The sequence below is a fragment of the Stylophora pistillata genome, chromosome 1 (assembly GCF_964205215.1).
Source record: "Stylophora pistillata chromosome 1, jaStyPist1.2, whole genome shotgun sequence".
Lineage (NCBI taxonomy): Eukaryota > Metazoa > Cnidaria > Anthozoa > Scleractinia > Pocilloporidae > Stylophora > Stylophora pistillata.
The window spans coordinates 48358927-48429112 of NC_142519.1; the positions used below are offsets into that span (position 1 = coordinate 48358927).

Genomic DNA, 70186 nt, shown 5'->3' on the forward strand with positions numbered 1-70186 from the left:
GGTCAAGGAGGACAACATAGAAGGGCCAAATTTAAACGAGCCATTAGCGTATCGAAAACAAAAAGAAATGGGACAGAATATTAACAAGTCGTTTAAAAGGTCTCGAATCTACGGAAAGTGGTACGTTACGTGTATTTTTTCCGACTTTAGTGACCACATATATGTTTAAGCTGGACATCGTCGTCTTCTCAAGCCGGGTTCTCAAATCTTAGGTGAGACTTAGTTTTGAAGAAAACAACTTGTAATTTGTTTGATATGATTGAACACAAGCAGAAACGTATATTTTGTAATCAGTGCATCGTCTTAGATCTTTCGAGCGGGAATTTACAAACTGTAATTAGTCTTCTAGTTTAGTTTGCAAATGTTATTAGGTGTTTTTCTGGCAACTGATGCACCGAGTTCTTGTTAAACTTTACAGATGGCCACTGTTGTCAAAAGAGCAAAGAATGTTCTCATTCTCTCAAATCGCCGGCTGTAATGGAAGATACGAGAGAGCCGATCGGTTGAGAAATCCTCCGGCTTGAAATGTACCATATTTATTACGAGGCTGAGCCATTTTTGCACGACAATACACTGAGAACTAATCAAACGTTAACAAGACTAGGGGCTCGGCTTACGGCCGAGTATTTCTTTAAAAAACAAGATTCTTACGAGAAAATACCGTAAATGTAATGTATATTCGGCTAAGAGCCGTGCGATCATCAACTTACACAAATTACTGGTCTTACGCAAGGTTGTAGTTACCCAATCCCTTTCATTTGAATAGAGCCGCTTTGTTTAGTGATAACTTGAAGAATTCGTCATCTTCTTTGCTTTCGGCCTCAAGGCCATCCTATCGTCCGGTAGTTCGGGAAATTTCGTCCGTGTGGATGTTATCATCTTTTGTCGCGTTGGGCGCGTTCAAAATCCCGCGTGTTACAGACGAATTCTCCATCATCTCATCTGGAGTTTCTTCTCAAGCCCGTTTCACTTTGAATCGCTGCGCAATTCCTTCACCTTTATCCGCAGAATTTATCCGTAAAGAATGAACAAAAGTAACACGATCTGACAGAAATCAGCTGAGGCTTTGCTTTCTAACATTACATTTTATCCTTACTACTATGCCGGAAAAGGCGAAAACCACTTCATAAGTGTTTGAACTAATACAGGATACTTTGAATACAGCTCGCTTTGCTGACATTTTAAGTTCATTATTCGTCTCAGTTGACAACTCGCGTGGACCTTTTTAAAATATTTCAACAAAACTTTTGGTCTCGGCTTATAGACGGGATCGGCTTAAAGGCAAATGATTGCAGTATTGAACATACGCGTGAGTTTGAAGTCGGTGTCTACTTGTGGCTTATTTTTAATAAGAATCCAACAGCTTCTGAAAGCTAAAAGTTTAGGGTCTCGGCTTATAGCCAGGATCGGCTTATAAATAAACAATTACGGTATTGAACATATGCGTGAATTCACAGTCGGTGTCCAGTCAGCGCACTGCGCTCACAAACTGAATCCACCTCTTTCTCCTTTTCATAGCCGAGCGAAATATTCTTTTTCGAGTCAGGGGTATCCGAACAAACCCAAACTACACATGAAAATGGCATTTTTTCGCTTAAAGATCGTAAACAATAGATTTCACACTCACTTTGATTCTCTGATTTAATAAACTTGGCCTTACTACCTTGACGTCACGAATATTTGGGTACCAGTACTCTTTCACGCTGGCAAAGAGATACGGGGAGCCTAAGTTTGCTACAATTTCGGACTTTTATCGCCTCGTAAAATATCAAAGACGCATCAGAACCACTCCCAAATCTTATAGGACACCCTCTACATGCTTCTAATTTATAATTTGATGCAAAAAATAGGTGTTATAGGCACTTTAAAGGACACCACCCTCAGTATGGACCATCTCACCGGAATGGGATAAGATAGGTGAAATGAGTAAAATAATGTTATGAGCCGGAACAAAAGGTAACACTTCGACAAATAAAATAAAAGGTGCAAAAAAGAAACAAACGGATTTTTCTGTCTCTAGACTAGAACTTTGGACTAAACGGTCGAGTGCAGAACTAGTTATTCACGTTTGTTATATTCATATTACAAATAAAGTGACCTTCATTAGATCTAGCGGAAAATGAACACAAATCAAAAGAACAATGTGTCATAAAACTTATGATGTTTAGTGGAAAATAGCATTTTATCCGAAAAAGTCTAGTCCATATTGGTGTAAAAAGTAAACACGTAATTGTAGCTGGATAGTACAATATTTAACTCATGGAGAGTTTTTAGAAGCAAAGAAACCGATATTTACTAAGGTAGTCGACGAAGAAATTCAATATAACTTGTTGGTCTTTTCAACCTTTGCAAAAAGAGCAACCACGAGGCAAAAACAAGATTAACAATCAAATATGATTTATGCAAATGTTCTTCGCAGTTTTATCTGGGTCAGCAAAAATAGCCTTTCAAGACTTTGCGTGCGTTGTAATTGACGGGCCGGTTCACAAAACAGGTTTGAACTTGAAAATGGTAGAAACGTTTCGGCCTGACGACGTTCCTAATCCCAACCGATCATAGCCAAAAATTTCATTACGAAGGACATGAACCATTACACTGAGTAGATGAGCTCACGAGTCTTGTTAATGTCATTGTTGATGTGTGTTAAAGTTGGGTTGATTCCTTCGCAACGTATCGTGGTACCCTAATTTCCTGACATGATTGGCATGAGTGACAGCATTCTGATTTGCGGAAGCATATCCCAATGCTCTGATCTGGTTGGTACTTGATTCATACTCTAATGCGGCAATCTAACTAGTTTGAGATACACCAAAAATGCGGCAATCTGATTTACCAAGGGATATATATACCCTTATGAGACAATCTGATTGGTTTGTGACGCACCAAAATGCGGTAATCTGATTGGTGCGAGTGACGTACCACTCTTTACGCTGACATAAAGTTTTTGTGTTTGTTTGTTTGTTTTTTTTTTAATAAAACTCAAAAGTCATAGAACTGTCTGTATAATACTCATATCAAAAATTTTTACCTTAGCTAGTTGTATGGAGAGTTCTTCATATTCGTCGAAAAGAAATCGGTTAAAAAAAATCGAACAAACCACCGCAACTTCATTGTCGGTATTTTTTTTTTTTAATTGTGGCTGATTGACACTAGGCCTTTATAGATTATGCTCGCATAATTTTTGGTATAATTTGAGCAAACTGGCATAATTTTTGCCAACTAGCAATGCTAGCATAATTCACATATTTTGATAATTATCGGATCCTTTTTGATGCAACAATTTGATAATTTTTTCTCATCATCTCTTCTCCCAAGCACTTGGTGACGTTATTCGATGTTTTAGGTTTTAGTTCAAGTAGTAGCATTTGTAGCTCACTCTGAATCTCTGAGCGGCGTCTGAAACGGTCTGAGCACGAGTCTGCGATACACCGGAACCGGAAGTCACATTGTACGCCATGTTGGTCCCAGTACCTCTTATCAGGCAACTCGCAGATAAGCTACATGAGAGTATGGTCCAGTACTAGTCTGCATGTTAGCGTGAACCACATGTTATTTGAATTTCATCGTGGATTTGTTGCGTTTCTTTCTTGTATACCAATGGTTTGTAATTAAAAATGTATTTTTTAGACTTATTTGCACTTTTTTCAAAGAGCATAATTTAAAAAAAAGGGGCACGATTTGAAAAAAAGAGCATAATTTTAGCATAATTTAACCAAAAAAAAGCAGTTCTACTAGCACAATATGCTACTTTTACTACTATAATCTATAAAGGCCTAATTAACAGCCGTCCTTACCGAAGCATTAGTTGGAGTCTCTTTTTGCTCAAATCAGCAATTCCATGAAAAAAAGACTCGTTGATTCTAGGACTTTGTCCGTCTTGACTGCTTCACTTATGAAGACTGGCAAAGGCCGAGAAAATCTAAAAGGTCAGAGAGCGTTGGGTTTCTTTAATTTTGACCGCTGACGTAAACCCCATTGCGACTTCTTACGCACCGCGTAGGTTATTACGCCAGTAAACTGATAGAAAATGTGGTCATTTTTCTTTAACAATTAACTCGTTTGGACCATTCAGAATCGGTTATTTACGTTGGGTATATTCATGTTATATGAATAAATAAACTGACCTTCACAAGAGAAAATGGACACAAATCGATAGAACAATGTGTGAAAAGCTTCAGTTTACCGAAAGATTCGTTATTAAGTCTTTGGTAAGCCTTAGATACTGTTGCTTTATTTTCATTGTCAGGGACGTAAATTTCATCGATGGGATTGTAACCATTCTAGCGAAAGTAGCGGCAATAAAATATTTGACGGAGGCTAGGGGGGAGTGGCCTTTGAAGTGAAGTATGATTTCTCATAAAATATTTCACGGAGGCTAAGGGGGAGGGGCTTTTGAAGTGAAGTATGATTTCTCATAAAATAATTCACGGAGGCTTAGGAGGAGTGGCTTTTGAAGTGAAGTATGATTTCTAATACAATGTCGACTTAATTATTTATGTAGCTATTTAAAACAGTCGTCGATTATTTTATGAGTGAGGGGGGAGGGGAAGAGGGCAATCGAGAGCCGGTTAAACTATTACCTTTTGTTGTCCCAATCCAGAAAAACCTTGAATTATCTGTCTATATAATACTTCTACCAAAGAGTTTTATCTTAGTTAGTTTTATGGAGAGTCCCACTTCTTATTTATCAAAGAAGCCTTCCTTCAGACCTCAAATACCAATGTTATTTGTCTCAGATGAGATAGGAAATCATAGTTAACTGATATTTGGTAACGTTAAGGCCTATCCTTACCATTTATTTTAAAGTGAAAATGAAATCAGCAACTTTTTTAGCCCTCTCCACCCGGTGAGAGTCATGTAAAGTTCTAGTCATTATCTAACAGTGCAAATCTAACTACCTGATGCAATGATTTCTTCTTTGTGAAAGGGACTTGTCCAATAATCAGTTTAAGAACTTACCCCTGAGAGTTTTGAAAAGGACTACATGGCTCAGAGAACTGTAAGTACCCGCAACCAACATAAATCTTTATATACTGCTGTAACATCCATGCGAGTAATGGGACGGAGTGAGGCAGTTTCGGGCAGAATTCCACCACTTGCAAATGAAAAGTAAAAAGTCGGTGGAGAAAAAAAGTCAACGCCTGGCGAGCAAAAAAACTCCGCCGGTCTAATTCTACATCCCCGCCCCCATGTCCCCCGTCCCTTTTCACAAACTCCCCACCAAACGAAGACGAGAAGCTGAACTCTGCAGAAGAAGTCTACACCATAAACGTTCCCAATACGGATTGTATGCTACAGGTTAGAGCGTGTTTTTTTCTGGATTATTGAATCCCAATAATTAAATTTAGCTCAAAACAATCCACTTTATATCAAGAAAGCTGGCACTTATTTCAGAATTCATCCAGGCGAGAGAAATAAAAAGTATTGTATTTCTCGTTAAATTTGTAGAAAGTATATAAAAAGGTGATTTTGACCGAGTTTTGTAGTTTCTAGAGCCGTGCCTTATTGAACGTAGACCTGCCAGAAGCGATCACTGATTGTAACCATGCACTGGAGATGACTATCACTAGAAGTGATAACCGGCCCTTAATTCGGTATCTGTCGGCCGCGAGTTAGGGATCTCAGGAAGTGTGCGACAAAGAGCGCACAGCACGTTACAGCGATTTATATATGGCGAAACATCACTTGAAGTCGATAAAGAACTTGTTGGAAACACTTGCGCCGCTACACGGAGCTTCGACGGCTTTCTTGATTTTATTGACAATATTTAGACTGGAACGAGACCCAAATAATTGCTTCTTAGGTAAATGGAACCTCAAGTAGACGACCCTATAGATTTCATAAGTTACTTTAAGAAAAAAATTAAAATCACCTGACTAAGGTATTTGACACCCTCATGAGACAGCTATGGCGAGTCTCGACTTAAACCTATGGTTAGGGTTGGGGTTATAGAAATCGCTTCAGTTCTATTGACCTTTTTCCAGTATTTTGACGTTAGGTTTACAGTTGGGTTAGGGTTACAGTTTGGTTAGGGTTACAGTTGGGTTAAGGTTACAGTTGGGTTAGGGTTAGGGCTAGCGCAAGTCAAGTGACCAGCATTTTCATAGCCCTTCAGCACCCTGGGGCAAGTAGCCAGATGGCACTGGTCTTGCTGAGCCCAAAACATTTTGCACTAACCTGATAATGTAAAAACTGACCACCCCCCTTACCTGCACTTTTGTGTTCTAATCCCAAATTGAGCGCTGTGAGGCTTTTGACAACTACCCTCCCCCTCTAAATTTTTATTCTTCAATAAGATTCACACATAGGTAGAGACATGAAAATAGCAGTATAGTTTCAAAAGGAAGATTTTATTAATCAATTCATTAATACACGATAACAGTCCGAGTTATTTCAGTCTGGTGAATTCCTTTCCCATCTTGATGGCAATCTCAGAAATGATTTAACTCGGGTGTCGCACGAATATAACTTGACAGTGACATTCATTGACATTTTGGACCGGGCTTCCAAGATCAGAGTTCTTTATTTAATTTAATTCGTGTGGGTGTTTCTCGCAATTTTAGAGATCGCCATTTATCCAGTAACATACTTGCGTGGAAGCAGTTTGAGGTTATAGAATAGAGAATCCAAACCGCCGGCAATTCCATTGTCTTTCATAATACACTGACGCCTGGTTTTTAAACTGTGGTTGATTGACACCTGTCCTTACCGAAATTTTAGTTGGACCCTGTTGTTTGCTCAAATCAGCAATCCTACAAAAATAATATTGCTGATTCTTGGAATTTGTCCGTCGTGATTGTTTCGATTTTTGAGACTAGCAAAGAGGGGACTCAATTTAAAAATTAGAAAGCAAGACGGTTCTTTTAATATCCCAGAGACACGTGCCACTTTATTCGCCGAGGGGATGATAGACGCCCAGTCTGAGCGATTCTCTCGTATGCTAGGCAGAGAACATTCTAATTGTAAGGAGCGTAGAGACGGTGTGTTACTCATGCAATAAAACAAGTATGTGTTTGGGCGAAAATTGTAATACGGAGAATGATTTTAAAGTTAATATATTTAGAAACAATTGGATACTGGCCAAGGTGGTAGGAGTGTGGGAGGGGAGGGTGGGGCAAGTTGAAAGCTTTATCTAACAACACATTTTAAACTTTCTCACTTGATGCTTCCTTTTTAACGGGGTAAGTAATAGTGAACGAGACTTAATGCCATGTGATCATAAGATCCCAGATGTTTTTTTATCCCCCAGGAGTAGTTAGCCCTTATCAGGGCTCAGTCACGACGTGAAAATCTTGTCAAAATTGCTCGCCTAAGATTACGCTTTACAGAAAGTTAAAAGTGTGGTTATATTAAGAGAACTGTGGTTTGGTTAGTTCAACCTTTCTCGATTTAATTTTTGAACTAGTTGCCTTCTACGGGAGAATTAAATAGGTTTCGGGCGCATTCATTGTTGTGTGAATCGGTTTAATTCGTTCCGTGGAAAGGTTTGAGACAGATCGCCTCTCGTAAAGGGTAAAAATTTTTTCCTTTAACTTTTTAAATCGTGTCTATAATCTCAACAACAATCTTTTTAAGCTGTTAACTGATTCCACATACATCACCCGGAAAAAATTTCGGAAGTTGTTGGGAGCCACACTGCAGAGTCGAGAAAACCCCTCTGGACACGATAGATACATCTGCATTTTGAATGGAATAGCACAAACACGCACCTTCAAAGCAAACGATTGTGATGTGGTACTTTCTTTCGATGTCTAATCACAACTGAACCCCACAGCTAGTTTACCCATTTTCATCTGTCGCAATTTCTTTACTCTTGAGCTTTTGTGAATGGTTTGAAATTATATGAAACAATGATTTTTGTTAATTTGCACTCGGTTAAAATCGTAGTCTTTGAACACACTATTCAGTTCTGGTAAAAAGGCATTTTTTTGTCACATGCAGCTTTCCAATTTGGAAAACATGAACAGCCCACTTATCTTTGTACTATGTACTTTTAGGGTTCCAGGCTCAAGCACCGAATCTTTCTTTTGGTAACTTTTATAGCTCAAACTCGGGAAGACTTATCCATTACTGCTTCTTCCGCTCATGAAAATTGCAATTAAGGAGGTCAATATATAGTGCAACCACCTCTGATTAAAAAGCTGAAGTACAAAAATACTGAAAACGCCTTTCATCACATTTGCTAGAAAATATGTACATGTGTTAATGAAATAAAACTTTAACTCCAGTTCCCGAGCTCTTTTCGTAAAGGACGCAATAACATAGACTCACTCTAGGAATCATGACCACCCATTGAGGTTACTTATTACATCGCAAACAGCGCCCGTGGGAAAGGTGAAGCGAATCCTGTGTTCTGATTGGCTGCCGGAGCGGGCAAGATCGTCCCTTCTTGCCCACTCGGGATTACCCACCTTGATCCCGCGCATGAAAGAAATAGAATAAGAACTACTTTCGTAACTCTTGGACAATTTTGGCACAGAAACGCAAAAAGCGTTAGAAGAGAGTGGAAACAAATAAAACAGAAACGACTCTTGTGAGTTTGTTGTACTACAAACACAACTGGCTTTCTTTCCCTGCACTCGAAGCATACAGGTTATTATTAATTCTTAATAAAGCGAAATATTTTTGCAATATGATAAATCCTTTATTAACCAAGCGTGTTCGGTCAAGATGGCTGGATATCCAGCCATCTTGACCTCACGCTTGGTTAATAACGCATATATCTTAACTTAGTTATTTCCATTTCTTAGGTACTTTAACGGAAATAAAATCAAGGAGCTACCACTTGGAGCCTTCAATAACAACTCCGATTTGACTCACCTGTAAGTAATACATTCATAAGCTAATATTTGACAGATTGTTGAGAATATGACCTCTAAATCTCTTTATCAACAGTGCAATTTCATTAACATAGGTGTTAAGCTCCTTCTTTGATTTCTTAATTCAGAAAGAGTTTGTAAAGCTCCAATTTTTGTTAGAACAAAGTTAGCAGAGCCGCGAAATCAAATTCAGTATACGTAAGCGTGCTCAAAATCCCGCTAGTGCACGCTGATAGCGTGAGCAAATCGTTTCGCCAGAATTTTTTTTTTCGCGCGAGCGGCCATTCTTAGCGCGGGGAAAAGTAATATACATCGCGACAATAATAGATATAAACAGAGACTCGGCCTACTAGTCCCAAAACGAAGACAATTTTGCGACCTGTTCCCTTGGGCCAGAGTTCTTAAATGAGGCAGAAAAAGAGAAAAGCAACGGAAAAGGAGACTCGGTACCGGCGCCGTCACGATTCGCTTCAATTGATATTGTTGTTCGTTTTTCGCGTCGGATTTGATGCACAATTCCACCGGCTATGTTCTGAAACAATTGGTTCATGCTCTCAGCTGTGCACTATCGAGTTATGGAGCATGTGGGAAGTTTGGAGAGCACTCAAGAAGCTAGAGTTGCCCTCAGCTATTGCCTCGGGCAACTATTACGCTTCTTTCGGGCTCTCCAAACTTCCCGCGTGCTCCATAACTCGATAGTGCACGCTAAAGCGTGAACCAATTGTTAATTAAAAGCTGAGTATTAGGGTGTTTAAGCTCAGGGGTCTCCGACCACCATAATATGCGCTTAAAAGAGAGTGGCATTTTTAGAGCGTGTGAGTTGAACAGAGGTAAGCATCTTTTTTCATCAGTTACTGGATACTTGAATAAGATTTGTAACTATGGTAGGTGACCAATTCCGCTCTCTGAGGACATCTATTTCGTTTTCATAAGCGAACAAATCTTAATGACCATTAACAACGAACTATTCTACAAAGAAAAAAGGAAAAACCATTTCAAAACCCCAATGAACGTTTACTCTTAAACAACATCAAAAAAATTGCGTAATGATTTATTCATTCGATTTGTCGAGTTGTACGAGTTGTGTGTAAAAAAACATCTATTGCGTGCTACACGACACAAAATTAAGGGATTAGTACTGACCCCATGACAGGCTGAAAACATTAACATCTAAATTGACTCAAATCATTCACCAAAAACCCTGTTCCACATTTTCATAGAAATACCATTCTCATTGTCATCAGTACCACAGGTTTCAAAAAGGTTGTTGAAGGGACGCTGTTTACTTTTTATTAATCTAATTTATTCAACCCAAATCAGTCACCCGGTCAAAGGTTATAATATCAACCACAATACCTATAAAAAACTGTTGCGAAGGACAAATTTACCTTAATATTCAAATCATGGTTTTGTATTTTACCAGAAATGCGATTTGAATCGTTCCTTATCTAATTTAGTTTCAAAAAAAGTAATAGGAACACTTTCCGCGGGGTTTTTCTCTTAACGCAAGCAATCATGATAAAAATAATTGATTTTGACTTTTTGCATGCAATGAATGTTCATGCTGGACTGAAGACAGTTGGCTATTTGAAAAAATGATCTGAGTATCGTATTGTTTTTCCAAACGTCAGCTCCATGCAGCTTCAGTTGCATTAAGGAACTTCATAAAACTTTTTAAATGATGTTACTTCAGTACCCTTTTCTCAGTCCCGTAGCAGGGGGTAACTGGAGTTAGTGGTTTCTCTCTTTTCCCGTGCGAAAATATACAGATCTCAGCCCCTTGTCCCAGTTCCTATTTTCTCTTTCAGGACAATCACTAGCCCTTTATTAACTTGTGAATTGCGCCTGCGCAAGAGCGAGTTGTAGGTATGATGTGATGAATGGCGCTCGCTCGCTCGCTCGATTGGTCGATTCCTGTAAACTTTTTTTCTATTTTAGGCTTTTGAACGCATTTGATAGTTTTTGGCGAGTGATAAACAAACGAAATGGTGACCTTTGTTGCTAAGAATAGTGTTGGGGTGAAAAAGAAGCCAATGATAATCTTGAAAGAGTACAAAAGTAAACGTTTTTCATTTGTGAATTAATTAAAGTTTGCCCAATCTCCGAAAAACTTTGATCTCTTGCAGCGTATATCTCATCTATGGCGTCAATACTTCTATTTTTAAATGTATAAATCCAGGAAAATGATTATTGTGTCCAAAAAGAAAACAAAGAAAAGTTAAGCAAAACGCAAAATGTAATATGGAAGGCGGTTTTGAACCACCTGCGTCGTTAGCCTGGGATCGACATTTACCGCCCCGCTATTTACTGTAAAGCCACCGCAGCATTTTGTTGAAGACTTCTGAAACTTTATCAACCTATATATTTTACATTTAAAACGCTGATCTTTTGGTAATTTCAAACGCGGGCTCAAACGACTCGAGTCGCTGCTCACCGATAGTCCGATATTGAAGTGTCGCTCACGGTCAACTGCTCGTAAAGTGGCTTTTTTTAGGCTTGTTAGGTATTCCTGGAGCTGTATCGACGTTGGAAAGTGGTTCACAAGTGGGAACTGCAGTGAAAGAAGCTCAAGCATAAGTTCAATCAAGCGATATGCTCTTTCTTCAATGGTGTAACTCGCACTGTGTATACGTATGTTATTAGTGCACTGTTAAGTTTATATGTTTCGAAATACCTTGAATTAAGGATTTTTTTTCTTAAAAATGCGTCCTGGAGTGAGGAACAAGAAGTTCTAAAGATGAGGATTGATATCACTCAAATTGAGAGTAACTATCAGTTCTCAAAACAAGGAATATACACTGACAGTGAGTGACAAATACTGCCTAAAACTGATAACAGTCCTTACTTTAAGGTGACTGAAGTTTCTCGTAGTAAGACCTATTTTTTTTCAAAATGAGTAAGTAAAGATCTCAAAAGAGAGCACTTACTCCTTAAAGATTGTTAAAAATACGTCATCCCTATGTCCTTGAGACAAGGATCTTAACTCCAGGAAGTGGTTCTTTCTATCAATATTTTGTGCATGTAACACAGGTTAGCCAGGCCATACTACAAACTCAATAACAACTTTTAATCTGACGTAATAAACCCAAATTGTGCTTTCTGTTAAATTTTATCACAAGTTGACTTTGATTGGTTTCAAAAGTTACGTCAAACCTTAAATTCTTGGAACTCTCTCAACTCTACTATTTAAGCAGAGATCTCCACAATAATAATCAGGCTCGATAGGCTGGGAAACTTATCATTCTCGAGGGAAAGAAATAAAAATTTGGATCCACCGAATTAAAATGCATGAAAAGACCACATATCACCATGTGTTTTGCTGTAAGAAAAGATTCGTACCGTTTTTCAATTGCAATGGCGAAACGTACTCCTTATTTCTGTTGTGTTTAGTTGGGCTTCTTGTTTTATTGGTAAAGATCACTTGCAGTTAGTTGGCATTTTCTCAATGTCAGATACTCTAGAATAAGTGCACCAGACCAAAATGTATCAAGGGTGCAGATATTTTGCAAGGTTCAAGGAATGCTCAGTCAGACATCTTCAGCACAGAGAAAAGGATGAAAAACACAACTTCATTTTTTTTCCAGATGGACCAACAAACATAATGAAAGCGAAACAAAAACGAAACAAAAAAAACAAAAAAACAAAAAACAAAAACAAAAACAAAAAACAAAAACAAAAACAAAAAACAAAAACAAAAACAAAAAACAAAAACAAAAACAAAAAACAAAAACAAAAAATAAAACGCAAAGAGGAAACAAAATGTTGAATGCACACCTAAATTACTATTCTTGCTATTGGGACTTGGGTTCCAATTGGTACCTCAGCCTACTGTAGCTATTTAACGACGTAGGTATTCCCCCCAAATCTTACACTCCCACACTTTTGTAATATTTAGTCAATGAAACGTGAGATGCAAAATTTTCACCTTGCGTATCGGCTGACAACGCGTCAGTTAATCATTCATCCGCAACAGCCTCTAAACTTTGCCTCGCTCCCAACGTGCCGCATGATGAAGAATTTGTAAACAAATTTGGGATTATTTTCTATTTTGAAAGAAGTTTTATACGAAACACTTTAAATGTGTTTAAAATGTTAGGAGTTTACTAATTTGCTACATTTTTGTTCATTAAGAGAATTCGCAACATTCTTAAAATCCTACTTTGACACATACCCAGTTTAAGTAATCTAGCTCAATTTTTACAAAAAATGGTGAAAAGGACTCAGTGACATCGACTAACTCTTGGAATCAAGGAGAGATCTTTAATTAAGCTATCTCCATTTCTTAGGTCCTTGAATAATATTCAAATTAAGGAGCTACCGTTTGGAGTCTTCACTTACAACTCCAAGTTGTATCACCTGTAAGTAACACATTCATAAGTTAACATTTAATGAATTGTCCGAGCTCCAGCTCTTTGCAGCTCTAGCTGCATTCAGGGACTTCATCAAAGTTTTTAAATGATGTTTAGATGTAGTACAGAACACAGTTCCGCGCCAGGAGCTATCTGATTTATTAAATTTTCCGACAGGCAGGGACACCACAACAGCTTTACATCAATTACTGCGGGCCCAGTAACCCACCCATCCCACCCCAGGGGAGGACATCCATCACACAGTAATCTCGTGCGTTGGAAATTAACGTCTCCTACCCCTAACCTTGCAGCAGACGGGACCTCCATTTATTCGTCTCTATCCGAGAAGACTAGAATATCTAACCATTTCCTGATCTTATAAAAAGGTCGCATATTCTTCTCAATCATTTTAAAACCTTGAGTGTTGGTCAGGCCGGGGCTCGGACCCTCGACCTCCCGCACAACAGTCCAGCGCTCTATCCATTGAGCTAGTTCCTTGTTTCGCTCTTTCCTGTGCAGAATTAGACATATCTCTACCCTCTCGCACCAGTGCCCATTTACTCTCCTAGGACACCCCATAGCCCTTAAGTAATATCAACGTGGCACAGAAACCGATTACAATACAAAAAGGATTTTTGATTCGAACCATTAGAGCTAATAAAAATCAAGCCCTATTCATACCTTGTTCACAACATCCCAACGTCAATCGTCTTACCTCATTATTAGCCAGACTGGTAAAACTTTTCACAAACGAACGACAACACAAGCAAGCTGCAAAAAGTCAAAAAATTTATGCTGATGTGAATATTCACATAACTTATGTGAATATTCATAAAACTTATGCCTTGACTGCCTCCGTAACTAAGGTATATATGTGGAAAAACTGAACGGGTGAGCAATTACAATAACTAATTAGCCTGGCTAAAATTAACTGAACAACTGAAAAACTAAATTACGAGTCAAGTTAACTGAACGTTTAACGTGACAATCACTACGATAAATGCGATGAGGAAACTTAAAAAGAGTGCGCACGCAACATTAGACATGATGTTATACACAATTAAGATTGAAAATTAATTTGCGGAGAGAAAAATTCAACGATTATTTGGCGTCAAGTCCTAAAATTAAGATTGTTAATGGCAAAGGGCTTTTCTTGCCATTATCAGTCGCAAAGAGTGTTCCACTACAATTAATAATCATGGAAAGTACGGCTATTAATCGTGACTGAATCACTAATAGTCGTGGTTGACGAGCCTTAGACTTCTTAATCGTGCATTGTATGGTCAATAACTGCATCTGACAGCGAATGTTTTTCTTAATCATACTCCTCTCCAAAGAAATTTGAAGCAGAAATTTTTCTAGACGGCCGCCATTACGATCAAGAATTCAGAATTTAGTATTTCTTCGCAAATGGCTTTTTAGGTAAATGTCACATATTTAAAGTCTTCTCGGGTTTAGTTCTCATTGAATTTCATTTCTATTTAAAAACTGTGTTTACCAACGACGTTTTTCTTTTCTTTCGCTTTTCGAACAGGTTAAGCGCGGGCTTTTGGTATCGTGAGAGAGTTGACTAAACTTTCTTCTCTATGAGAATACAAGTAAATAAGTTAAATTCGGATAGGGTTTAAATAGAATGAGGTTTAACCGAATATAATTGCAAACAAACCGCTAAATAGGTCAAATTACGACAAATGCTTATTATGAGCAACCGACAGATGAAACGGGCGGCGGTGATGGATGTAATAAGATTATTTCAGGCGTGGACAACTCGCATCGCACTCCTCTTGTCCCGGCTTTACTCAATTTAAAATTTCCTTCCTCATTCCGAAAAAAAGAAGAATGTTTCACTGATTTATTTTTTCCCGTTTCTTTCTTTCCTTTTTTCCCTTTTTTTGAACAAACGTAATTCCAAAAGAGATGAGTTTGCAGTGAAACAATGCTTTCTCTTTAGGGTTTAGTGTAGTAAATTCCAATTGAGAAAAGCAGGGTTTTGTCTGGAATATCGCTCAGAAGTTTGCATAACCTAGGCTTGGTGGGGGAAAATGCTAAGAAAAAAATCTTAAACAGATGCATAAGGTGACAACATGGTGCACAAATCATCCTAAATACTGAAAAAATAACTTAAAGGACACCACCCTCATTATGGACCACCTCCCTGTGTGAATTCCAGAGAATCACAGGGTAGCGTCGCTTAGCAGTGGAAGGATGGCCAGTACATAGAATCCCAAAACGAACGCACAAGCACCACGTGTAACAATCCCAGGTGTTTTAATTTTATGTGATACAAAATGGAACGTAGCCAGGTAGCGATAAATAAGGTAGTTGCTGAATACTTGGTGTGATTGCGATAGCAAATGTGGTAGAATTATGTGTGTGTGGTTCGAACTAGAAGGTAACAGAAAATGAAACGAAGCTAATTAATTGACTTACAAACGATGACACAGCACAATGACCTATTCTTGAAATCAACTGAACTAATAATGAAGGAAACGATAAACTAAATCGAGCATAAACAATATAGGTAACTTACTTTGGTAGAGCTCCTAGCGTATTTGAAAAGCGCGGGTAGCGGAGTAGACAAAACAATTTTACACTGAGTAGCGGAGCGCACGACCTCTTGACAGCGATGAAAACATGGTTCTCTCTTTGTCGCAAGCCCGTGATATGAGCGAATGACTGACATTAATTGCGTAACATTTTCACACCAATTACAGTAATCGACAAAAATAATCCGTGACGTAGACAAACATTAACTAAGCATAGACAATAGGCGGTTAAGCAATAATCTAAAGTACAAATAAAATAAATAGCGTTTCAAAGCTAACACCCCGGAATAGGCCAAGATAGATGAAATGAGTAGAATAATGTTATGGGCTGGAAGAAAAGCTAACACTTCGCCACATGAAATAAAAGGTGCAAAAAAGCAAACAGATTTTCGTATCTCTTGACTAGGACTTTGGACCGCTAGAGACCCATAGAACCTAAACAGTCGAGTGTACATCGCAAAAAAAAAAACAAAAAAAACAAAAAAGATACATAAATGAATATATTAAAGAATAATAATCACCATTTTTATTGTAGCGTATTTAGGACCGTGTAATAATCCGAAAGTCTTCATCAAGTTTTGACGGTTTTCTCCGGACTTTCGTCTGAGATCTTGATTTGCATATTTCGTTTACAGTTGTATTGTACCGCACAAAAGAAGTGAATTTGTACATTTCCCAAAACATTGAGAAATAAGAGTCATGTTCTTCATGCTCTGGGTTTCAATGCCCAGAGCCTTTGCAGCCAAGGTATAGAAGCAATCCCAGTGCCCAGGCGGATTGAATATCACTTCAAACCCTAAATTATCTAGTTTCTTTTCCATATCTAGTATCGCAGGTTTCGAAAAACATCCAACAAATCGAAACAAAGATTACTTAGACATTAACAGGCTGTGAAAAATCCTTCCCCTACGAAATTTATAACGCACTGAAACATGCGCAAATAAAAAATGACAATGTGAGAAAGCGCCAAAGAGAGGAAACGCGCAAGTTAACTTCCGGATATTTCTGACCACAAGGTACAAGTAAAAATAAGATAAAAAATAAAGTAAATGAATAGATAATAAATGGCGCTTACTCTTTTTGAACCTTTGACATTTCAATCTTGGTTTTCGACAAAAACTTAAAGTCAATTTTGGAAGCCGCAACCTTGATGTCTATTTTAACGCGAGTTAACTCTACTTAAACGAATTAAAAAGGTCTGTAGTTTGTCGGATTTTGACTAAAATTGGTCAGAATACTCGTCGAAATACTTTCTTTTGTCCAACTTCACAATACACCGATTTCCTCTGGAACCAGTAGGAATATTGAAAAAGCTTTACATCTTTTCTGGCCTTTCATCTGCTGAATTATATTGTCCAGCTTTTTTGGATGTCCGCGGTAACGCGAAGGCTGGTAGTTCAGTTAAACAGACGCCGTCAGTTTTATCAGACTTGCACGTGCCGAACCAAAGCAAAACCTATCAGAACTTTTGCTATTTTCAGAACTCTACACGCTATATGTGCTAGATTTTAAAGCGCGTTCAGAATTTCCTCTTACTGTAATATAAGAGTTTGTTTTTCGCTCATTTTCCTGCTTATATGAAGAATATGTTTTCACTCCGGTCCTCTTCCTATGATCTTCGTGATAACTAAATTCTTTCCCCCAGTAAACCTGATAAAACTACCTTTGGTCTTAACTCCTTTTGTTACTTCTCAGCTAAGCAGTGGAATGCACAGCCGGACTTTTAATATTTCGTACTAGTTTCTCTGCAGACTTTAAAACAAAATACGGGATATTACCTTCATGGGGATTCTTTTTTCACTTGACATACTTAAACTTAAGATTGAGAATTTGTAACTAACATTTTCTTTTCTCTACTTTGTGTGTTTAATATTATTATTATTTTTATCGCAGTACTGAACTTCTAGTGCTGAGCTTACTAAAAAGAGAAAAAAACATAGGGCGTAACAACGTAACCTATGTTCCCACCAGGATTAGAACTTTCTATAATATACAACGAGCAAAAATGGTGGGAAAGTAATAACACTAATTAAGATAGCTCGTGTTCCTTTAAAAACCTAATTTAAAAACTACGTATTAACATTCGCTAGAAAGACTGACCACTGGTCACCATCAATTTCGCTAAGTATTTAGAATCTATCTTGAGGTCAGTTAAACAGCAGCCTTGAATATCTGGGCGATGTGGAGCGTACTTGAAATGACCGCTCCCTACATTAGCCTTAAGATTTCTCTGCATCTAGAGCCTAGGAGCATCCTAAGGGATCTTTCCATGTCCACACTCCAGCCTCCCAACACATCTATGATCCCGTTGTATCGGTTGATCTTATAACTCCTGTAATGTGCTTTACACACCATTGCTGAGATGTCATAAGATATGACAACACCGGCAATGCAAGCCGGTTAGTGGCCATAACTCTGTTCTTACAATACAATAGCCCTTCCTTAGCCCTTCGTCGGAGCGAAGGGCTAACGCTCGAAACGTCAGCTTTTATAATCGTAACGGTGGCCAATTTACCATTTCAACTTTGCTGATATATTCAAATTATTAGGCTCGGACATAGCCCATCCCCCTGTGGAAGGCCTCTGTTGAACCGTATGGGTGGTGACAGCTCGTTTCCCTTCACGGTGTGTGCCGCAATCTTTGTGTTCCAGCTATCGCACAGCTTACTGACAACCTCAAAAATCCATTTCGGAAACTTGTGGAGCCACATGATCTTCCTCAACCAATCATGGTCAACACAGTCATATGCGTATATGAGAACGATCCTTCGCAGTAAAGCACTATTTGAGCAATAGTGAAAATCAGACCTGAAAAAAATTTCAGGCCTGTACGGGACTCGAACCACTGACCTCTGCGATACTAGTGCAGCGCTCTACCAATTGAGCTAACAAGCCAACTGGGAGCAGGCCATCAAACTAATTCGATATAAACCCGTAGATGATAAATCAAACAACAACAAACATATGAAACATATGTGTGAACTGCGGTTATGAGACGTATATGAGAACGATCCTTCGCAGTAAAGCACTATTTGAGCAACAGTCATATGCCTTGCGCACATCTATCCATGCGACACTGAGGTTACGCTTGTTTTCATGAAAGTCCAACGTAACCATACGATCTATCATAAGATTATCAGTGGTTCCACTACATTTCGCTTTCGCTCCTCTCTGGCTCTTTTCCATTAGCTCATCCTTGTCCACGTGTTCATCCATAGGACCCAAGCCGCATGAGGTGAACCACTTGTATGATGTATTGAGGCACGTGATAGAGAGCTGATTTTCACCTGTGAACTCGGCTAGCTTCGGTAACTGACTGGTCTTTCTCTCTGTAAACCATTCAGGGTATGTTGTTGAGGTATCTGCAACTGCTTTAAATGCAGATACCATGCCTTCGTGTAGTGAGTATGTGCTTTTCCATCGATAGTTTACTACCCTATCAGGGCCTGGTGCATTCCAATTCTTATTTTTCAATATGATCTTAAAAGATTCCATTTTCGTTTGGCCCCAAACCTCTTCTGATAGACGGGGCACGCGTTCACTAAATGCAATCTCCACTTCCTCAAGGCACTCATCTCCAGACCCATTCTCTTCCCAAAACGTTCTCCAAAACTCCTCGGCCTCAGTAATGTCACTAAACATGCCCTTATTTACTCTATCCTGGTCTTCACATTCCTTCTTGTATTTTGGTCGAGCATTGCCTGGATCTTCCGCTGCCATCTTCGTGATAGTTGTATGTACGCGGCCAGGGCACTCTTCTGTAAACTTGCGGTTTAGTTCTTTGGGTTTCTCCTGCCTTTACCTTCTACTAAAACTAGCCTTTAGTTTTCGAAGCACTGATTTCTGCCTAGCTATCGATATGGCTCACATGGGATGATGCTCTCAACAAACCACATTCTTTTTGCAAAAGAGCGCGGTTTTTCTTTTCCTTTTTGTTCAACTTCCAGTTTTTCTTTAGCCTCTCCAACTCAGCTGTTGCTTTAGAAGTACTTCTTCTCCCATCTCCAACACTCTCTATATAAGTTCTTTTCTAGTTCTCACTCGGCTACCCCGAATTTACTTTGTCGCTTTGTCCTTTGGGTTCTTTTTCCATCCTTTCAACACGAAAAATGCCGCTACTACAGAGTACAGAATACATTTAGCAAGCTATATGTACATGAATGGACTTTCCGTAGGTGTCGCTTTTTCCCTCTCCATTAGCACAGTGATCACATAATTGATGGACTTTTAGTCGCTTTCAGTTGGCTTTTGTTTTATGCACGTATCTATGGTCCGGTTTGAATATTCACCCTCACGCGTGTTTACTAACGCGAGTAACAGTGACGATTGTTCCAACAGCTCCCATTGGAAATCATTCAAGGTGTTCATCATCTCTTCAGACTGATCTTGTGTATGCAAATAGTCCATTTTACAGCTGTGTGCTTGGTTGCCAAGCCTTTGAACAGTAGTGAGGCTAGAGGTGACCTTGTTATGATACAAACCTTGCTGCTTTTCAAATGTAAATCAGTTTGTTGTAATGCTAACTAGATACTGGTCTCTATCACAACAAGGTCACCTTTAGCCTCACTCTGAATCAAAGGCTTGGCAACTAAGTACACAACTGTAAAATGGCCTATTTACAGGCTCTTCTCGTCACGGCTCGCTAACTTTAGTCCTGTTTTCTAGAAAATTAGCATTTCGTATCTCAGCAGTGATATCATCATGATTCAAATCTTCCAATAAACTCGGTTTACTTTGCGCTGGCTCGCCTCGTACGATCACTGCACGCACCGTATCTACAACACTACCGACAAACTTATCGAGTCTGGCGGCCTGATCCCTTAAATTCTGTTTGGTCAAAGCCAAATTACCATATCCCTTCTCTATCGACTGAGCTCGCATCGCTTGCATATAACCCATCTTTCTTCCACTTTCCAACCGTGGTGGGTTGTCCGACTACACCAATTCCAAGGCCATCTTTTAACACTCCAACAAATCTCTGTTCATTTGCTCACTTCACCGCAACCTTCCGCTTGCCTGGTGATGTAGTCGTCCTTCTACCATAATAAATCAACTCACAAATCCAACAAAATTAAATGTAGCTGAAAATTCCAATTCAGAGACACTTCACAGTCTAGCAAAACTGCTCGACACACAGCAAAGTGTCCTAATCACTTCTCGCAATAGGCTTTGGCGCTCTGAACTTGGCTTACTTTCGATAGGCGCGGACTTTAATTTAACGGATAAACTTAAACCACGTCTGCAATACTTGCCACCATTATTATTATTATTATTATTATTATTATTGTTGTTATTATCATCATTATTTTTTAGCTCGCTAGCTACTCTAAGTTTATGTATACATGTATTAGGGTTTCTTCTATACAAGCGCAACATGGGACGATGTTTCAGTGCGCTCTATCTTGTTGACAGTAACCCTAAATCAGCATTCCGGCGAGAAAATCTACCTGATTCTCAGAATTAGTTCGTCTTGACCATTTCACTTTAATTTTGAAGACTAGCAAAGGCTGAGAAAGTTTTAAAAGTTAGAGGGCATAAAGTTTCACCGCTGACGTAAACCCCATTACGACTTTTTTCTTTCCGCGTGGGTTTTTACGCCAGTGGACCGATCAATAGAAAGTGCGGTCTTTTGCTTTAATATTGAACTCCCTTGGACCACTCAGAAGTACAACGTTTCATTCATGGAGAACTTTCAGAAGCAAAGAAACGGATATTTACTAAGGCAGTCGACGCAGAAATTCGAAATAACTTAGTGGTCTTTTCAACCTTTGCAAAAAGAGCAACAAGGAGACAAAAACAAGATTAACAATCGAATATCATTGATGCAAAGGACCGGTTTACAAAACATGTTTTAACTTGCTAATGGTAGGAAAATTTCGGCCAGACGACCTTTCTAATCCCGACCAATCATAGCGAAAAAAGTCCTCACGAAGGGTATGAACTATTACACTAGCTAGATGAGCTCACGATTCTCGTTAATTTTAATCTTGACGTGTGTCAAAGTTGGGTTGATTCCTTCGCAACTTATTGTGGTACCCTAATTTCCTTACATGATTGGCATGAGGGACAGTATTCTAATCTGTGCAAGCATACCCCAGTTCTCTGATCTGCTTGGTACTTGATTCATACTCTAATGCGACAATCTGACTGGTTTGTGATACACCAAAAATGCGGCAATCTGATTGGTACGTGATACATACTCTTATGAGACAATCTGATTGGTTTGTGATACACCAGTATGAGTAGCATACCATCCTTAACGCTGACATAGAGTTTTGTTTTTTTTTTGATAACTGAAAAATCATAAAAGTCAAAATTTTCACCGATTTAGAGAAATCGTGAATTATCTTTCTATGTAATACTTTTACCAAAGAGTTTTATCATGGCTACTTGTTTGGAGAGTCCTTCATATTAATCGAAAACCCTTCCTTCAAAGCTAATCGAGCAATGTTATTTGTCTCAGATGAGATAGGAAATCATAGTTAATTGATATTTGGTAATGTTAAGGCCCATCCTTACCATTTATTTTGAAGTGAAAACTAAATCAGCAACTTTTTTAGCCCTCTCCACCCGGTGAGGGTCATGTAAAGTTCTCAGCATTATTTAACAATGTAAATCTAACTACCTGATGAAATGATTTCTTGTTGATAGGGACTTGTCCTATAATCAGTTCACCTTACCCCTGTTAGTTTTGAAAAGGATTGCATGGCTCAAAGAACTGTAAGTACCAACCAAGGTAAATCTTTATTTACTGCTGTTACATCCAGCTGAGTAATGGGAGGGACTGAGGTGGTTTCGGGCAGAATTTCACTACTTGCGAATGAAAAATATAAAGTCGGGGGAGAAAAAAAGTCAACGCACGGCGAGCGATAAAACACCGCCGGTCTAGCTCTACATCCTCGCCCCAAAGCCCCCAGTCCCTTATCACAAACCCTATCTCCCCACCAAACGAAGACGAGAAAGTCTGCACCATAAACGTTTGCAGTACGAACTCTATGTAACAGTTTAGAACCTGGTTGTTCTGGATTGTTGAATCCCAATGGTTAAATTTTCCGGAAAACAATCCACTTTTTGTCAAGAAAGTTGGCACTTATTTCAGGTTTCATCAAGGCGAGAGAAACCGATAAAAAAGTATCGTATTTCTCGTTTCGTGTGTAAATAGTACATCAAAAAGGTGATTTTCACCGAGCTTTGTAGTTTCTAGAGCTATGTCTTATTGAACGTAGACCTGCCAGAGGCGATCACTGATTGTAACCGTACACTGGATATGACTATCACAAGAAATGATAACCACACCGTCTGTTCGGTATATGTCGACCGCGATATAGGGATCTCAGACAATATATGAGAAAGAGTGCACACCACGTTACGGCGATTTATGGCGAAACATCACTTGAACTCGATAACGAACTTGTTGGAAACACTTACACTGCTACGCAGAGCTTCGACGGCTTTCTTGATTTTATTGAAAATATTTAGACTGGAACAAGACCCAAATAATTGCTTTTTAAGGTAAATGGAACCTCAAATAGACGACCTTATGTAATTCATAAGTTACTTTAATACATGATAACAGTCCGACTCGTTTCAGTCTAGTGAATTCCTTTTCCCTCTTGATCCCCATCTCAGAAATAATTTAGCTCGGGTGCCGTATGAATGTAGCCTGACAGTGACATTCATTGAAATCTTAGACCGGCCCTCCAAGATCAGGGTTTATCATTTAATTACATTTCTGCGAGTGTTTCTCGCACTTTCAGCGGTGGTCCTTTATCCAGCAACAAATTCGTTGGGAAGCGCTTTGAAGTTATAAAATAGAGAATCCAAACCGCCGGCAACTCCATTGTCCTTTCTAATACGCTGACGTGTGGTTTTTAAACTGTGGCTGATTGACACCTGTCCTTACTGAAATACTAGTTGGAGCCTTTTGGTTTCTCAAATCAGCAATCCTACAAAAACAATATTGCTGATTCTTGGAATTTGTCCGTCATGACTGTTTCGGTTTTGGAGACTGGCAAATAGCTGAGTAAGTTTAGAAAAGTTAGATAGCATGACGTTTCTTTTGAAATCCCAGAGACACGTGCCAATTTATTCGCTGAGGAGATGATATACACCCTGTCTGAGCGATTCTCTTATATGCTAGGCAGAGAACATTCCATTTTTAAGGAGTGAAAAGACGGTCACTCAATGAAATAAGTATGTGTTTGGGTGAAAATTGTAATACTGAGAATGATTTTAAAGTTAGTATATTTAGAAACATTTGGAGACTGGCCTCGCAGTCTGTAGATCCAAAGAGTCTTCGAGATCCAGAACCGATGAGCAGTAAAAATAGTGAGATCTGAAAGACCTTAATTGAAGCTATTTGACGGTCACTGATAGGCTCGGATGAATTATACCAGCATAAGTTTGTGTATAATGCTGTTGTCAGAAGATCGAGTATGATTCCGGCATAATTACTTATGCGTAAATGCGTCAAACTGCGTTGCAAAAATCTTGAACTATCTGTAAATGTAATAATCCTATCAGGGATTTATATCTTAAGAAGTTGCATGGCTTCTGTCAAACCAAATCAACTAGTTCTGTTTAACGTACTTCCTCGAATTAACGCCTGGGCACTTCTTTAAAATCTCGGTCAATAAAAATGCAAAAACAGAATTCGGCCAATATCCAGCCCTCTTGACCTCACGCTTGGTTAATAACGCATATATCTTAAACTTAGTTATTTCCATTTCTTAGGTACTTTAATGGAAATAAAATCAAGGAGCTACCACCTGGAGTCTTCAATAACAACTCCGAGTTGACTCACCTGTAAGTAATACATTCATAAGTTAATGAAAAGGCCTGAAATTTTTTTCAGGTCTGATTTCCACTATTGCTCAAATAGTGCTTTACTGCGAAGGATCGTTCTTATATACGTCTCATAACCGCAGTTCACTCATATGTTTCATATGTTTGTTGTTGTTCGATTTATCATCTACGGGTTTATATCGAATTAATTTGATGGCCTGCTCCCAGTTGGCTTGTTAGCTCAATTGGTAGAGCGCTGCACTAGTATCGCAGAGGTCAGTGGTTCGAATCCCGTACAGGCCTGAAATTTTTTTCGGGTCTGATTTCCACTATTGCTCAAATAGTGCTTTACTGCGAAGGATCGTTCTTATATACGTCTCATAACCGCAGTTCACTCATATGTTTCATATGTTTGTTGTTGTTCCATAAGTTAATGTTTGATGGATTGTTTAGAATATGACCTAAAAATCTCTTCATTAACAATGCAATCTCATTAACATTGATGTTAAGCTCCTTTTTTGGTTTGTTGCATCATAAAGAGTTTGTAAAGCTACAGTTTTTGTTAAAAGCTGGGTCTTAAAGTATTTAAGTTCAAGGGTCTCCGATAGCCTTAATATGCGATTAAAAGAGAGTGGCATGACTGTTAGAGCGTGTGAGTTAAACAGAGGCAAGTGTCTTTTCTCATCAGTTTCTGGATACTTAAATAAGATTTCTAACCATGATAGGTGACGAATTCCGCTCTTTGAGGACATCTATTTCGTTTTCATAAGGGAACACATCTTGATGACCATTGACAACGAATTATTCTAGAAAAAAAAAAAGAAAAATAATTTCAAAACCCCAATGAACGTTTACGCAAAACATCAAAAAAACTGCGTAACGATTTATTCATTCGATTTTTGGAGCTGTAAGAGTTTTGAGTGAAAAAACATCCATTGCGTGCTCCACGACACAAAATTTTAAGGGACTAATACTGATACCATCACAGGCTTAAAACATCTGAATTGACTCAAATCATTTACCAACAATGCGATTCCAAATTCTGATTCAAATACCAATCTCATTGTCATCAGTACCACACCTTTCAAAAAAGTTGTTGAAGGGACATTAATTACTTTTATTAATCTAATTTATTCAACCCATGTCATCACCCGATCAAAAGTTATAATATCACTACGATACCTCTAAAAAACTGTTCTGAAGGCCAAATTTACCTTAATCTTCAAATCACGGCTTTGTATTTATCAGAAATGCGATTTCAATCGTAACTAACTTATCTCATTTAGTTTCAAAACAAGTCATAGGAACACTTTCCATGTGGTTTTTCCCTCGACGCGAGCAATCATGATAAAAATAATTGAATGATTTGGACTTTTTGCATACAATGAATGCATATGCTGAACTGAAAAAAGTTGGCTATTTGAAAATTGATCTAAGTAATATTTTTGCCAAACTCCAGTTCCATGCAGCCTCAGCTGCATTAAGGGACTTTATAAAAATTTTGAAATGATGTTATTTCAGTGCTCTCTTCTCAGTCCCGTAACAGGCTAGGCGGTAACTGTAGTTACTGGTTTCTCTCTTTTCCCGTGCGAAAATAGATCAATCTCTGTCCCCTCGTCCTAGTTCCTATTTACTCTTTTAGAACGCTCACCAGCACGTTATATTATTGATATCTGTGGCTCGGAGACTGAGAACGATAAGGCAATAATTCATGACTCGAACCATTAAAGCTAATACAAATCAAGCCTTAGATATAACAGGTTACAACATTACGTGTCCATTCGCCTTACTTCATCATCAGCAAGACTGGTTAGACTTTTCACAAAAAATGGATTGAACACAAAGGACCTGCAAGAATCAAAACATTTATGCTGTTATGAATAGTCACATAAATATTAGTAATCGTTGTGCACTTACAGATTAGGTCTCTGTTAAATTTTATCACAAGATGACTTTGAGTGGTTTAAAAACTTTAGTCAAATCTTAAACTCTTGGCACTCTCTCAACTTTACTATTTAAGCAGAGATCTCCACAACAATAATCAGGCTCGATAGGCTGGGGAACTTATCATTCTCGAGGGCAGGAAATAAAAACTTTGGATCCACCGAATTAAAATGCACGCAGTTAAAAGACCACATATCAACATGTGTTTCGTGGGAAGAAATGATTCGCTGCGCTTTTCAATGGCGAAATGTACTGCTTATGTATGTTTTACGTAGTTGGGCTTCTCGTTTTAGTGGTAAAGACCACTTGCAGTTAGTTGGCATTTTCTCAATGTCAAATACTCTAGAATAAGTGTACCAGACCAAAATGTATCAGGGGTGCAGATGTTTTGCAAGGTTCAAGGAATGCTCAGTCAGACATCTTTAGCACCGAAGAAAAGATAGCCATTCAAGGTGGAAAAAAAAATATAACAAAAGAGAAACAAAAACAAGAACAAAACAAAACAAAACAAAACGCAAAACAAAACAAAACAAAACAAAATGTTGAATGCGCACCTAATTTATTATTCTTGCTATTGGGATTTGGGTTCCAATCAGTACCTCAGCCTACTGTAGATATTTAACGACGTATGTTATCCCCTAAAATATTTCGCTAAAATTTCCATACGCACTCAGAAAGTTAAGACAAAATGCCTGATGACTGATTTGCGAGACTATTCAGCCTGAGTAGTCGGTAAGTTATTAACTTTACATTAACTATTTCAGAACTATACCGAAACACATGTCCTTTCGCGAGTAATGTATCCCACAAATTTGTAATATTTGGTCTATGAAAATACAGATACAAATAAGGTTTAAACAGAATAAAGTTTGACCGAATACAATTGCAAACAAACAGCTAAATAAGTCAAATTACGACCAATGCTTCCCAATAACAGCCTTTTGCGAAGCTGAAACGTATGTTTGTGAGCAAGTGACAGATGAAACGGGAGGCGGTGATGGATGTAATAAAATTTTTTCAGGCATGGATAATATGCATCGGACTCCTCTAGTCCGTCTTTAATCAATTGGAAGTTTCCATACTCAATCCTAAAAAGGAAGAACGTCTCACTGATTTCCCCCTTTTTTTTTTAACAAAGTCACGTCATTCCAAAAGAGTTAAGTTTGCAGTGAGACAACGTTTTTTTTAGGATTGAGTTTAGCAATTTCCAATGAAGTAAAGCAGGGTTCTGTCTGGAATATCGTTCAGAAGTTTGAAAAACCTAAACTTGCTAGGGGAAAATATTAAGAACAAAATCTTGATCAGATGCACTGAATGTGACAACTAATTTGCTTCATTTTTGTCCATTGAGAGAATTTGCAACACTCTTCAAATGGTACTTTGACACATACCCAGTTTAAGTTATCGAACTTAATTTTTACAAAAAATGGTGAAAAGGACTCAATGACATTGACTAACTCTTGGAATGGAGGAGAGATCTGATAATAGGCTATCTCCATTTCTTAGGTCCTTGAATGATAACCAAATTAAGGAGCTACCACCTAGAGTCTTCAATTACAACTCCAAGTTGTATCACCTGTAAGTAACACATTCATAAGTTAATATTTCATGGATTGTCCGAGCTCCAGCTCTATGCAGCTCTAGCCGCATTAAGGGACTTCAGTTAATGTTTAAATGATGTTTAGATGTAGTACAGTACTCAGTTCCGCGCCAGGATATATCTGTTTCGCTGGTTCAGCTCGCTTCGCTCTTTTCCTGTGCAGAATTAGACATATCTCTGCCCTCTTGCACCAGTGCCTATTTACTCTCCTAGGACACCCCATAGCCCTTAAGCAATATCAACGTGGCACAGAAACCGATGACAATACAAAAATGATTCCTGATTTGAACCATTAGAGCCAATGAAAATCAAGCCCTATGCATAACTTGTTCACGACATCACATCTTCAATCGTCTTACTTCATTATCAGCCAGACTGGTAAAACTTTCCACAAACGAACGACAGAACACAAGCAAGCTGCAAGAGTCAAAACAGTGATGCTGATGTGAATATTCACATAACTATTAACAATCATTATGCACTTATTAATTGGGTCTTTACTCCATGACTAAACTAGAGCACCTTTTCATTTCATTAAAAGCTGACTCTGATTGGTTTAAAATCCTAAGTCAGAAGTCTTAAGAGTCCTAAGTCAAAGCTTTGCCCACCACTTGCCTGCCTTTTCGCTATTTGCAAAGCTCGAACGCAAATTTCTTCCAGCTAAAATTTATCTCGTCATCACTGGCGAACAAAACGAGGCTAGAGATGGTTTGCGAGTAAAGAAACCATAGCACCCTCTCAACTTTATTATTTAATCAGATATCTTTACATCAATAACCGGGCTTGATGGGTTAGGAGACGTCTCATTCTCAAGAGCAGGGAATAAAAAGTTTGGATCCACCAAAGTAAAATGCAGGCAGTTAAAACGATACCTATCGCTAAGCATTTCGTGGTATGAAATGACTCAATGTGCTTTTCAGTGGCGAAAAGTACTGCTTGATATTTAAAGTGCCCCTGAGATCAAAATTTTAGTACATAATTTTTTTTTCATTTCTGTGTTCAGTGTGTCTCGCATACTCTGCCAAATTTCTGTCTAGACCGAGCCCCAGAACTATCTTTTTTCGGGCCGTTAAATTCACGATTTCGCGTCCGCCATTATTTGACCATGTTCCGGAAGTTCATTGCAGGACTCAGAGGAGGTGACGTCAAAGGTTCAACGCTAAAATCTCACATGGAAAAATGTCAAGCAAACACAACAGAGTGCTTTACTCCATTCTTACAAAAACTAAAACAAAGATGACGAGGCATCGATGCGTAATTCAAAGCTGAAGTGCGAAATTTGCAAGAGGGTATCGCGCTTCATACATTTCTCATACAACACACCCAGTCGGCATATTTCGGACAATATCGACGACAACCTTCCCAAACAAGTGAAAATGTGTGAAATGCAGACTTTCGTGTTATCGATTTGACGTCACATTACCCGCTAGAGCCATTCCTCTTTAAACTCGGTCGTGGGACAAGATGGTGGCCGATTTTCCGTATTTTGACTGGGCACAGAAAATTAAAGATTTGAGCAAATTAAAAATTTTTTGCACAGCAATACTGAAAAAAAAAAAACAAAACTCATTTCGTTAAGCGAAAAAAAAAATTTGGGTCTAGGTGCACTTTAACATTTAATTTCTAAAAATAAAGTTTTGTTCGAACCTCATTTTCAAGTGCTCTGAGGAGAGGTATAAGACAGGTCATCTGTCTTTAGCAGACAATAAAGAGAGGGGTCAAAAGTTTTCCTTTCACTTCTAAATCCTGTCCATAATCTCAACAACAATCTTTTCGAGCTTTTAAATGATTCCATATACATAACCCAGGAAAAATTATGGAAGCTGTTCGGAGCCACAAGGATTTACAGAATCGAAAAAACCTCTCTCGACAGGGTATAGATACATCTGCATTTTAAATAAGATAGCACACACACCTTAGAAGTGCTATTCAAGGCAAATAATTGTGATATGGTACTTTCTGTCATGTCGATGTCTAATCACGACTGAACCCCAATAGCTAGTTTACCCATTTTCATATGTTGCAATTTCAGTACTCGTGAGCTTTTGTGAAGGGTTTGAAATTATATGAAGATATCGCGTGTCAATCATTCAGAGAGTAAATGAGTTAACACTGCACTCTTATCAATGATTTTTGTTAATTGGGTTAAGAATTTTGTTAATTGATTTTGACTGTCACACCCTGGCACTTTGAGGAAAGCCTAATTTATGAAACACTTCTTGAGCACAGTACAAACAATTACCTCAAGAGGTAAAGTATGTTAACAGAACGTTAACAGAATGTTGATATTTATGTACAGCATTGTGAAGAAATAGCGAAATATCTCCTATTCTCGTTTTTTTTGGAGCGCGACCGATGAAAAATCTACGGAGAAATACAGCGTAATGACAATGCGATAATGTACATGGTAATTGAAGATGATTGATATTACCAAAATGACTAAAGTTTAAGAAACTGAGACAACCCAATCTATTACTCCAAAACTATTACATATCGACGAGGAACGGCTAAGCTATACTGAGGAGATTTTTAACTTTCACGTAGAACTCTCAGTTTACGCTGGGCTAAGTGTCAACAATCATGAGGCGTTGGTTGACACGATTTCATTCTAATCACTGTTCTTTTAGGAAATTTAAATTCACCTGCACGGCGACTTATAGGAAATTACCCATCATTTTCTTGTCTCAATCTTAAGGGCTTCCTTTTCTACAGATTCACTCACATTCGACGGGCGATCACTAAGCACATGGTATGTCCAAATTGGGAAGTGTCAATCACACACATAACATATCTTTCTTCAGATTTGATTGTTTCCTCTTAACTTTGGTGAAATCTATTTCACTATGAACGAAATATTCAGCCTGCAAAGAGAAGCGCGTGGGTCATTCTGTAAAATGGTTGTATCAACATCCTAAAGGTCTCAAAATCCAACAGTCTGGAATCTAGAATGAATATTGGCATATAAGGACCTCCGCACATTGAATTACAGAGCTACACAAAGGGAAAAGGGTGATTAGCAGGGTAACGGCACAACGAAACTATTCCTGCATTGTACAAGATATGACGCTATCGACATTGCCAATCCTCGGAGCGAGCAAATTCCAAAACCGCTCCTTTGAGACGGTGTTTTCACAAATAGATGTACATTAAGGTATCGGATAGACAATATCCAGAAGAACAAAAAGTGTCAGAGGTCAGCTTTGCAGTTTTAGCCATGTCATCAGCGTTGTAACAGACTAGGAACGGCACTTATCTAGAATAAACTGGAAGTGAACTCATGCGGTATCAAAAGTAATTTAAAGGCGATGTAACTAATCGCCAAGTTATAAAATTGCAGACAACCACCCCTATAAAAGGCACATGTCAACTGGCGCATCGACGAATCCATGAAAAGGAAAAGGAAAGAAAAAGAAGAAGGAAAAGAAGCAAGAAGGGACGAAATTGATGACCTTTAAATTTGTTCTGCCCGTATCGTAATTAAATGGGTTCTTGAATAAAATTAACAAAATAAGCAAAAAAAGAAAACCATTTAAATAACGCTAGAAGCTATGCGCTTGTTTAAAAGCGCCTTATCATTTATCAAAAACTAGAAACCAAAGCTTTCCTAAAAAGAAACGTTTTGTGTTCTTTCTTAAAAGTAGCTACGCGGCTAAAGGATCTGGTTGGTAACGTACGGCAACGAATGTCATAAGGCAGGAGAAGCATGAACAAAAGCGCGATCCCCCGAGTCTAGAGCACGTGACTGGGAAACGAACAGAAGATATTGTGTAGGTTAGCGAAGAGCATAGTTGGAGGCAGGTTATAGAGATAACAGATCTTAGATTGTTTAACGACTTAAAAATAGAAAGAAACAGATTTTGAATTGAGCTCTGAATGATACAAGAAGCAAGAGTAGGTCTATGAGAGCTGATGCAATGTGTTCAAATTTCTTAGTTTGTGCAATTACCCTAGTTGGGGCGTTCTGAACTTTCTGTTAACGATCAAATTGATACTTAGTAGACCGTGATCTAGGGATCTTAGACCGTTACGCAATACTATTATAATTTTTCCTTAAAATCTGTCTAGAGCAAAGTCAATCTTAAAAATGGTTCAAGCTCATCATAATGCTCTGTTCGGCAACTCCGGGACTCGAGTTTTATACATAGAAGTGGAAAAGTACTTTTAGCTTCAATAACTACAATTGGTCACGCGAAAAGGTGCATTACATGGGAAATATGAGCATCGTTTGTGCTGCAACTAAATAAAAAAGTCTTCTTGAAGGGGAGTCAAATTAAAATCGATCACAAAACCTTTATGGAGAAAATATTCCAAAGAGCAAAAAATTACTTCACCACCGTTAACGGTGAAAGACTATCAACTGAGATGATTAAAAGTACAGCGTAAAGGTAATTTTCTTCCGATGCATGTCACTGATATATCTCTACAGCAATGTAACAAAGAGCGCACAGCACGTTATCGCGATTTATGGCTTAAGCAAAATATATCACTTGGACTCGATAAGGTACCTGCTGGGAACACTTGCAATGCGACAAGGAGCTTCGACGACTTTCTTGATTTCACTTTTGATGTTAAAACTGGACCTAATGCCAAATAAATGCTGTTAGAGTGAATGAAAAATCAAATCCACGACTATGAATTTCGTAAGTTACCTTAATGTATTATGGCAGTCCGATGGTTAAAAGGAAAAAAAGGTGAATTCAGTTGTATTGGAATAATCTCTAGTTATTGCAGTAAGTCCAGTTAATTCCTTTCCCATCTTGATTGATATCTCAGGAAGAATGAAGTTCGGATGCCGTACGAATATAACCTGACTATGACACTTTTTAAAATGTTAGACCGGGTTTGAAAGATCAGAGTATGCCATTTAATTACATTTGTGCAAGTGTTTCTCGAAATTTTTAGCGATGGCCATTTATTGAGCAACACATTCGATTTGAGGTTATAGAATGGAAAATCCAAACCGCCGCAACTTCATTGTCTGTTTTTTTTTTGTTTTGTTTTTGTTTTGTTCTTTTTGTTTTTTTTTTTCTTAATTGTGGCTGATTAACAACCTTCCTCACCAAAATGTTAGTCGGAGTCTCTTATTTGCTAAAATCAGATATCTTTTGGAAAAAAAAAAAAAAAAGAAAGAAAGAAAAAAAAGAGAGACTCGCTTATTCTGGTGATTTGTCCGTCTTGACTGTTTCACTTTTGAAGACTAGCAAAGGCTGAGAAAGTCAGAGAGCATGAGGTTTCTTTAATTTTGACCGCTGACGTAAACCCCTTTACAACTTCTTATACCCTGCGAGGGTTATTACGCCAGTAAACCGATAGAAAGTGTGGTATTTTGCTTTAATAATTAACTCGCTTGGACCATTTAGAATCAGTTGTTCACGTTGGGTTTATTCATATAATATGAAAAAAGTAAATGTGTGAAAAACAATGTGTGAAAAGCTTCAGTTTACCTAATAATCCGTTATCAAGTATTTGGTGAGCTTTAGAAAATGTTGCTTTATTTTCGTCGTCCGCGACGTAAATTTTATCGATGGGATTGTAACCATTCTAGCGTCCCACTTCATATTCATCGAAAAAGCCTTCCTTCAAACCTAATCGATTAATGTTATTTGTCTCAGATGAGATAGGAAATCATAGTTAATTGAAATTTGTTAAGGTTAAGGCCCATCCTTACTTACGTATTTCAAGATGAAAATTAAATCAGCAGCTTTTTTGAGCCCTCTCCACCCGGTAAGAGTCATACAAGGTTCTACGCGTTCTCTGACATTGCAAATCTAACCATCCGACGTGATGGATGACTTCTTGTTGACAGGGACTTGTCCAATAATCAGTTAAAGAACTTACCCCTGGGAGTTTTCGACAGGACTACAAAGCTCACAATACTGTAAGTACCAAACGACATAAAATCTTTCTTTATCGCTGTAAAGTTGGAGGGACTGAAAAAGTCTCACGCAGAATTGTACAAATATAACCTGACAGGGACATTCCGATGACAGTCTGATATGTGAAGGTGAAAAAAAAAGGTGAACTCATTCAGTTGTATTTGAATAATCTCGATTGCTATGTCAGAAATAATTTAGTTTGGGTGCCGCACGAATATAACCTGACAGTGACATCTATTGAAGTCTTAGACCGGGGTTCGAAGATCAGAGGTTCTCATTTAATTACATTTGTGCGAGTGTTTCTCGCACTTTTAGCGATCGCCATTTATCCAGCAACAAATTCATTTAGAAGCGATTTGATGTGATAGAATGGAGAATCCAAACCGCCGGCAACTCCACTGTCCTTCATAATACACTGACGCTTGGTTTTTAAACTGCGGCGGACTGACACCCGTCCTTACCGAAATATTGGTTGGAGCCTCTTGTTGGCTAAAATCAGCAATCCCACAAAAGGAATCTTGCTGATTCTTGGAATTTGTACGTCGTGACTGTTTCGGTTTTTGAGACTAGCGAAAAGCTGATTCGACTAGATAGCAAGACGTTTCTTTTAATATCCTAGAGACACGTGCTACTTTATTCGCTGAGAGGATGATATACTCCCAGTCTGAGCGATTCTGTCATATGCTAGGCAGAGAACATTCCAATTGCAAGGAGCGAAGAGACGGTGTGTTTCTCAATGAGATATGTGTTTGGGCGAAAATTGTAATACCGAGAATGATTTTTAGTTAGCATATTTTGAAACATTTGGAGACTGGCCTCCCAGTCTTCAGATCCAAAGAGCCCTTGAGATCCAGAACTGACGAGCAGTAAAAATAGTGAGATCTGATAGACTTTCATTGAAGCTATTTGACGGTCAATGATAGGTTCAGATAAACCATACCGGCATAATTTTTGTGTAATACTGTAGTCAGAAGATCGAGCATGATTCCGGCATTGTTACCAAAATTCTTGGGCGTAAATGCGTCAAACTGCGTTGCAAAAACTCTATGAAATCTTGAATTATTGTAAATGTAATAATCCTATCAGAAAATCTTATTTTGAGAAGTTGCATGGCCTCTCTCAAACCTAATCAACCAATTCTGCTTAATGTACTTCCTCAAATAGGCGCTTGGGCACTTCTGCAAAATCTCGGCTGAGAAAAGGGGAGCTTATTGGAATGAGGGTGCTTTATAGGAGTGGCAACTTATTAAGTAGATATTAACCTGTTCTGATTCAGCCGTAATTAAAAATTTGTAGATAAAGTGGCAATAGAAACACGTTTTATTTGTGTTCAAGATAGCGAGGGAGGGGGTGGGGGGAGGTTGAAAGCCTTATGTAACAGTGCATTTGAAACTTTCTCACTTGATCATTCCTTTTTAATTGGGTAAATAAAACTAAGAACTAAATGGGTTTCGGGCGCATTCAACTTTATAGGAATCGATTTAATTTGTCTTGGTCACAAAAGTCTCTGTTTCGCTAAATATAAAGATAATTATTAATTGACATCATTCAATTTTGCGCGTCCACTTAATTAGCACTACTGTAATGTCTATCGGTTTTTGTCATCCCGATCCTATTGTGTAACAAAAGGCAAGATTCGTTGGTTCATCTTTTGCTTTTGTTGAAGAGCTAAATTCATGTTTTTTAATTCACTTCTGAGAGGGTTGTGCTAATGACGGTCCTCTGGGTAGCCTCTCTTTAGCAAATGCGCTTCATTTGTAATTTTCTCCTCGAATATTTGAGAGGAGTTTGCTCTTAGAAGCATAAGGGTCTCCCCTTATAAGAAGTCTTTAATTAGTTACCTTGGCAACGCAATATATCTGAGAACTCAATCACTATGTAAAATAAAGTGTTTGCTCCGAACGCGCAGCATCGCAGGCTCATTCGACCATCATTCAGATGATCATTGTCAAACCCGCTTTGTTCTATAAACCAAAAAGAGAACTCTTTTCAATATGCTTATCTAATTAATTCATATCTTACAACGCGAGGTCTGTCACGTATGTAATACTAATTGAATTCTAATAAATTCTTCCGCTTGTTGGCTATTCATTTTTATTAAAAACTGGATCATTGGATAATGCAATTCAAGACTTTTTATTGGCTTAGCCAGTATGGTATACGAGCCAATATACCATAGTCTAATATCTGTACATCGTCACTCCGGTTTCTTCTTACAAAATAAAGGCGAGAGGACTTGTCTAATATCTTGGGGGCGGTTTTTTTTAATAAACAATTATTCCACTCGCGCTTGATGGATATGACATTATTCTAGTCAACTTGGTGCTACGTGTCTCGTTGGCTATCTATCATCTCATATCCAACGCGCGCTCCTGGAATAATTGTTAAATACATGTCTAAAACCAAAATATTGTTCCGAACCTCATTTTCAACGTTCCGAGACGTATAAGACAATCCACCTCTCATAATGTTGAAATCCTTTAGCAGGCAATAAAGAGAGGGGTCAAAAGTTTTTACCTTAACCAACAACAATCTTTTCAAGCTGCTTACTAATTCCATAAACATAACCAAGGAAAAATTGTGGAAGCTATTCGGAGCCACAAGGATTTACAAAGTCGAAAAAAGCTCTCTAGACAGGGTAGATACATCTGCATTTTGAATAAGATAGCACACATACCTTAGAAGTGCTTTTTAAGACAAATGATTTTTATATGGTAGCTTCTCTCATGTCGATGTCTAATCACAACTGAACCCCCATAGCTAGTTTAACCATTAAAATATGTTGCAATTTCATTACTCCTGAGCTTCTATGAAGGGTTTGAAATTATATGAAGAAGTCGCGTGTCAATCATTCAGAGAATAAATGAGTTAACACTGCACTCTTATCAGTAATTTTTGTTAATTAGGTTAAGGATTTTTTTAATTGATTTTGACTGCACACCCTGGCACTTTGAGGAAGGCCTAATTTATGAGACTCCTAGAGAACAGTATAAACATTTACCTCAAGAGCTAAAGAATGTTAACAGAACGTTAAAAAAAATGTTAAAATTTCTGTACAGAATTGTGAAGAAATATCGAAATATTTCCTATTCTCGTCATTTGTGGAGCGTGACCGATCAAAACTTTACAGAGAAATAGAGCGTAACGCCAATGCGATAATGTACATAGTATATGTGCACGATCCTTCGCAGTAGAGCACTATTTGAGCAATAGTGAAAATCAGACCTGAAAAAAATTTCAGGCCTGTACGGGATTCGAACCACTGACCTCTGCGATACTAGTGCAGCGCTCTACCAATTGAGCTAACAAGCCAACTGGGAGCAAGCCATCAAATTAATTCGACATAAACCCGTAGATGATAAATCAAACAACAACAAACATATGAAACATATGTATGAACTGCGGTTATGAAACGTATATGTGCACGATCCTTCGCAGTAGAGCACTATTTGAGCAATAGTGAAAATCAGACCTGAAAAAAGAAAATTTCAGGCCTGTACGGGATTCGAACCACTGACCTCTGCGATACTAGTGCAGCGCTCTACCAATTGAGCTAACAAGCCAACTGGCTTGTTAGCTCAATTGGTAGAGCGGTAGAGCAATTGGTAACTCCTTTTTTAGAAAAAGGAGTTACATTTAGGTAATCCTTTCTCGCGGATTGGTATCGGATAGACAATATCCACAAGAACGAAAACTGTCTGAGGTCTGTCTTGCAGTTTTAACCATGTCACCAGCGTTGTAACAGATTAGGAACGGCACTTTTATTGAGTAAACTGGAAGCGAACTCATGCGGTATCAAAAGTAATTTTTGGGCGGCGTAACTAATCGCCCAATTATAAAGTTGCAGACAACCACATGCCGACTGGCGCATCGACAAATCCATTAAAAGTAGCGAAAAAGAAGAAGGAAAAGAAGCAAGAAGGGGTGAAACAAACTTTTGTTCTGATGAGCTTTGTTCTGCCCGTATCGTAAATGGGTTCTTTCTTATAATTAATAAAATAAACCCAAAAAAAGAACATTTAAATAACTGCTAAAAGCTATGCATACATTTAAAAGCGCTTTATCGTGTATTATAAACTGGTACTGAACGCTTTCCTAAAAAGAACGGTTTTGAGTTCTTTCTGAAAAGTAGCTAGGTGGCTAAAGGATCTGATTGGTAACGCATGGCAACGAGTACCATAAGGCAGGAGCAGCATGAGCAAAAGCGCGATCCTCAAGTCTAGAGCACGTGACCGTGGAACGGACAGAAGATATTGTGTAGACTAATGAAAAGCATAGATGGAGGCAGGTTTTAGAGATAACAGATCTCAGATTGTCTAGCGACTTAAAGACAGACAGAAGCAGATTTTCGATTGAACTCTGAACGATACAGGTAGCAAGTGTAGGTCTATGAGAGCCGGTGTAATGTGTTTAAATTTCGTAATCTAGAAAATGATCCCAGCTGTGGCGTTCTGAACTTTCTGTAAACGATCAAACTGATGTTTAGTTAGAACAAAAAGAAGTGAGTTACAGTAATTAAGTTGCGAAGATACAAAAGCGTGGATCAGTGTCTTTGTCGATTGCACACTGAGAGAGGAATTTTTTACTTTGTCTGATTCCTGCAGAGTCCACTAAAAGCCTTGCTTCAGATCTTACTGATTTGAAAATCCATCAGCTTCCGAAGCATTTTGATCTCCCAAACACTGAAAACTGAAAATACAACAGGAATCATGTTCCATAATACCTGGTGTAGATTAACACCTTTTAGTATAGTTTCAGAGCTGAGCAAAGAGTTTCCAGCAATCTGATTGGTCGAGCGGTTCCCTAGATGACGCTATATAAACCGCTCCACGCGGTTTACATAAAATTTTGAAATAAAATGTTAATAAATGTTACTAAAATGTTATGTTTTTTAGAAATTTCTTTGTTGTTCAGCTCTGAAATTATACTAAAACAATTATTCGCCTCAGGTTCGGTGAATGTATATATCTTATTAGACATTTTGTTATGCAGCATCGCTGAGTATTTTTACGAGTTGTGCCGTATTTTGACGAGCCCGTAGGGCGGGTCAAAATACAAATAACGATTATCCAACAAGCCAAACTGTTATTTCAGGGAGTGCGTGACAGAATTATACGAAGCGGAACGGAATTGGCGCGTTGTTGTGTCGCTGTTTCTATTTTCTTCACTAAATGAAGAAATTTTCTGGTCGTCAAGCTGTTTTTCTTCGTTCGATTCATCTAATGAACTGGGACCTATATTTTCCAGCCATTCTGACTCTTCGTCGTCGAAAATATGATTCAAATTGTCCGCCACTTTTTTTTTTTCCTAACTACAATCCAACTCTTCGCTTGCGCGATGCGAGAAAACCTGTTTAACCGGTACTACAATAGACGAGTACAAATACCGCGTGATATTTGTCCTCGTCTATGGCGCTATTTGTACTCGTCTAGGTGTAGTTGGATAATAATGTCGAATAATCCCCTCGACTCCGTTTCGGGGATTATTCGACGATATTCACCTCGCCTTCTGCGAATAATTGTTAAGTACAAGACTCGGGCTTTATTCTGTAATCTTGAACTTGTGAGCAATATTCCTCGGTTTCTCCTTATTCAAACCACCCAATCGGAGCCTTAAGCGTCCCTCTACTCAGAGATTCTTGTGTGTTTCACAGTTGTTTCACTGAAATAGCACGTCCACGTGTAAAGAATTTCCGCTTTCAATATTGACCAAAGAGAGATCAAGGTCAAGTTATTGTACGCAACAAAGAGCATGTTCGTATTCGAAATGGCGGGAAACAAGAGGACGAGTGCCTATCTTGACCACTTTCCTGTTCTATGAGATACGTTTTACGTTAAAACCACCTTTACGAACCTATTCCAGATCGTTATCATTAACACCTTGAAATATCAATAAACTCTAAAATAAGATGAAAGTGAAATCTGTTAGACACCATTTTCTATGTGAAACTAAATGTCCAGAGTAGGAATTTCAAACAATACCGTTTAAGTAGACGTACAGATTTTGAAAAACAACACCTTGAAGGTTTCATAGGGCTGTGGATCATTTTCTCACCTTGCCTAACTCTATTCGTATGATTTTTATATAAATAACTGTTTGTTTCTTGGCCATATCTCAGAAGGCCTGGTTTAAACCAAATTGAATCATATGGCTGGCTAAAACCATAACCTGGCAGTGAAATTCCGATGACAGTTCGATATGTGAAGGCCAAAAAAAGGGTGAATTGATTCAGTTGTATTTGAATAATAGCTAGTTCTCGATCGCTATCTCAGAAATAATTTAGTTCGGGTGCCGCACGAATATAACTTGACAGTGACATCCCTTGAAGTCTTAGACTGGGCCTCAAAGATCAGAGTTTTTCCTTTAATTACATCTGTACGAGTGTTTCTCGCACTTTTAGCGATCGCCATTTATCCAGCAACAAATTCGTATAGAAGCGATTTGAGGTACTAGAATGGAGAATTCAAACTGCCGTTAACTCCATTGTCCTTCATAACACACTGACGCCTGGTTTTTAAACTGTGGCTGATTGACACCCATCCCTACCGAAATATTAGTTGGAGCCTCTTGTTTCCTTAAATCAGCAATCCTACAAAAAGAATCTTGCTGATTCTTGGAATTTGTACGTCGTGACTGTTTCGGTTTTTGAGACTAGCAAAGAGCTGATTTCATTTAACAATTAGATAGCAAGACGTTTCTCTTAATATCACAGAGATTTGTGTCTCTTTATTCGCTGAGGGGATGATATACACCCAGTCTCAACGATTCTCTCGCATGCTAGGCAGAGAACATTCTAATTGTAAGAAGCGAAGAGACGGTGTGTTTCTCAATGAAATATGCGTTTGGGCGAAAGTTGTAATACGAAGAATGATATTAAAGTTTGCATATTTAGTAACATTTGGAGACTGGCCACCCAGTCTTCAGATGCAAAGAGTCTTTGAGATCCAGAACTGACGACCAGTAAAAATAGTGAGATCTCAAAGACCTTATTTGAAGCTATTTGACGGTCACGGTTAGGCTCAGATGAATTATACCGGCATAAATTTGTGTATAATACCGTAGTCAGAGGATCGAGCATGACTCTACCATAATTACTAAAAAATTCTTGGGCGTAAATGTGTCAAACTGCGTTGCAAAAAGTCAGTGAAATCTTGAATTATTTGTAAATAAATTAATCTTATCAGGAAATCTTGTCTTGAGAAGTTGCACGGCCACTCTCCTGAACTGGTCAGTCAATTCTGTTTGAGACACTTCCTGGAATAAAAGCTTGAGCACTTCTTCAATATCTTGGCTGAAAAGTGGAGAGCTTATCGGAATGAGGGTGCTTTATAGGAGTAGTAACTTATTAAGAAATTGTTAGCCTGTGCAGATTGAGCTGTAAAAAGTTGTGGATAAGGTGGTAATAGAAACAAGTTTTATTTGCGTTAAAGAAAGCGAGGGAGGAAGGGGGTGAGGGCAAGTTGAAAGCTTTATGTAACAGCACACTTCAAACTTTCTCACTTGATGATTCCTTTTTAACTGGGTAAATAAAAGTGAGAGCTAAATAGGTTTCGGGCGCATTAATCATTACGTGAATTGGCTTAATTCGTCTTGGTCACAATAGTTTCTGTTTCGCTAAAGATAATCGTTAATTGATATCACTTAATCTTGCGCATCAGCTTAATGTGGACTCTACTGTAATGTAGACCGCCAAATAGGTCAAATGCTTCCCAATAACAGCCTTTTGCGAAGCTGAAACGTATGTTTATAAGCAAGCGACAAATGAAACGGGGGGCGATAATGGGTGAGATAAAACTATTTCTGGCGTGGATAACTTGCATCGCTCTTCTCTAGTTTCGGATTTACTTTATTGGAAATTGTCAGAGTCAATCCAAAAAAAAATACAATGTTTCACTGATTTCCCTTCCTCATTTTTGTTTTTTGAACAAACGTAATTCCAAAAGAGATGCGTTTGCAGAGAAACATTGTTTTCTTTCTTTAGGACTGAGTCTGGCAATTTCTGAGGGTTTTCCTGGACTTTCGTCTAAGATATCGATTTGCATATTTCGTTAACAGTTGTATTGCACCGCACAAAAGAAGGGAACCATGATTTATCACTTTTCCCAAAGCATTGAGATATGAGTCATGTTCTTCAATCTCTGGGTTTCAATGCCCAGAGCCTGTGCAGCCAAGGTACAGAAGCAATCTCCGTATTCAGGCGGATTGAATGTCACTTCAAGCCCTAAATTCTCTAGCTTCTCTTCCGTATCTAGCATCCCAGCTTTCAAAAGACATCCAACAAATCGAAACATAGATTACTTAGACAGTAACACGCTGTCAAAAATCCTTTCCCTACGAACTTTATAACGCACTGAAACATGTGCAAGTTGAAAAGAAGAGACGCGCGATTTAACTTCCGGACATTTCTGACATGTAAAAATAGGAATAAAAAAAGTAAATGAATAGATATTAGATAGCGATTACTCTTCTTGAACCCTTGATACTTTATAAACTCAGTTTCTTTGGAGACCGCAAACTTGATGTTTGTTTCAGTTAACGAGCTCGAAGGGTATGTAGTTTTTTCAGATTTTGACGAGTATTGGCTGGAATATTGCTGGAAATTTTTTATCTTTTGTCCGACTTCGCTATCGATCGATTCTCTCTTGAACCAATAGGAATATCAAAAAAGCCTCACATCATTTTTAGCCTTTCATCTGCTAAGGTATACAATCCAGTTTGTTTGGATGTCCGTGGTAGGTTGAAGGCTGGTAATTCAGTTAAACAAACGCCGTCAGTTTTATTAGGTTTTCACGGGCCGAACCCAACAAAAAAAAAAAACCAATCAAAACTCTTGTTATTTTTAAAATCTATACGCTATAAGCCTTAGTTTTGCAAGCGCGTTCAGAATTTCCACTTACTGTTATCTAATAGTTTGTTTTTCGCTCATTTTCCTGCGTACATGAAGTTATGTTTTTACTCTGGTCCTCTTCCTATGATCTTCGTGGCAACTACATTCTTCCACTTAGTAAACCTAAGACAACTACCTTTGGTCTCAACTTCTTTTCTTACTTCTCAGCTAAGCAGTGGAATGCACTGCCAGGCTATTTTCGTGAAAGTTTCTTTGCAGAGTTTAAAACTAAAATACAAGATGTTACCTTTAAGGGGATTATGTTTTGCTTGACATACCTAAACTTAAGATTGAGAATTTGTAAATAATATTCTCTTTCCTTACTTCTATGTGTTTTTATTATTATTATCAATATTGTTATTATTATTATCGTTATTATCACTATTTTGTATACATATATTTATAGATTACCTTTTTATCTATTTATTACCTATATATAGCCACTCTAAAACTCGAGTATAGATAAAGTTTATGTATGTATGCATCACGGTTTATTGTATAGAAGCGCTGGTGGGACAATGTTTCCGGGTGGGCAGCCTCTCATGTTGACAGTAACCCTAACTCAGCAATCCAGCGAAAAAATCTAGCTGAGTCTAAGAATTAGTCTGTCTTGAGCGTTTCACCTTTGAAGACTAGCAAAGGCTGAGTTAATTTTAAAAGTTAGAGAGAATAAGGTTTTCGTTAATCTTGACCGCTGACGTAAACCACATTAAGACTTCTTACAGCCCGCGGGGGTTATCTTTTCCTTTAATAATTAACTCGCTTGGACCACTCAGAATTAATTGTTCACGTTGGGTATATTCATATGATATGAATAAATAAATAATAAGAGAAAAATGGACACAAATCAAAAGAAAAATGTGTCATAAAACGTACGATGTTTACTGGAAAATGGCACTTCATCTGAGAAGGTCTTTCCCATAGTGGTGCGTAAAAAACAAACACGTAATTGTTGCGAGAAAGTACAATATCTAGTTCACCGAGAACTTTTAGAGGCAAAAAACGGATATTAGCAAGGCAGTCGACGCAGAAATTAGATATAACTTGGTGGTCTTTTTGACCTTTGCAACAAGAGCAACCACAAGGCAAAAATAAGATTAACAATCAAATATGGTTTATGCAAATGCTTTTCGCGACTTTTACCTGGGTTAGCAAAACTATCCCTTCCAAAACGTTGTCTGCACTGTTAGTGAAGGACGTACAGTGCACAGAACACGTTTTTACTTGTACTAATGGTGGACAAATTCCGTCCTGACGACTATTCTAATCTTGACCAGTCACATCGAAAAAGTTCTCACGAAGGACATGAACCATTACACTGGGTAGAGGAGCTCACAATTCTTGTTAATGCCACTCTTTATGTGTGTCAATGTCGGGTTGATTCCATCGCATCCTATCCCGGTACCCTAATTTCCTGAGATGAGGGACACCATTCTAAGTTGTGCAAGCATACCCCTGGTTGGTAAGTGGTACGCGATTCATACCCTAATGCGGCAGTCTGATTGGTTTGTGATAGAAAAAAAAATGCGGCAATCTGATTGTTGCGAATGGCATACCACTCTTTACGCTGACATTTAGTTTGTTTTTTTTTAATATTTTAAAAATCATAAAAGTCTAAATTTTCAGTATCACATTTTGTTACAATAGACCAGAAAAATCCTCAATTATCTGTCTATAGGATACTTCTACCAAAGATTTTTATCATGGCTAGTTGTATGGAGGGTCTCACTTCATATTTATCGCAAAGACCTTCCTTTAAACCTAATCCATCCATGTTACTTGTCTCGAATGAGATAAGAAATGATAGTGAACTGAAATTTGTTAACGTTAGGGCCTATCCTTACCTATGTATTCCAAGCTTACCTCTGCATAGAAAAGAGACCTTAAGATACCCCCGAAATCGGTGTAGGGGTACGGGTAGTGTACCCGTACACGTAAAATGTTCATGTGCGTAGCTAATTTGATTAAGATACCCGAGGAGTTAACACGTAGGAATTTGTAACGACTGTTTACAAAATAGGCGGCCGCGGTGGCAAGGTTTGCTCTTTTTCTTCAGAAATAGGTTATCTAAATTGTTTAATTAAGAAGCCTATCAAATGTATCCAAAATTCTCCTTTACGAATGTTCTGTCTTTAGAAAGGACGCCAATGATATGCTTCTTCATCGAAAGCGCGAGCGCACGACATTTGTTATCGCAAAACCCCGCCATTTGATCGAGGCACATCACCAAACAATTTCTTTGATTGTCAACTTCAGCATTGACTCCCATGCCATATTTGTCAATGGTAGTGCTTTTGGGAGACACAACCTTTGGAGAAATTCTCAGAAATCCCCCAAATTACCGCCACAAATTGATATCGTTTCAGAGTTCAACCCTCGCATTTGAGATCCAAAGTCAATCAAGTTTGACGCGCTTTCTTTACCGCTAAAATTTAAAATTTGGCAAAAATACTTCAACAGACTTGCAATAACATTGTCAAGGAGTCAACCAATTCAAAAAGTCTTAAAAAACTCACTCGTTTCTCCATCATGTAGCTCGTCCTTCTCGTACTCTCGTACTAGGAAAAATTTTGAAAGCTGTTGCGAGCCACACGGATTTACATTCGAATAAACTTCTTTTAACAGGGTGGATACATCTGTATTTTGAATAAGATAGCACACACACCTTAGAAGTGCTTTTCAAGACAAATGATTTTGATATGGTAGCTTCTCTCATGTCGATGTTTAATCACAACTGAATCTCCATAGCTAGCTTACCCATTTTTATACATTGCAGTTTCATTACTCGTGAGCTTTAGTGAAGGGTTTCAAATTATATGAAGAAGTCGCTTGTCAATCATGCAGAGAGTAAATGAGTTAACACTGCACTCTCATCGATGATTTTTGTCAATTAGATTAAGAGTTTTCTTAGTTGATTTTCACTGTCACACCCTGGCACGTTTAGGAAAGCCTAATTTATGAAACACTTCTTATGAAACAATTAACTCAAGAGGTCATTACAAATGAGAGAATGTTAACAGAAAGTTAACAGAGTATTAACATTTCTGCACAGAAGTGTGAAGAAGTATCGAGAAATTTCCCATTCTCGTCTTTTTTGGAGCGTGACCGATGAAAAATTTATGGAGAAATACAGCGTAACGCCAAAGCGATAATGTACATGGTAATTGAAATTGACTGGTGTTACGAAAATGACTAAAAGTTTAAGAAACTGAGACAACCCCTACAATCCAAACTATTACATATCGACGAGGAACGGCTAAGCGATACTGAGGAGATTTATAACTTTCATGTATAACTCAGTTTACGCAGGGCTAAGAGTCAGCAATAAGGCGTTGCTTGGCACTATTTGATTGTAATCACCGTTCTTTGAGAAAATTCAAATTTACCTGCACGGCGACTTATAGGAAATGATCCATTATTTTCTTGTTTCAGTCTCAAAGGCTTCAATTTTGCAGATTCCCTCATATTCAAAGGGTGATCAATAAGCACATGCCATGTCCACATTGGGAAATGTCAATCACGCACATGATATACCTTTCTTTAAATTTGGTTGTTTCCTCCGAACCTCGGCGAAATCCCGCTGTCAACAAAATGTTCAACCTGTAAACAGAAGTGTCTGGCTCATTGGGTAAAATAGTTGTAGCAGCATCCTTAAGGCCTTCAAATCCAACAGTCTGGGATCTAGAATGACCTTTGGTATCTAGGGACCTCGGCTCACTGAATCACAGACCTACGCGGGGAGAAAGGACTATTGTTTGCGGCTGATTACCATGTTAACGGCACAACAAAATTGTTCTTATATTGTACAAGACATGACGTTATCGACATTGTCGATCCACGGAGCGAGCAAATTCCAAACGCGCTCCTGTTAAACGGTATTTTCACAAATAGATGTACATTTAGGTATCGGATAGACAATATCCAGGAAAACAAAAATTGTCTGAGGTCAGCTTTGCAGCCTTAGTCATGTCATCAGCGTTCTAATAGACTAGGAACGGCACTTCTATTGAATAAACGGGAAGCGAACTCATGCATTATCAAAAGTAATTTATGAGCGGCGTAACTAATCGCCAAATCATAAAGTTGCAAACAAGCACCTTCACACAAGGCACATGTCAAATGGCGCATCGAAGAATCCATTAAAAGGAACGAAAAAGAAGGAGGAAAAAAAGCAGGAAGGGGTGAAACTTAGACTTTGGTCCTGATAAGCTTTGTTCTGCTCGTATCGTTAAAAAGGAAAAAACATTTAAATAACGCTAAAAACTATGCGCACGTTTAAAAGCGCTTTATCATTTATCACAAACTAGAAACGAACGGTTTCCTACAAAGAAACGTTTTGGGTTGTTTCTTAAAAGTAGCTACGCAGCTAAAGGATCTGATTGATAACGTACGGCAACAAGTGCCTTACGGCAGGAGCGGCATGAGAAAAAGCGCGGTCCCCAAGTCTAGAGCAGGTGACCAAGGAACGAACAGAAGAGATTAAGTAGACTAGCGAAGAGCATAGTTGGAGGCAGGTTTTAGAGATAACACATCTCAGATTGTTTAACGACTTAAAAACAGAAAGAAGCAAATTTTAAATTCAACCTTGAATGATACAGGAAGCAAGTGTAAGTCTATGAGAGCTGGTGTAATGTGTTCAAATTTCGTAATCTGGACAATCACCCTAGCTGTAGCGTTCGGAACGTTCTGTAAACGATCAAATTGGATATTTAGGTAGACCGCGATCTTGAGATCTTTGACCGTTACGCAATACTGTTGAAACTTTTCCTTAAAATCTGTCTAGCACGATATTAACCTTCAAGCTCATCAGAATACTCTGTTCGGCAACTATGGGACTCGAATTTTATATATAGCTGTGGAAAAGGCCTCCCTGCTTAAATAAATACGATTGGTTACACGAAAAGGTGCATTACATGGAAAATGTGAACATCGTTTCTGGCGCAACTGAATAAGAAAGTCCTCTTGAAGGGGAGTCAAATTAAAATCCATCATAAAAGATTTATGAGGAAACTAGCCCAAAGGGCAAAAAATTACCTCAGCTCATGTAACGGTGAGAGACGATCAACTAAGACGATTTAAAGTACAACGTAAAGGTAATTTTCTTGCGATATATGGCACTGGCATATCTATGCAGCAACATAACTAAGAGCGCAAGGCACGTTATCTCGATTTATAGCTTAAGCGAAGTATATCACTTGGACTCGATAAGATACCTGATGGGAACACTTGCAATGCGACAAGGAGCTTCGACGGCTTTCTTGTTTTCACTTATGACGTATAAATTGGACCCAATGCCAAATAAATGCTTTTTAGAGTCAATGGAAAATCAAATCGACGATTTTATGAATTTCATAAGTTACTTCAAGACCTGATGGCAGTCCGATGATTAAAAGGAAAAAAGATGAATTCAGTTGTATTAGAATAATGTTATTATTCATCTTTTTTTCCTAATATTAATAATATTATTATTAAAATTAGTATTTAATAATAAAAGTATTTAATAATATTATACTGAATATTAGAATAGTTATTGCAGTAATTCCAGTTAATTCCTTTCCCATCTTGATCGATATCTCAGTAATAATTAAGTTCGGGTACCGTACGAATATAACCTGACTATGACATCTATTGGAATGTTAGACCGGGTTTGTGCAAGTGTTTCTCACAATTTTATCGATTGACTTTTATTGAGCAACACATTCTATTTGAGGTTATAGAATGGAAAATCCAAACCACCGCAATTTCATCGTCTTTTTTTTTTTTTTTTATTGTGGCTGATTGACACCCTTCCTTACCCAAATATCAGTTGGAGTCTCTTGTTTGCTCAAATCAGCAATCTTATGGAAAAAAAGACTCGCTTATTCTAGGTATTTGTCAGTCTTGACTGTTTAACTTTAGAAGACTAGCAAAGGCTGAGAAAATCAGAGAGCATAAGGTTTCTTTAATTTTGACCGCTGACGTAAACCTCTTTACGACTTCTTACACCCCGCGCGGGTTATTACACCAGTAAACCGATAGAAAGTGTGGTCTTCTGCTTTAACAACGGACTCGCTTGGACCATTCAGAATCAGTTGTTCACGTTGGGTATATTCATATAATATGAAAAAATAAAGTGACCCTCATAAGAGGAAAATGGACACAAAATCAACAGAACAATGTGTGAAAAGCTTCAGTTTACCTAATAATCCGTTATTAAGTTTTTGATAAGCCTTAGATAGTGTTGTTTTAATTTCATTGTCAGCGACGTAAATTTTATCGATGGGATTGTAACCATTCTAGCGAAAGTGGTGGCAATGAAAATATTTCACACAGGAGGGAATGGCTTTTAAAGTGGACTATGATCTCTAACACATTGTCGACTTACTTAATTTTGTAGCTTTTTAAAACAGTCGTCGATTACGAGTGAGGGGGGAGGGGAGGAGGGTAATCGAGAGTCGGTTAAACTATTACCTTTTGTTGCACCAGTCCAGAAAAATCTTGAATAATCTTTCTGTATACTTCTACCAGAGTTTTATCTTGGCTAGTTGTATGGAGAGTCCCACTTCAGAATTCATTGAAGAAACCTTCCTTTAAACCTCATCGACCGATGTTATTTGTCTCCGATGAGATAGGAAACCAAAGTTAACTGATATTTGTTCACGTTAAGGCCATTCTTACCTATGAATTTTGAGGTGAAAATCAAATCAGCGACTTTTCGAGCCCCCTCCACCCGGTAAGAATCATACAAAGTTCTAAGCTTTATCTAACAATGCAAATCTAACTATCCGATGTAATGATTTCTTGTTGACAGGGTCTTGTCCAGTAATCAGTTAAAGAACCTACCCCCGGAGGTTTTCTGGAGAAATAGGCACCTCCGTAGACTGTAAGTACCAACATTATTAATTATCTACTGCCGTAACATCCATGCGAGCAATGGGAAGGACTGAAGCAGTTTCACGCAGAATTCCACTCTCTGTACATGAAAAATGTAAATTCGGTGGAGAAAACAACCTATGGCGAGAGATAAAACACCGCCGGTCTAGTTCTCCATCCCCGCCCCCATGCCCCCCCCCCGGCCCTTCTCGGAAATTCCATCACCCGCGAAACGAATACTACAAGCTGACCTCTGGAAAGAAACTCTGCACTATAAACGCTCGCAGTATGGACTGTATGCAATAGCTTAGAGCCTGGCATGGTATTTCTGGGTTGTTGAATCCCGATTGTTAAATTTACCTGAAAACAATCGTTTTTATGTGGAGAAAGTTAACACTTTTTTAGGTTTTATCAAGATGAGTGCAATCGACAAAAAAGCATTGTATATCTCGCTTGGTTTGTAAAAAGAATATCATAACGGTGGTTTTGACGGAGTTTTGCAGTTTCTAAAACCAAGTTTTATTGAACGTAGAATTGCCGTAAGCGATAATTAATTGTAACCATACACTGGATATGACCATCACCAGAAATGATAACTACGCCGTTTGTTCGGTATATGTCGATCGTGATCTTGGGATCTCAGGCAATATATACCAGAGTGCACAGCATGTTATTACGATTTACAGCTAAAGCGAAACATCACTTGAACTCGATAAAGAATCTGATGGAAACAATTGCACTGAGACACGGAGCTTCGACAGCTCTCTTGATTTTATGGACAATATTTAGATAGTTATAGATGGGAACGAATCCCAAATAACTGCTTTTAATGTAAGTGGAACCTCCAATTGACGACCTTATGAATTTCATAAGAAACTTTAATACACGATGCCAGTCCGACATGCAAAAGTGAAGAAATAAAGGGAAATGTTCTAGTTGTATTTGAGTAATCTCTAATTATTTGAGTCTAATAAATTCCTTTCTCATCTTGATCGCCATCTCAGTTGTATTTGAATAATCTCTAGTTCTTTATGGCTATCTCAGAAATTATTAAAAACTTGATCATTGGATAATGCAATTCAAAACTTTTTATTGGCTTAGCCATTATGGTATATGAGCCAATATACCATAATCTTCAAATATGGCAAGCGTACACGTCAGCTTAAAATCAAAAGGGAGCTAAAAAATCCGGTTTCTTCTTACAAAATAATAATTTCTTGGGGGCGTTTCAAATAAACCAATAATTCAGTTCGGGTGTCATACGAATATAACCTGACAGTGATATCCATTGAAATGTTAGACCAGCCTTCAAAGATCAGAGTTTTACATTTCATGACACTTGTGCGAGTGTTTCTCGCACTTTTAACGATCGCCATTTATCTAACAGGAAATTCGCATGGAAGCAAATTGAGGTTACAAAATAAAGAATGCAAATCACTGGCAACTCTTTTAATTTGTCCTCCATAATATACTGACACATGGTTTTTAACTAGTAGCTGATTGACACCCGTGATAGGCTCAGATGAATTAAACCGGCATAAGTTTGTATGTAACACTGTAGTCAGAGGTTCGAGCATGATTCCAGCATAATTACCAAATTCTTGAGCGTAGATGTATCAAACTAAGTTGCAAAAACTCAGAGCAATCTTGAATTATTTGTAAATGCAATAATCCTATCCGGGAATCTTATCTTGATAAGTTCAATGGCTTCTTTAACCAAGTCTGTCGAACCAACTTCCTCGAATAAGCCCTTGGGCACTTCTTCAAAATCTCGGCTGAAAAAAAGAGGAGCCGATTGGAATGAGGGTGCTTTATAAGAGTGGCAACTTATTAAGAAATTATGGACTTGTACTGATTCAGCTGCAAAAAGTTGTAGATAGAGTTTCGGGCGCATTAATCATTATGTGAATCGGTCTAGTTCGTCTTGGTCGCAAAAGTTTCTGATTCGCTAAAGATAATCGTTAATTGATATCATTCAATCTCAGTTGTGCGTCAGCTTAATGTGTACTCTACTGTAATGTCTATCGGTTTTTTTTTCATCCCGATCCGCCTTGGTCTTTACTAGAAATGTTACAATCCTTTAAATTGAAAAAAATTAACATCACGTGACCAAGGTATTTGACACCCTCAGGAGACAGCTATGGCGAGTCTCAACTTAAACCTGTAGTTAGGGTTGGGGTTGCAGAAATCACTTGAGTTCCTTTGACCTTTTTCCAGTATTTTGATGTTAGGGTTACAGTTGTGTTAGGGCTACAGTTGGCTTAGGGTTACAGTTGGGTTAGGGTTAGCACAGGTCAAGTGACAAGCATTCTCATTGCCCTCCAGAACCCTGGGGCAAGTAGCCAGATGACACTGGTCTTGCTGAGCCCAAAACATTTTGCAATAACCTGATAATTTAAAAACTCTTCCCTGGACTTTGTGTTCTAATCCCAAAGTTAGCCCTGCCAGGCTTTTGACAACTACCCTCTCCCTCTAAATCCCTAGTCTTAACTAGTCAGCAGCTTGCATAGTTAGAGACATAAAAATAGCAATATAGTGATCGAAGGAAGATTTTGTTAATTAGTTGCTTAACTCTTAGTTGAGAAGCCATGCATATGTGGTAGTAATTTCTACTATTACTGTTGTTATTTGTTTCTGTTGTATCGCTGTAACGTTGGAGGGACTGAAAAAGTCTCACGCAAAATTGTACAAACATAACCTGACAATTACATTCCGATGACAGTTCGATGTGTGAAGGCGAAAAAAAAAGGTGAACTGACTCAGTTGTATTTGAATAATCTCGATTGCTATATCAGAAGTAATTTAGTTGGGGTGCCATACGAATATAACCTGACAGTGACATCCATAGAAGTCTTAGACCGCGCTTCGAAGATCAGAGTTTTTCATTTAATTACATTTGTACGAGTGTTTCTCACACTTTTAGCGATCGCCATTCATCCAGCAGCAAATTCGTACAGAAGCGATTTGAGGTAAAAGAATGGAGAATCCAAACCGCCGGCAACTCCATTGTCCTTCATAATACACTGACGCCTGTTTTTAAACTAGGGCTGATTGACACCAATCCTTACCGAAATATCAGTTCGAGCCTCTTGTTTGCTCAAATCAGCAATCCTACAAAAGGAATGTTGCTGATTCTTGGAATTTGTACGTCGTGACTGTTTCGGTTTTTGAGACTAGCAAAAAGCTGATTCGACTAGATAGCAAGACGTTTGTTTTAATATCCTAGAGATACGTGCTACTTTATTCGCTGAGAGGATGATATACACCCAGTCTGAGCGATTCTCTCATATGCTAGGCAGAGAACATTCCAATTGCAAGGAGTGAAGAGACGGTGTGTTTCTCAATGAAATATGTGTTTGGGCGAAAATTGTAATACGGAGAATGATTTTAGTTAGCATATTTTGAAACATTTGGAGACTGGCCTCCCAGTCTTCAGATACAAAGAACCCTTGAGATCAAGAAATGACGAGCAGTAAAAAGATCTGATAGACTTTCATTGAAGCTATTTGACGGTCACTGATAGATTCAGATAAACCATCCTGGCATAAATTTTTTTATAATACTGTAGTCAGAAGATCGAGCATGATTCCGGCATCATTACCAAAATTCTTGGGCGTAAATGCGTCAAACTGCGTTTCAAAAACTCGGTCAAATCTTGAATTATTTTTAAATGTAATAATCCTATCAGAAAATCTTATTTTGAGGAGTTGCATGGCCTCTTTCAAACCTAATCAACATTCTGTTTAATGTACTTCCTCGAATAAGCGCTTGGGCACTTCTGCAAAGTCTCGGCGGAGAGAAGGGGAGCTGATTGGAATGAGGGTGCTTTATAGGAGTGGCAATTTATTAAGTAGATATTAACCTCTTCTGATTCAGCCGTAAAAAGTTGTAGATAAAGTGGCAATAGAGACAGGTTTAATTTCTGTTCAAGTAAGCGAGGGAGGGGGTGGGGGGGCAAGTTGAAAGCCTTATGTAACAGTGCATTTGAAACTTTCTCACTTGATGATTCCTTTTTAATTGGGTAAATAAAAGTGAGAATTGAATAGGTTTCGGACGCATTCAACTTTATAGGAATCGGTCACAAAAGTCTCTGTTTCGCTAATTATAAAGATAATCGTTAATTGACGTCATTCAATTTTGTGCGTCAGCTTAATTAGCACTCTACTGTAATGTCTATCGGTTTTTGTCATCCCGATCCTATTGTGTAACAAAAGGCAAGATTCTTTGGTTCGTCTTTTGTTTCTGTTGAAGAGCTAATTTCCTGTTTTGCCAATGAGGTCCTCTTGGTAGCCTCTCTTTAGGAAATGCGCTTCATTTGTAATTTTCTCCTCGAATATTTGAGAGGAATTTGTTCTTAGAAGTCTAAGGGTCTCCCCTCTTAAGAATTCTTTTTCAATTCCTTGTGGGTAACAGGAACTATAATGTGTATACTGAAATGTCTCAGGTTGTTTAAAATAAGTACGCACATCAGGGATTTTGTCTTTTTCGAATCGTTCGCCTTTGTAGGTGTACAGCTATTTTGTTGACTGTCTCGATCGTTAAGTTGTCTTGATTGTTTTCAGCTTGCGCCACGCGTGCTGATTCGATCGTAATACAGTTTTTAGTGATCAGTGCTCCAGCCGTTTTGGCTCGTTTTATTTTATTTTTTTCCGTCTTAAAACGACCAATTTCACGTTCATAGAAGCACGTGATCGCCTTTACTGTTTCTTGCTCCACAATTTTAAGGATTTGCTTTATCTCATTTTTGAAATCCTCGCCTGCTCTTATTTGGCCCTCGCCCTATATTGTTGGGACTCTTGGCATGTTCCGCTGGCATTTGGTACAGAGGGATTTGTTCGTTATCCTCAGACTTCAGTGGTGGTGTCATATGAGGCTTCCATGTTTTCTTCATTCTCTGAATGGCATTGCTTTGGCCCTGGGCGTTTAGTAGCCCATCTGCCGTTATAATGTCTTTCAACATTTTCTGCAGATGGTCAGGCAAGACCGCGGTTTCGATCCTAATCTTATGGATCTCGTCAGTTGCCGATTAACAGAATAGACTGGTAGAGATTCGTTCTCGGTATCAGTCACACATGAGGTGTTTCACAACCATTTCGTACTCACTGGAAGGATCGAAAATCCTTTGTTTTCTATTGGCTCTTACTTTTGGCCAATTGTGTGTACGTATCCACGATCCTTTCCCTTGGGGCATAAGTTGTGTTTTTCATATAGGCTAAAATGAAATATTTTGAGCAGATACTGCAATGTTTTTTTGCAAGGAGAGAGTTTCCTGCATTGCTTTAGTGTTGTTCCTCATTGATTACTTTGTTTTCGGGGAAATATGTTGCTTAGTCTTAAGTGAAATTGATGTTTTTGCAGTTTATTGCTCAATGTTATTCATTCATTGTACGTGATATTGCTCATTGTGAGTCATTCAGGACACGTGATTTATCACTGCTGAGAACGGGGCCTGTCTAATTATAGCAATCAATGTAAAATGGGGTTCACAGGCCTACACGACTCCCCAGCGCGTGTTTAGAGTAGCCTATTCAAATTTTGGCCCTAACGAGTATGTCTTTGGGCGACCTTCCTCTTTTGTAAGATACGAGAAGCGGATTTTTGTATATTTCGTTCAGTAGTGGTTGTGTTTTTATTAAATGCCAATATCTCATGAGAATTTTCTTTAGGTTTAGCACTGATGGTTGGTATTGTGTAACAAAAGACAAGATTCGTTGGTTCGTCTTTTGTTTCTGTTAAAGAGCTAATTTCCTGTTTTTTAATTCACTTCCGAGAGGGTTGTGCTAATGAGGTCCCCTGGGTAGCCTCTCTTTAGCAAATGCGCTTTATTGGTAATTTTCTCCTCGAATATTTGAGAGGAGTTTGTTCTTAGAGGTCTAAGGGTCTCCCCTTTCAAGTAGTATTTTTTAAGTTACCTTGGGAACGCAATATATCTGAGAACTCAATCACTATGTACAATAAAGTGTTGGCTCCGAACGCGCAGCATCGCAAGCTCATTCGACCATCTCCAGACTATCATTGTCAAACCCGCTTTGTTCTATACCAAAAAAGAGAACTCTGAGAACATAGGAGAGACTGAAACAGCCTCACGCAGAATTTCACAAATATAACCTGACAGTGACATTCCGATGACAGTCCGATGCGTAAAGGCGAAAAAACATAGGTGGACTGATTCATATGTATTCGAATAGTCTGTAGTTGTTCATCGCTCTCTTAGAAATAATTTAGTCTGGGTACCCTATGAATATAACGTGACAGTGACATTCGTCCATCGAAGTCTTAATTAGACCGGGTTTCCAAGTTCAGAGTTTTTCATTTAATTACATTTGTGCAAGTGTTTCTCGCACTTTTAGATCGCAATTTATCCAGCAGCAAATTCGTACAGAAGCGACTTGAGGTAATAGAATGGAGAATCCAAACCGCCGGCAACTCCATTGTCCTTCATGATACCCTGACGCCTGGTTTTTAAACTGTGGCTGATTGACACCCATCCTTACCGAAATATCAGTTGGAGCCTCTTGTTTGCTCAAATCAGCAATCCTACAATAAAACATTTTGCTGATTGTTGAGATTAGTCCGTCATGACTGTTAGAGGTAAGAGATGTTAATTTCCCGCGCACGAGATTACTGTGTGATGGATGTCCTCCCCTGGGGTGGGATGGGCGGGTATGCAGAGCCCCATTTAAACCATTTAAGCCAGCATATGCTGAACTGGGCATCTCTGCTAAAATATTCTTGATAAATAAATAGATAAATAAAATATTTCTTTGAGTCACCTTAGCAACGCAGTATATCTGAGAAGTCAATCACTAATCGGAGTAAAATGTTGGCTTCCAATGCGCAGCATCGCAGGCCCATTCGACCATCATTCAGGAGATCATTGTCAAACTCGCTATACCAAGAAAGAGAAATTTTATCAATATATTTATTTAATTAATTAATTCATAATCTTACAACAAGAGATCTGTCACCCATATAATACTAATTGGATTCTACTTAATTTTCCCACTTATTGACAATTCATTTACACCGGTCTTGACATTTTTATTTCTAAAATAAAATTATGTTCCGAACCTCATTTTCAATGTTTACATGGAGAGTTATAAGACAGGTCACCTCTCATAATGTTGAAATCCTTTAGCAGACAACGCAGAGGGGTCAAAAGTTTTTCCTTTAACTTTTTAAATCGTGTCTATAATCTCAACAACAAGTTCGCAGCCACAAGGATTTACAGAGACGAAAAAACCTCTCTTGACAGGGAAGATACACACACCTTAGAAGTGCTTCTCAAAGCAAATTATTGTGATATGGTACCTTCTCTCATGTTGATGTCTAATCACAACTGAGCCCCCATAGCTAGTTTACCCATTTCCATATGTTGCAATTTCATTAGTCGTGAGCTTTTGTGAAGGGTTTGAAATTATATGAAGAAGTCGCGTGTCAATCTTTCAGAGAATAAATGAGTTAACACTGCACTCTTATCAGCAACTTTAGTTAATTTGATTAAGAATTTTGTTAATTTATTTCGACCCCCACACTCTGGCACTTTCAGGAAAGCCTAATTTTTGAAACACTTCTTAAGAATAGTATAAACATGCATTTACCTCAAGAGGTAAAGAATGTTAACAGAACGTTAACAGAATGTTAAAGTTTCTGTACAGAATCGTGAAGAAATATCGAAATATGTCCTATTCTCGTCATTTGCGGAGCGCGACCAATGAAAACTTTACTGAGAAATACAGCGTAACGCCAAAGCGATGATGTACATGGTAATAGAAAGTGATTGGTGTTACGAAAATGACTAAAAGTTTAAGAAAATAAGGCAACCCATACAATCTAAACCATTACATATCAATGAGGAGCGGCTAAGCGATACTGAGGAGATTTGTAACTTTTATAGATAACGCTCAGTTTACGCTGGACTAAGTGTCAACAATAAGGCATTGGTTGGCACGATTTGATTCTAATCACTGTTCTTTGAGAAATTTCCAATTCACCTGCACGGCGATTTATAGGAAATGATCCATCACTTTCATGTTTCAATCTTTAAGGGCTTCCTTTTTACAGATTCACTCACATTCAATGAGCGATCACTAACTGAGGCACGTGGCATGACCAAATCGGGAAGTCTCAATCACACACATGATATACCTTTCTTCAAATTTGATTGTTTTCTCTTAACTTCGACGAAATCTATCTCGCTAAGAACGAAATATTCAACCTTCGAAAAGGAGCGTGTGGGTCAGTGTGTGAAATGGTTGTATGGGCGAGCAATTTCCTAAACCGTTCCTGTGAAACGGTGTTTTTTCAAAAAAGAGTTACACTTAGGTAATCCTTTCCCGCGGATTGGTATCGGATAGACCATATCCACAAGCACGAAAATTGTTCGAGGTCAGCTTTGCAGTTTTAGCTATGTCACCAGCTTTGTAACAGACTAGGAACGGCACTTTTATTGAGTAAACTGGAAGCGAACTCATGCGGTGACAAAAGTAATTTATGGGCGGCGTAACTAATCGCCGAATTATAAAGTTGCAGACAACCACATGTCAACTGGCACATCGACAAATCAATTAAAAGGAGCGAAAAAGAAGAAGGAAAGGAAGCAGTAAGGGGCGAAACAAACTTTGTTTCTGATGAGCTTTCTTCTGCCCGTATCGTAAATGGTTTCTTTCTGATAAGTAATAGAATAAACCAAAAAAAAAATTTAAATAACGCTAAAAGCTAAGCATACATTTAAAAGCGCTTTATCATGTATATTAAACTGGTACTGAATGCTTTCCTAAAAAGAAAGGTTCTGAGTTCTTTCTGAAAAGTAGCTAGGTGGCTAAAGGATCTGACTGGTAACGCATGGCAACGAGTGCCATAAGGCAGGAGCACTGAGCAGGAGCTAAAACGCAGTCCCCAAGTCTAGAGCAGGTGACCGTGGAATGAACAGAAGATATTGTGTAGACTAGCGAAGAGCATAGTTGGGGGTAGGTTTGAGAGATAACAGATCTCAGATGGTCTAACGACTTGAAGAGAGACGGAAGGAAATTTAAATTGAACTCTGAACGATACAAGTAGCAAGTGCAGGTGTAACGTGCAAGAGCCGGTGTAACGTGTTCAAATCTCGTTATCTAGAAAATCATCCCAGCTGTGGCGTTCTGAACTTTCTGTGAACGATCAAACTGATATTTAGTTAGAACAAAAAGAAGTGAGAACTAGTAATTAAGGTGCGAAGATACAAAAGCGTGGATCAGTCTTTGTCGGTTGCACGCTGAGAGAGGAATTTTTTACTTTATCTGATGCCTGCAGGGTCCACGAAAAGCCTTGCTTCAGATCTTACCGATGTGAGAATCTATCAGCTTCTGAAGCATTTCGATCTCCCAAACACTGAAAACTGAAAATACAACAGGATTCATGTTCCATAATGCCTGGTGTGGATTAAAACCTTTTAGTATAATTTCAAAGCTGAGCAAAGAGTTTCCAGTAATTTGATTGGTCGAGCGGTTCCTTAGATGACGCTATATTAACCGCTCCACGCGGTTTAAATAAAATGTTAAAATAAAATGTCAATAAATGTTACTAAAATGTTATGATTTTAGAAAATTCTCTGTTGTTCAGCTCTGAAATTATACTAAAACAATTGTTCGCCTCAGCTTCGGTGAATATTGTCGAATAATCCCCTCGACTCCTTCTCGACGGTTTTCGACGATATTCACCTCGCCGTCGGCGAATAATTGTTAAATATAAGACTCGAGCTTTATTCTGTAATCTTGAACTTGTGAGCGATAATCCTCGGTTATTCCGTATTTAAACTACCCAATCGGAGCCTCAAACGTCACTCTACTCAGAGATTCTGGTGTGTTTCACAGTTGTTTCACTGAAATAGCACGTCCACGTGTAAAGAATTTCCGCCTTCAATATTGACCAAAGAGAGATAAAAGTCAAGTCATTGTACGCAACAAGGAGAATGTTCGTATTCGAAATGGCGGGAAACTAGAGGACGAGTGCCTATCTTGACCACTTTGCTATTCTATGAGATACGTTTTATATTAAAACCACCTTTACGACCCTATCTCAGATCTTTATCATTAACACCTTGAAATATCAATAAACTCTAATATAAGATGAAAGTGAAATCTGTTACACACTATTTTCTATGTGAAACTAAAAGTCCAGCGTAGGAATTTCGAAAAATACCGTTTAAGTAGACGTACAGATTTTGAAAAACAACACCCTTAAGGTTTGATAGGGCTGTAGATCATTTTTCTCACCTTGCCTAACTTTACTCGTATGATTTTTATAAAAATAACAATTTGTTTCTTGGCCATATCTGAGAAGAACTGGATTAAACCAAAATGAATCATTTGGCTGGCTAAAGCCGATATTGACCGCGGTCTGAATTTCTCCCATCAAGAGCGATAGCTTTTAACATATGTTTTAAAAACGCAACAGGCAGAAAAAAAAAGAGAGAGAGAGTTCACCTAGAGCAAAGGATTGTTATTGTTTGTTTTGTTTTGTTTTTCTCTTTTTATTGCGCCCATGTGCACGTGGTTACGGGACGAAATAATTCCACAAATATAACCTGACAGTGGCATTCCGATGACTGTCCGATATGTGAAGGCCAAAACAAAAGGTGTACTGATTCAGTTGTATTTGAATAATCTCTAGTTCTCGATCGCTATCTCAGAAATAATTTAGTTCGGGTGCCGTACGAATATAATCTGACAGTGATATCCATTGAAGTCTTAGACCGGGCTTCAACGATCAGAGGTTTTCATTTAATTACATTCGTACGAGTGTTTCTCGCACTTTTAGCTATCGCCAGTTATCCAGCAACAAATGCGTATAGAAGCGATTTGAGGTACTAGAATGGAGAATTCAAACTTCCGGTAACTCCATTGTCCTTCATAACACACTGACGCCTGGTTTTTAAACTGTGGCTGATTGACACCCATCCCTACCGAAATATTAGTTGGAGCCTCTTGTTTCCTTAAATCAACAGTCCTACAAAAAGAATCTTGCTGATTCTTGGAATTTGTACGTCGTGACTGTTTCGGTTTTTGAGACTAGCAAAGAGCTTATTCAATTTAAAAATTAGATAGCAAGATGTTTCTTTTAATATCCCAGACGTGTGTCCCTTTATTCGCTGAGGGGATGATATACACCCAGTCTGAACGATTCTCTCGCATGCTAGGCAGAGAACATTCTAATTGTAAGAAGCGAAGAGACAGTGTGTTTCTCAATAAAATATGCGTTTGGGCGAAAGTTGTAATACGAAGAATGATATTAAAGTTTGCATATTACTAAAAAATTCTTTAGCGTAAATGTGTCAAACTGCATTGCAAAAATTCAGTGAAATCTTGAATTATTTGTAAATGTATCAATCTTATCAGGGAATCTTATCTTGAGAAGTTGCATGGCTACTGTCCTAAACTGGTCAATCAATTCTGTTTAAGGCACTTCCTCGAATAAACGCTTGAGCACTTCTTCAAAATCTTGGCTGAAAAATGGAGAGCTTATCGGAATGAGGGTGCTTTATAGGAGTGGCAACTTATTAAGAAACTATTAGCTTGTGCAGATTCAGCTGTAAAAAGTTGTGGATAAAGTGGTGATAGAAACAAGTTTTATTTGCCTTAAAGAAAGCGAGGGAGAAGGGGGATGAGGGCAAGTTGAAAGCTTTATGTAACAGCGCATTTCAAACTTTCTCACTTGATGATTCCTTTTTAACTGGGTAAATAAAAGTGAGAGCTAAATAGGTATCGGGCGCAATAATTATTACGTGAATTGGCTTAATTCGTCTTGGCCACAATAGTTTCTGTTTCGATAAAGATAATCGTTAATTGATATCACTCAATACTGCGCATCAGCTTTATGTGGACTCTACTGTAATGTAGACCGCCAAATAGGTCAAATGCTTCCCAATAACAGCCTTTTCCGAAGCTGAAACGTATGTTTATAAGCAAGCGACAGATGAAAGGGGCGGCGATAATGGGTGAGATAAAACTATTTCTGGCGTGGATAACTTGCACCGATCACCTCTAGTTTCGGCTTTACTTTATTGGAAATTTTCAGAGTCAATCCAAAAAAAATACAATGTTTCACTGATTTCCCTTCCTCATTTTTGTTTTTTGAACAAACGTAATTCCAAAAGAGATGCATTTGCAGTGAAACATTGTTTTCTTTCTTTAGGACTGAGTCTGGCAATTTCTGAGGGTTTTCCCGGACTTTCGTCTAAGATCTCGATTTGCATATTTCGTTAACAGTTGTACTGCACCGCACAAAAGAAGGGAACCATGATTTATCACGTTTCAGGTGGATTGAATGTCACTTCAAACCCTAAATTCTCTAGCTTCTGTTCCATATCTAGCATCCCAGCTTTCAAAAGATATCCAACAAATCGAAACATAGATTACTTAGACAGTAACACGCTGTCAAAAATCCTTCCCCTACGAACTTTATAACGCACTGAAACATGTGCAAGTAGAAAAGAAAAGACGCGCGAGTTAACCTCCGGACATTTCTGACATGTAAAAATAAGAATAAAAAAAGTAAATGAATAGATAATAGATAGCGATTACTCTTCTTGAACCCTTGATACTTTATCCTTGACTTTCGACAAAAACCTAAGCTCAATTTCTTTGGAGGCCGCAAACTTGATGTTTGTTTCAGTTAACGAATTCAAAGGGTATGTAGTTTTTTCAGATTTTGACGAGTATTGGCTGGAATATTGCTGGAAACTTTTTATCTTTTGTCCGACTTCACTATCGATCGATTCTCTCTGGAACCAATAGGAATATCAAAAAAGCCTCACATCATTTTTAGCCTTTCATCTGCTAAGGTATACAGTCCAGTTTGTTTGGATGTCCGTGGTAGCTTGAAGGCTGGTAATTCAGTTAAACAAACGGCGTCAGTTTTATCGGGTTTTCACGGGCCGAACCAAGAAAAAAATAACCATCAAAACTCTTGTTATTTTTAAAATCTATACGCTATAAGCCATAGTTTTGCAAGCGCGTTCAGAATTTCCTCATACTGTTATCTAATAGTTTGTTTTTCGCTCATTTTCTTGCCTACATGAAGTTATGTTTTCACTCCGGTCCTCTTCCTATGATCTTCGTGGCAACTACATTCTTCCACTTAGTAAACCTAAAACAACTACCTTTGGTCTTAACTTCTTTTCTTACTTCTCAGCTAAGCAGTGGAATGCACTGCCAGACTATTTTCGTAATAGTTTTTTTGCAGAGTTTAAAACCAAAATACAAGATGTTACCGTTAAGGGGATTATGTTTTGCTTGACATACCTAAACTTAAGACTGAGAATTTGTAAATAATATTTTCTTTCTTTACTTTTATGTGTTTTTATTATTATTATTATTATTATTATTATTATTATTATTATTATTATCGTTACTATCACTATTTTGTATACATATATTTATAGATTACCTCTTTATCTATTTATTACCTATATATAGCCACTCTAAAATTAGAGTATAGATAAAGTTTATGTATGTATGCATCATGGTTTATTGTATAGAAGCGCTGGTGGGACAATGTTTCCGGGTGGGCACCCTCTCATGTTGACAGTAACCCTAACTCAGCAATCCAGCGAAAAAATCTGAGTCTAAGATTTAGTCCGTGTTGAGCGTTTCACCATTGAAGAGTAGCAAAGGCTGAGATAATTTTAAAAGTTAGAGAGAATAAGGTTTTCATTAATCTTGACCGCTGACGTAAACCACATTAAGACTTCTTACAGCCCGCGGGGGTTATCTTTTCCTTTAATAATTAACTCGCTTGGACCACTCAGAATTAGTTGTTCACGTTGGGTATATTCATATTATATGAATAAATAAATAATAAGAGAAAAATGGACACAAATCAAAAGAAAAATGTGTCATTAAACGTACGATGTTTACTGAAAAATGGCACTTCATCTGAGAAGGTCTTGTCCATAGTGGCGAGTTAAAAATAAACACGTAATTGTTGCGAGAAAGTACAATATTTAGTTCACCGAGAAATTTTAGAGGCAAAAAACGGATATTAGCAAGGCAGTAGACGCAGAAATTAGATAGAACTTGGTGGTCTTTTTGACCTTTGCAACAAGAGCAACCACGAGGCAAAAATAAGATTAACAATCAAATATGGTTTATGCAAATGCTTTTCGCAACTTTTACCTGAGTTAGCAAAACTAGCCCTTCCAAAACGTTGTCTGCACTGTTAGTGAAGGACGTACAGTGCACAAAACACGTTTTTACTTGTACTAATGGTGGACAAATTCCGTCCTGATGACTATTCTAATTGTGACCAGCCACATCGAAAAAGTTCTCACGAAGGACATGAACCATTACACTGGGTAGATGAGCTCACGATTTTTGTTAATGCCACTCTTGATGTGTGTCAATGTTGGGTTGATTCCATCTCATCCTAGCCTGGTACCCTAGTTTCCTGAGATGAGGGACACCATTCTGAATTGTGCAAGCATACCCCTGGTTGGTATGTGGTACGTGATTCATACCCTAACGCGGCAGTCTGATTGGTTTGTGATAGAACAAAAATGCGGCAATCTGATTGTTGCGAATGACATACCACTCTTTACGCTGACATTTAGTTTGTTTTTTTTTTTAATATTTTAAAAATCATAAAAGTCTAAATTTTCAGCATTACATTTTGTCACAATAGACCAGAAAAATCCTCAATTACCTGTCTATAGCATACTTCTACCAAAGAGTCTTATCATGGCTAGTTGTATGGTGGGTCCCACTTCATATTCATCGAAAAGACCTTCCTTTAAACCTAAGACACCAATGTTACTTGTATCGAATGAGATAGGAAATGATAGTTAACTGAAATTTGTTAACGTTAGGGCCAATCCTTACCTATGTATTCAAAGCTTACCTATGCAGAGAAAAGATACCTTAAGATATCCCGAAATCGGTTTAGGGGTACAGATAGTGTACCCGTTCACGTAAAATGTTCATGTGCGTAGCTAATTTGATTAAGATACCCGAAGAGTTAACACGCAGGAATTTGTAACGATTGTTTACAAAAATGGCAGCCGCGGTGGCAAGGTTTGCTCTTTTTCTTCAGAACTAAGTTATCTAAGTTGTTTAATTAAGAAGTCTATCAAATGTGTCCACAATTCTCCTTTACGAATGTTCTGTCTTTAGAAAGTACGCCAATGATATGCTTCTTCATCCAAAGCGCGAGCGCACAACATTTGTTATCGCAAAACCCCGCCATTTGATCGAGGCACATCACAATTCCTTTGATTGTCAACTTCAGCATTGACTCCCATACCATATTTGTCAATGCTAGTGCTTTTGGGAGACACAATAGTAATAATAGTAATATAGATCAATTTCTATAGCGCATTTCCATGTAAATGCTCTAATGCAAATTGATATCGTTTCAGAGTTCAACCCTCGCGTTTGAGATCCAAAGTGAATCCAGTTTGACGCGCTTTCTTTACTGCTAAAATTTTAAATTTGGCAAAAATATTTCAACAGCCTTGCAATAACATTGCCAAGCAGTCAAAAAATTCAAAACGTCTTAAAAAAACTCACTCGTTTCTCCATAATGTAGCTCGTCCTTCTTGTACTCTCGTACTCGTAATTCTTCTACGGGTAAACTGGTGTCTAACCCGGAAAAACGGCTGGGTCTACCGGGTAAGATCGATGACGTCTTCGCAAAATGAAAAAACACGGCGCTACGCGTTACCCGTACACCGACTTCGGGGTATCTTAAGGTCTCTAAAGTGTGCACCATTAACGTTCACCGTACGAATTGTATGCAACAGGTTAGAGCCTGGTTGTTCTGGATTATTGAATCCTACTGCTTGAATTTGTCTGAAAACAATCCTTCTTATATGAAGAAAGTCGGTACTTATTTCAGGAGTCACCAAGGCAAGAGAAATCGATAAAAAAGTATCGTATTTCTCGTTTGGTGTGTAAAATTTATCTCAAAAAGGCGGTTTTGACGAAGTTTTGTAGTTTCCAGAGCCACGTTGTAATGAACGTAGAACTGTCAGAAGCGATCACTGATTGTAACCATACACTGGATATGAGTATCATTAGAAGTGATAACCACACCGTCTGTTCTGTATATGTCGACCGCGATCTTGGGATCTCAGACAATATATGACAAAGAGCGCACTGCACGCTACGGCGAGTTATGGCGAAAGATCATTTGATCTCCATGAAGAACTTATAATAGCTTTTAAAGGTAAATAGAGCCTCAAATCGACGACCTTATTGATTTCATTAGTTACTTTAATAGATGATGACAGTCCAATTTGCAAAAGCGAAAAACTGCGCGTTCAGAATTTCCTTATACTGTTATGAGTTTGTTATGAAGAATATGTTTTCACTCCGGTCCTCTTCCTATAATCTTCATGGCAACTACATTCTTCCACTTAGTTAACCTAAAACAACTACCTATGGACTTAACTTCTTTTCTTACTTTTCAGCAAAGTAGTGGAATGCACTGCCAGACTTTTTTCCTACTAGTCTCTTTGCAGACTTTGAAACCAATTTCGTTACTCATGAGCTTTTGTGAAGGGTTTGAAATTATATGGAAAAGTCGCATGTCAATAATTTAGAAAGTAAATGAGTTAAAAATGCACTCTTATCAATGATTTTTGTTAATTAGATTAATAATTTTGTTAATTGATTTTGACTGCCACACCCTGGCACTTTGAGGAAAGCCAAATTTATGAAACACTTCTTGAGAACAGTACGAACAATTACCTCAAGAGGTCCTTAAAAATGAAAGAATGTTCACAGAACGTTAACAGAGTGTTAATATTTCTGTACAGAAATGTGCAGAAATATCGAAAAATATCCTATTGTCGTATTTTTTCGGAGCGCGACCGAGGAAAACTTTATGGAGAAATACAGCGTAAAGCTAAAGCGATAATGTAAATCATCATTAAAAATGATTGGTATTACGAAAATGGCTAAAAAAATTTTAAGAAACTGGGACAACCTCTACAATCCAAACTATTACATATCGACGAGGAACGGCTAAGCGATACTGAGGAGATTTGTAACTTTCATGTATAACTCAGTTTATGCTGGGCTAAGTGTCAGCAATAAGGCGTTGGTTGGCACTATTTCATTGTAATCACTTTTCTTTGAGAAAATTCGAATTCGCCGGCACGGAGACTTATAGGTGTTGACCCACCATATTCTTTTTTCAATTTTAAGGGCTTCCTCTCTATAGATTCACTTACATTCAGCGAGGAATTATTTAGCACATGGCCTGTCCAAGTTGGGAAGTGTCAATCACACACATGATATACCTTTCTTCAAATTTGGTTATTTCCTAACTTCGGAAAAATCGATCTCACTATGAGCGAGATATTTAACCTGCGAACAGACGCGTGTGGGTCATTGTGTAAAATGGCTGTATCAGCATCCTGAAGGCCTCAATGGCGTTCGGACGTGCAAGTGCTGCTCTGCCAAATATCCTTTTGACTTGCTTGTGGTTCTTATGGTTCTTTTTCTTATCGCTCCGAAACCATACGGTGAAACCATATGACTATACAGATTGGAGTGTTTCTTTTGGTTTTCTACGAGAAAACCAGCAAAGAAATGGCCATGTGTTCTTCAGTCCGTCGTGTTGTGTCCGCCATTTTGGGAGCCTTGCTGTCGTGACAAGAACAACGAAGAAAAGGTCCTTTGCTAAAAGTAGGATACCCTACTACAGCAATCACTCCGCGATGTTCAATATTGAAATTATTTGCTCCCATGGCGTTATTCATCCTCATCCTGGTCCGAGCTGTGTAAGTCATCGGAATCATGACGGCAACGTGGCTTATGAAAATCGACATCGCAAACCTGATATATCCGTCTTCTATGATAATTCAAAAAGCTTAGTTAACAAGACGGCTTTGTTGGAATTGGAAATTGCTACTTATCGTTATGACATTATGGTCTTCACGGAGACCCATTTAGACAGAACAATAATAGAGAGCGAATTGTTTCCTTCAAATTACACGGTACTCAGAAGAGACCGTCCTCACAACGGCCGTAAAGGTGGTGGTATGTTAATAGCTACGCGGGATACAGTAAAAGTATTCCAAAGAGAAGATTTTCTATGTGATTCCGAATTACTTTTTGTAGACATTCTTGTTTCAGGAAACAGGAAGTTAACTTGAGGGTCTTTTATAGGCCACCCAAAAGCGACATTAATCCTCTTCTGGATCTGCAAACAGCCCTAGAAAGTCTTTTTTCGACACCTAACTCCGACCTACTACTCTTGGGAGACTTCAATTTGCCTGAAATAAACTGGGAAACTATCTGTGCCCTAAGGAGCTCGAACCACACCACGCTGTTATGCGAAATTATTTACGACAACTTCCTTACCCAACTAGTCAAGGACCCGACTCGAGAAGAAAGCATCTTAGACCTAGTTCTTGTTTCTTCGCCTGACTTAGTACACGACCTAACCGTTGGTCAACCTTTCTCAGATCACAACTCGATGATTTTTTCTCTATCGAGATCCCCTCACGGGTATCGTAGGTCCGAGAAATTGGCCTATTCCTATTGAAAGGCAGATTGGGAACATCTTCGGAATCTCTTGAATTACGTCCCTTGGCACCGAGCTTTTCTTGAAGACAACATCGACCTTGTTTGATCTGCATGGTTGGATCTACTACTATCGGCTGTTGATGAATATATTCCAAAACACCAAGTTATAAGGTCCGCAAATGCACCATGGATTGACAACAACCTTATCAAACTTTGCCGCCATCTGGAATCTGGAACGAGCTTTGGCATATAGGGACCTCGGTACATTGAATCACAGATTTACACAGAGGGAAAAAATATTGTTGCGGCTGATTACCATGGCAACGGCACCGCAAAATTACCGTCTTACATTGTACAAAACATAATGCTATCGACATTGCCAATCATCGGAGCGAGTAGTTTCCAAAACCGCTTCTGTGAAACGATGTTTTCACAAATAGATGTACATTTAGATAATTTCTTCCCGCGGATTGGCATCCGATAGACAATATCCAGAGGAACGAAAACTGTCTGAGGTTAGCTTTGTAGTTTAAGCCATGTCAGCAGCGTTGTAACAGACTCGGAACGGGACTTTTATTGAGTAAACTGGAAGTTGGAAGTAAACTCAGGCGGTATCAAAGTAATCTATGGGCGGCAGAACTGATCGCCAGATTATAAAGTTTCAGATAACCCCACCCCCCTTCTCATACAAGGCACATGTCAACTGGCACATCAACGAATCCATTAAAAGGAAAGAAAAAGAGGAAGGAAAAGAAGCAGGAAGGGATGAGACATAGACTTTGGTTCTGATGAGCTTTGCTCTGCCCGTAACGTAAATGGGTTCTTCCATATAATTAATGAAATAAATAAGCAACAAAAAAAAAAACATTTAAGTAACGCTAAAAACTATGCGCACATTTTAAAAGCGCTTTATCATGCATCATAAACTGGTACTGAACGCTTCCCTAAAAAGAAAAGTTTTGAGTTCTTTCTTAAAAGTAGCCAGGCGGCTTAAGGATCTAATTGGTAACGTACGGCAACGAGTGCAATAAGGCAGGAGCAGCGCGATTAAAGTAAGATCTTAATCTAAGTAAATTTTAGACACAGCCTCCATGAAAAGCAGAATTTTTTAGTTATTTCTTTCATTTGAATTGCTATTATCAAATTATTATTGTAGTTAGATTAATAAGTTTCTAGTGTAAAATCAAATAAATCAACTGATGGAAAAACCGTGTATAAATAGAGTTATCCTGTGCTATCCTATCCCCAGGTTAAGAGCAGGTGACCGTGGAACAGAAGACATTGTGTAGACTAGCGAAGAGCATAGTTGGAAGCAGGTTTTAGAGATAACAGATCTTGGATTGTCTAACGACATAAAAACAGAAAGAAGAAAACTTTAAATTGAACTCTGAATGATATAGGAAGCAAGTATAGATCTATGAGAGCTGGTGTGATGTGTTCAAATTTCGCAATCTCGACAGTCGTCCTAGCTGTGGCTTCCTGAAACATCTGTAAACGATTAAACTGATACTTAGGTAGACCAAAAAGAAATGAGTCATAGTAATCAAGGTACTGTAATAATTATCCGCAGCAGTCTGGGACGAGACTGGCATAGTTAGTTCAGTGTCGTGTTCGGTTCGGTTCTAGTGTGTCGTTGAACAGTTTGTTTTCTATAAAGTTTTCGATAAAGTTTGGTATCACAACATAGCGGTACAGTACGAAGATACAAAAGCGAGGACCATTGTCTTTGTCGACTGCACGCAGAAGAATTTTCTGCTCTGTCTGATGCTGCATAGTCCACGAGAAGCCTTGCTTCAGGTCTCACCGATGTGAAAATCCGTCAGCATCGGGAAGCCTTTTCAATCCCACTGAAAACTGAAAATACAACAGGAACCATGTTCCGTTATATAATTATGCCTGATGTGGATTAACACCTTGTATGAGGCTTGAGCTCTATTCTGTAATCTTGAAATAGTGAGCAACAATCCATGGTAATCCCATGTTTAAATCACCCACTCAGATCCTCAAACGTCACTTTACG

At 38.3% G+C, this 70186-nt stretch overlaps 1 long non-coding RNA gene across 1 annotated transcript; it reads left to right on the plus strand.

The window, feature by feature from the left end:
- Positions 1 to 22365: 22365 nt before the first annotated feature.
- On the plus strand, positions 22366 to 28021 carry LOC148742858 (uncharacterized). Its single transcript, XR_015989511.1, has 3 exons — positions 22366 to 22434; positions 24448 to 24519; positions 27949 to 28021. It is a non-coding gene; the product is annotated as an uncharacterized LOC148742858 (long non-coding RNA).
- Positions 28022 to 70186: the final 42165 nt, after the last annotated feature.